The following is a 72,089-nucleotide window of genomic DNA, read 5'->3' as shown; positions in this document are numbered from 1 at the left end:
TAGATTTTTAAAAATTTTAAGCATTAGTAAAATGTGGATGGCAAAGAGATCTAGAAATTCAAATTGGCCAATATCTCCTAACAATCTGCTTTGGGGCATTTGTGATGTTTTGCACCATATTTCAGCCTTATTCCAAAACGTAAAACGAGCCACAATAGTAAATATGAGAAATTGGTACATCAGGGCCATCTGGCACTTTTTGGCAAAGTGTAGCCCTAATTCTGCGATGCGTAGGAAATGGTGACATATGCTTAATGTAGCATTCTATCCAAAATTGATTATCCAATTCATGATCATCCTGAAATTACACTTATCCTGGTAAGTAAAATATTGCAGAGCACCGTGCTACCTAGTTTTCCTTCCCGTCATCACTTTGGGGGCTCTTTCACACACTTACAGAGTAGTACTTTTTTATGACAGTAAAACTATTCCATGAAACACACAAATTCAAACACATACACACTGGCATGCATGGGCAGAGAGGAATATAGAACAAATCAAAATTATAAAGAGTTTCAAATGAAAAAGGGAGAAAAATGGAGTCTCTTTATACTGTCCAAGGAGCCTTTCAATCCAACTGGACAAACATGCTGTATTTGCAAACGCACATGAACTTACATATAAATGCACAGCTCTGCATTCAAAATTGCGCTAATGTATTTTGGATAAGCTTTTTATTCATTTTTCAGCAAGATTTCTATTTTTCACTTAAATACACATTGTAAGCATTAGTGTCAGGGATGATGGCGTATCTTCTCCAGCTGTTGATTTACCGGTGTTAAATTGCTCTAATTGTGTTTCACAGATACTCTTTCACAAACTGGAAATTTATGGATACCCTACCTCAGGCACTTCTATGGCTTCCATTTCTTCTAAAAAGCATGTGCTCAGTTCATGTCTTTGTTAAACAACTTGTTAATCCCAGCAATATTCCGGGCTTAACAACATTATATATCTCATATCCAGTGAACATTTAAATTTTTTTAACTTGAAAGAGTAACACAGGGAAATCTCTTCCACATACTAGGTAGTCCAAACCAGCTGTAGTAGGATCAGACTAAAAACTAAGAGCCAGAACTCCAAAAAGGCTGTAATTTTGGTGGTAGATACCCAGGTCCATGGGCCATAATCTAATTCCTAGGTATACGAGTAGGGAGCTGAGTCAGAAATGGAGTATTTAGCATCTAAATCAGTATGCCAAAAACAATTTGTTTTAGGATGCCTAAAATTGTTTTGATATAAGAGAATAAACAATAAAGATTACTTACGTACTGAGTATTTGACTCCTTGTCCCCTCTCTTCAAGCCACTGTCTTCCCTGAGACAATACAGAATTTACACAAATTGTTATCCCTATAACGGTTTCTAAGTTTGCAGGTGAAAGGAAGATTCAGACATCTAGCACTACAAATGAAAAGCTGATTTGAGAAAAGCAGGTTGAAAGTAGAGATATCCTTAGAGCTCTGCTATCTCACCAATTGTCTGCAGCATGAGTAACAAGAAGAGGGCTTGAGGGAAATGGAAGTGTGCCACACACGTGATGACCATGAACTAGCTTTGTTGCTGATATGGAGACTCTCCGAGTAACCCGGCACTCATTTAACTAATCCAGAGCCAGGACCAAATGGTCTTGGATTATCTGGATACCGAGAGAGGAGGAAGCTGTAGGAGAAAGGTTCCAAATGAGAAACAATCAGTCCATGAGCGTGGAGGAAGCAGCCATCCACCTTCCTCGTGGAAACTCGCCAAGTGAATCAGTAAATGTTCATGTGGAAGCTGCGCGAAGGTAGGGACAGACACAGTTTAGGACAGCAGATCGAGGCTGCTGCTCCTTTTCCAATGGAGACTCCCAGGACCCTGAGGAATCCCACAATGCCTATTCTACCCGCGCCCTGTGAGTGCCCTACAGCGTCCTGGCTGATGGTGCATCTGTTTCCAACATGGTTTACTAAACGTTTTAAGCTCCCATTGGACCCTACTCTTCTGAGGAAAAGAGTCATGCTGAGCGATGCATTCCCATCAAGACAATCTTTATCTTGCCCGGCCCCTCCCCGCCATCTGTCACTAGACTACCGGTTCCCAGATCCAGGGCTGCTTTCAGGTTTTTAGATTTTTTTCTTAAAGCAACTCCCACTTCTGGCACTAGTTTTTGCTTTATTGATTTTTGGTTTGCTATTAAAAAAATCTGGGATTAGGGTCGTTATAGAAAATGTTAAGTTTTTCTCAGACTTCTACCACCTTTAGGATGTTCAAGACTAAGCCCTTGGCTTACCAAGATTCTTCCATCTCAGCTCTCATTTATTCTTGATGCTAAACATCTCTAGAAGGCCTCAAATTCCAGCATTATTGCATAAGAGATCAGGTTTCCAGCACATGAGACTGGAGGAACTAATCCATAGTATATCTGTTTATATCTGTGTACCTGACACTGTGGATTACTTACAAGGATGCATAATGTTTGTTCTACTGTATGTATAAGGACCACAAAATCACTTGGTCTGGTCTCACCAAGGCAACTGCATGCAGTACTCAATTTCAATAAATTTTACAAAGCTAATTTTTTAAACTGATTTTCATGGTTCACAAATTATGTTATGCATATGCAAATAGCCCATGGCAGGAAAATGTTCCTCCACTTCCACTTTAAAAGGTAAATGCAGAAGATCTGTATCCCAGATATATACCACTGGCTACATTGCACACAGATAAAAATCTGAGTAGATGCTCAAAGTTATACTTTGCCTAACTTTATGAACTATACTAAAAGAGAAACACTACGAATACTGAACATCTAGTATATAGTGTTCATTGTTGTAGTCACTTTACATTACAAACTGCACATAGTGTAACTTCAATTCTCTCAGCACCAGCATTTTTCTTAATACAATAGTGTATTCCATCAAATGCCTCTGCACACCTGACGATTTACTGTGGACAGTATTTGTGTGATAAATATTTTAGAATCTTTTAGTCTCACATTTCTGTGCCCATAAATGTATGTATTTTTTATACACAACATTTTGGGTGAATTTGATTTTTATCAATTTATTATAATGTGACTACGTATTGTTTTCTTTTTATCAATTTCCACTAGAGTTTATTGAACTAATATCTGAGGGTTAACATCGATCATTGGTTTCAAAAAAGTTTTCAGCATGTGATTCCTCATGTATTTTCAGTTAAAAGTTATGCATGCCAGAATCTTTTTCTGCTTCTCACATTTTTGTATGCTTTGCTTTTTTCTGTTAGCTATTCTTTTCAGTTATCTGTATGCATCGAGTGTAATAATGCCATCTTCAATCATGTGTACCTTGCTTTTCAAATTAAGGCAATAAACTAATATAATTTCAGTTCTAAAGCTACTATAGGACTCTCTTTGAGACAGTCTCCAGTAAAAATCATGAGCTATTAAACAGAGAACACTTTTTCATGTTTCCTTGAAGAATGCTTCCTGTGGAGGATACAGTAATGTTGCCACACTCTTTGGTAGAACCGCAAGGAACAAGCTATAGGGACATCATGATAGACAACAACAACAACAAAACCACTTGTAACTTAAGATGCCTCCTCACTGCTTTCATAATTGCTGATCTTCTCACATTGTTATACTGTTGAACACCAAGCTCTATTTGAAGAACCCTTTGTTTGGAAACTCATATCTTACAATATGTTTTTAAAATATTTAGTTATTTATTTGAAAAGAGTCACAATAAAAAAGAAGGAGAGAAAAAAGAGAGGTGGGGAAGAGAGAGAGACACAGAGAGGAGATAGTGAGATAAAGACCAAGAATCTTTTACCCTCACAGAGAGGAGATAGTGAGATAAAGACCAAGAACATTTTACCCTCTGGTTTACTCCATAAATGCCTGAGATGGTTGGGCCTTGGCAAAGTCAAAGTCAATTACAAAGAGCTGCCATCCGGGTGTCTCATGAAGGTGGCAAGGCCAAAGCTCTGGGACACTGACGTGGCAGGTGCTGGCCTTACTGCACCGTGTCAGCCCCTACACTGACTTCACTATTGATTTCCATCATACTTTTTTTTACCAACTAACAATCACAGTTTAAAAATTTGTCTGTGGTTTAAATACTTGTAAAAAATACATGTATCATTATTGGCAAATGTCTAAAATGAAACAAAGCTAATCAATGGTCTGTACTAATGTTTTACAAATAGAGCTTAAGTTCATAAAAATAGAAGAAAAATGGTTGTTATGGATGATTGCAGAAACATTTCTCATTTTAAAATTTATATGAAGAGAAAAAATGTTTTTCCATATATATACACAGTGTCATCCCGATTTTCACTTACCTCGTAGTAGTGACAGTGTTCCCCTGATCAGCTGAAGTGTAGGATTGATTACTCATTGCGTGTATAGTGGTCTATCTGTCTTTGTCTTGCTTATTTATTGGGATAATACAAGTACTCTAGTAGCAGACTTTACTCATGTATGCATATTACAAATACAAAAAACAACTTTTTAATTATGTTGCTAAAGCATATTTTGTAGTTCTCACAGTGAAAACCATGAATAAATAAAAGAATAAATCATGGGAAAACAGGGGAAAGGGGCACAATTCCATGGACCATGCCATCCATGCAGACAGTTCTTGGAGTGTCAGACTCCTGGTCTGATCCTTCTCCAGCCTGTAAATTGTAACCATTTGGGGAATGTACCAGAAGACTGATCTGATTCTCTTTGTCTCTCCCTCTCTCTTTCTTTCCCTGCCTTTCTAAAAGGTAAATAACTAAATAGATTTTTTTTTTATTTCACAGAAGACTTGCTATTTATTTATACATTCATTCATTTAATATTTTTAGGCTCTATATTACATGAAAATCATATTTGAATGGAGCTGGTCAGTGTAAGACAGCAGTATGTGGGGAATAAAGAGAGAACTAGTGGATTGTGTGTATCTTAAGTGAGGAGATAAGCACATGGAATGTAATGTCATTTCCAAGATAATTTTACATAGAGATCAGTTTTATTTCCTGGTAAAGAGCATACAATTCAACAGTGAATATTTGATGCAACGTGTTTTTGAGTAGCATACGTTTTTCTCAGACTATCATATGTTCCAGAAAGGTGCTATCCTTGTTTACTAACATGGTGTGAAACCATTCAGAGCTTTTAGGACTACCCTATAAAAGCTCTTGGAACATTAGTGAAAACAAAACAATACCTCACAAAACAAACCAGTGTATATCACACAATAAGTTTTTATGTCTTCTTGTTTTTCAGTGCTTATCTGGGCAAATATGATAGCAAACAGAAATCGCTTAACTAAAGGAATGCAGCAGAATCTTAAACTAATGGGTATAGTGTGCTATGCTTTAGCTTAATGATGTGGCTCTTTTTGGACTATCCCACTTTATATGTAAATTTTTGTAACCCATGTAAATGGAAAATCTTATATAGACTATGGAACATCATTGTGCAGCATAAAAATTATATCAAAATGGCTTTTCTTGATGACATGCATCCATTAGAAGGAGCCCATAAAAACGTTACGAACATATTTGAATCTTCTAGGTGATGATTTTTCCTGACAAGCTAATGTGCTAGGCTATATGATTCAAAATGGAATAATACTCCTGGAAAGAATGAAATGACTACAGTCTTTCATGCAAAGAAATTTTCAAGAGAAAGAGTATACTTTCAAAAGTCCAGTTCTTAAGGTAATTTCAAATTCGCATGATTTTTTTATCAATCATTATTGTTATTTGAAAGAGAATGAGAGATCATTTGACTATTTGTCACCATGTGCCCACAATACAGAAGCCAGGACATTGGTCAACAATTTTTATGTAAGCGACAGGGACGGATACCTGATCCAACACATGCTGCCCCCAAGACCATGTGTTAGCAGGAAGCTGGCATTAGTGGCTGCAGGTAGAGTTTGAATTGAGGTAATCTCATGTGAGACATGGAATTATTTTTTAACTTATACCTTAAATGATATAACATCTAAGTCTCATTATTATAACTTAAACTCATTTAGAATTAATAATCAAAACAAAGAATCCATTTGTAGTCTTGGGCTCTGGCTTCAAGCTGGCCGAATTTTCCCCATTGGAGGCATTTGAATAATAAACCAGTGGATGGAAGATCTCCCTATGTTTAAAGTAGAATAATTAAATAAATACTTAAAAAGCAAAGAAAACAATTGACATTACGGGAGATACAGAAACTTCCTGTGTAAATGTCTCCTCCTATTAGCCAATTCTACTTGAAAATATTTTCTAAATAGTATCTATACTACTAAAAATAATATGTATTCCCATTGGTTGATCCACATGGTAATTTGTGCCAGTATCGGGCAGTTTCGCTTACATATGGAAAAAAAAAAACTATACTAAGTCTTGAAGTTTGATACTGCGATGCTGTCAGCTTGCTTTCTTTTTTTTTATGTTTAACAGTGTAATAGGTATTTGGGCCTTTTTGGGGTTCCACACGAATTTGGCATCCATTTCTCTAGAGCTGAAAAGAATGTTATGTTTTCATTAGGATTGCATTGTATCTGTAAATCAATTTTAGTAATACGAACATTTTGATTTTATCAGTCTTACCAATCAACGGACATGAAAGATTTTTGCATTCTGGGGGCTGTCATCTTCTATTACGTTCTTTTAATTTTTGTAATTTTCATTGTAGAGATCTTTTTCTTTTAATCATTTTCTTTTAATGTATTTAAATCTTTGCGTAGCTTTTGTGAATGGCATTGATTGTACATGTTTATTTTGTCAGCTGTGAAATGGTTTGCATTTGCAAAGGCTACTATTATGTTTTGTGTGTTGATTTTATACCTTGCAACGTCACCAAACTGTCTTTTGAGTTCCCATAGTCTCAGTGGAGTTTTGTCATTGTTGTTCCCCTGTATACAGGATTATGCTACCTACAAACAGAAACCACTTGACTTTTTCCTCTGATTTGCATTCATTTCTCTCTCTTTCTGGCCCAGTGGCTGTGGCTGAAACTTGTAGGACTAAACTTGACAGCAGTGGTGAGAATGGGCAGGCTTGCTTGGTCCCAGATCTTAGTCAAAATTCTCCTGTCATTTTCCCACCATGTATAATACTGGCTATGGGTTTGTCACATATTGTGTAAATGATTGTTCCTTCTATCCCAATTTTTAAAGGTGTTTTTATCTTGAAGAGATGTTGTATTTTAATTGCATGTTTTCTCTGACTTTATGTAGATTATACGGTTTTATTCTTCAATTGTTAATGTGTTATATCACATTTTATTGATTTGCATATGTTTTAAAATCCCTGCATAATAGGAATAAATCTCACTTCATTCAGGTGAAATGTCTCTCTGCTGTGTGGTTGGATTTTATTAGCTAGTATTTTATTGAGGATGTTTGCATCTATGTTTATCAAGGTTATTGGTAAGGTCATCTTTCTTTTTGTGTCATTTTCTTGTTTGGAAATTAAGGTGATGCAGGCCTCAAAGAAGAAATTTGGGAAGATTCTCCTCCTTTTACATATTTTGAGAGTTTGAGAACAATTGGGATTAATTCTTTCAAGTTTTGGCAGAATTTTTTGTTCGGAGGGTCTTTATTACCGATTCAATCTCCATCTCATTCTTAGCTATTGTTCTGTTCAGGCTTTCTTTTACTTTAGCTTAGGTTTTTTTTTTTTTTTTTTTTAGATTTATTTATTTTACTGGAAAGTCAGGGCTCCAAGGAGAAAGGGAGAGACAGAGAGAGAGAGCATGCATCGCTGGTTCGCTCCTCAACTGGTTGCAATGCTTGCTTATACCACCATGCCAGTCTCCTGCAATAATACTTGATGAGCCTTGGTATACCTTTTTCATATCTGATTTTGTTGTTTTGAATATTCTTCCTCCATTTTTGTTTGTTTAGTTGGGCTGATGTTGTACAGTTTAAAACAAACGAAACAACAACATCAACAATACAGCTCTTCAGGAATAGAACTGCCAGGGAGCAGTGTGATGGCTTAGTGGTTAAATCCTCACCTTGCACATGCTTGGATCCCATATGGGAACCCATTTATGTCACAGTTGCTCCACTTCCCACCCAGTTCACGGCTTGTGGCCTGGGATGGCAGTGGAAGATAGAACTCAGAACCTTTGTGGGAAACCCAGAAGATGCTCCTGGCTGCTGACTTTGGATAGTTGTAGCTCAGGATGTTGCTCCTATTTAGGGAGTGAAACAATTGATGCAAGATTTTTGTCTCTCATCTGACTAATTGGGTAAGGAAAGAATAGTGTGTGTATAAAAAGAATGAAATTTCATTTTTTTGTAACCAAATAGATGCAAGTGTAGATCGTTATGATTAGCAAAATAAGCCAGTGTCAAAAAATAAAATTATCATGTTTTTTCTGATATATGGCAGCTAATATAGAACACACAAAAAAATGTAAGTATGAAATGGTCACTTTTTGATAGAATTATCATTTTTATCCTGTTTTGATACTCCTGTGAAAGTGTGATCTTGTGGTCTTATTACTTTTGTTTGTAAGACATTATTATCAGTGACTACAGTGACTAAAATTGTAACTCAGCAAATAAGTTTGAGAAGAAGGAAATGATGGAAGAATACTGGGTTCAAAGCAGGGGAGCTAGTGAAATATGATTGTCTTCTTGGTACTATACCTATGGGATGCTTGAAGTCTGCTCTCTTTATATGAAGAAAAATAATATGAATTCTTTTTTAAAAAAACTTACAATTTTTACTGGAAAGTGTAGGTGAAATTTACAGAGACAAAGAAACAGAAATAAAGATCTTCAGTCCTCTGGTTCACCCCAAAATGGTAAAAATGGCCACAGCTGAGCCGATCTGAAGCCAGGAGCCAGGAGCCAGGAGCTTCTTCTGGGTATCTCATATAAGTGTAAGGTCTCAAGGCTTTGGCCCGCCCTCCCGTGCCCTCTCAGGCTTCAGCAGAGAGCTGGAGGGCAGTGGAGCAGCGTGATACAAACCAGCATCCACAGGGGATCCCGGCATGTGCAAGGTGATGATTTAGCCACTGAGCCATCATGTCAGGCTCAATATAAACTCTCTATTATTTCAAGAATTTATAGATCCATCCATTTAAGTTCTTTTCCAGTGATCAAGAAGCAGGAGAAGCACAATTTGGGATGAGAAGGAATGGATGTGTACTAATTGAACAGAGATAGCAAAATTTAATTGAAAGAAAAGAAAGAAAACTGTCAGTGGAAATTTCTGAACAGGATTCGGGCATCTCTTAGGGAAGGTTATCTTAGGCTTAATCCTTTTGGCTGGGGAAGTTTGTTGAGGATTTTACAAACACTAATACAAATTTGTTCTTATGCAATTATTCAGAATTCTGAGGCTGAAAACCTATTTTCAATAAGATGGATACATTACATGTAACACAAGAGACCTTTTTTTACAGAGAACCAGGCCTGGGTAATTTACAGGTGACACAGAAGTTATACAGCTCACATGAATTTTCACTGCTGAACATTCCGGAGTATTTGCCCTTTTATGTGATTTCAGTGTTTTTAGGTGAAGTACCAAGTTTAAGTTGTCAGAGCCAGTTGTTGATGGTGTTCTGGAGAGTGGTGGTAATCGACTCATTGAGAGTGTTATTGTTGTGATTTCATCCAGCACACACTCCTTCATTCATGGAGAACCGTCTTCTGTACTCTAATTCTGATTGTATGATTTTATTTACAGCAGAACACTTTCCATCATTTTCTGTTTTCATTGTAATTTAGATTGACATCCCTGTGCGTTTAGTATGAACTGATCTCAACTCTTGAAAGTCATGCTGAGCATTTTCCATAATTCTTGCCAAAATGCAACCAGACTAATTAAAATTGTGTTCTTGCACAAAATCCGGCCATATACTCCTCAAGAATGTTATATTCTATTATTGCTGCTATAATTTGTCTTGGTATTAGATAGCTCCAATTTATCCATCACACATCAAGTTGAAAATGAGATAGTCTCTCTAGACTTCCTGAACTAGATTGTGTTTTCTATTAGATGCTTTTGCACCACACTTTCTTCTCCATGAAATAATTTACATGATCATAACAAAGTAATTAATACTGTAAAATTTTTAATGCCTTCTTTCCCAATAATGGGTTATGACCCATGATAAATATGACTACATTTCATTTTCTCAATATCCAGCATGCCCTCAGTCATGTAAAATGTAATGTAATTTTCTTCACTTATTTTTATAAATAAGTACAATCACATTACACTCATATGATTGCTATGAGATTAAATCAGAAGTGTAATGTTACTCCCCTAAAATTTGATGAAGAGTTTAGATATGACTATCAAGTCCTCATGTAATTTGAATTTCACAAGAATCCAATATGCCACCACTTTTCCTTTTTATACATTAAAGTATATGTCATAACATTTCAAAATTATCACAAGGCCTTAAAACTGGCACATTTCTTTTTTCCATTAAATTTTGTGCTGTTTGTATTGTTAATATAGCTCAAAACATTTTGCCCATACTTTCTTTTCAGAAGTTAGCTGTAATGTTTTAAAATATCATCACCTGTAACACAACGGCTGTATATCTGTACTTCATTTTTTCCCACTGACTAGTTCAGTTTCTAAATGCTTACTTAAATCAAACTTTTATAAATGCTCAGCTATTGTTAACAAGAAATGGCTGGTGAAATTGTTATGAGGACATGAAGAGCATCATTGTGGTTCAATTCTCTAACAAGTAAAAAAGGAAGAATCATGGTATGTCGAGATGTGAAAGATACATCCTCTTCCGGGTGGTAGATGTTTATGTCATCATCAGAGTGTCATCTTGTCACGTATGGACGCTGAGGATTTAAGAAGAAAACACTTCAACTTGCTGGTATTATTTTGTCAATTGATAATTTTGTGTACTCCTGACTAGGAAGTACATAACAAGAAGCAAAGTTTCTACAAAAGGTGTGAGAAATATTCCTCTTATTTGAAAGAGTGCTTAAACACAAAGAGAGAGCCAGAAACTGAAGGAGGACAAAGTGGTTGGTACAACAGTTGAGATTCCATATTTAAACTCACTCTCTCTCCCTCCGTTTCTCCCTCCCTCCCCCTCTCTCTCCTTTTCAAACATATCAAACCAAATTTAAAAAAAAAATCCTGAAATATCAGCGAATGGAGAGGCCAAGGAGACAAAGTCTATAGCCCTAGAGTATTTTGGATGGGAATCTATCATACTTATAACTAACTCACCAAATAAATGTGTCATTACCAGTACAATTGTGAAAGCTGAACAAGCTGGTAAGTTAATTACTAGCATTGTAACACTATAACGTCATTAACTTTTTAATGTATCATTCATTTTAGCATTGGTAAATCTGAGTTGTTTCTAAATGAGGATATCTAAGGATATCTAGTACTCTCTTGGAGGTATTTACTGATAAAAGCTTAATTTCAGATAAACAATGCTTTAAATTTGGCCTTTATACAGAAAAACATAAATATTGAGTTTCAAATGCTGAATTATAGCAACAGGAATGTTAAAAAATTACACTGGTAGAAGATGCCTATGAAATAAAAAATCCCACTACTATTCATACAAATAAACTTTGTCTATTTCCTATTTTCAATGTTATGCCATCCTTTTTTTTTCCTTTTGGAAAGTCAGACCAGACTTACAGCGAGAAGAGACAGAAAGATCATCCATCCACTGGTTCACTGTGCCAAAACCTAAAATGGCCAGAACTGAATCAATTTCAAACCAGGAGCAAGGAGCTCCTTCTGTTTCTCCCACACAGGAACATTCCTAAGCAGCAGCTATAAAATAGGAATATAAGAGAAATAGCAACAATCACATTTCTATTAGCTCTTGAAAATTAAATATATTATGATATCTTTTAAAGCAGAAATTATGCTGCTGATTTTTCTGTGACTAATCCTCATCATAGAGAATTTGTTTTTTAAAAATGAGAATAAATGACACCTAGCTATTCAGAATCTTAAACGAATATCTTCATGCTTATTCCAGTCTCTCAGTTTTACTCCTTTGTTCTTGATAGCCTTACTATTTTTTTTTTTTTGGTATTTTCCTTCTGAAGTTTTTTTTTTTAAAGGTATTACAAAGATTAGTGAGAAAAAGAAATAATCCCCGTATTTCAAATATAGTTTTGATTTAGGGTGGAATTTACTGAGCCTTGTCATTATTTTTAAAGTTTAAAACCAGATTTATATTAGATCTCATTATACTTTAAATGTCTCTGTGATATTCTTTTAGCCATGAACTGAATGATTTCAGGTCTTAACTGTGCACTGTTAATTTCATTGCAGTGATTAATAAATCTTGTCAGTGTGCATTTATAAACCTGTTATTTTCAGGATTGCTTTTATTGTTTGCCTTCTTTCAAAGTGCCATTTTCGGAGGAGCAGTTTAACAAATGTTAAATTTCAAAGACAGATAATAGATAATTACAAACATTTCAGTGATGGATGTTAATTTAATCCTAATAAAATGTCAGGTAAATTAAGGTCATGTCTACAGAACACAGTCATTCTGAACCAAATTTTATTATTAGATAATAAATATGTCTCCCATCTTACATTCTCCCCATAAGAATGTCTACTCAGGATTTAATATGATTTTTAAATAACGATTGGATATAACTAAATTGCTCTCATTACTCATCAACACTAATTAGAAACAAGTCATTGAGTAAAATGTTCTAAAGTAAGAGAATGCAAGCCTTAAAAGCAAAATGCTCTAAAATCAAATTGAATAAATTCAATAATCTCATAATAGCAGATACTTAAAAATACATTACTCATAAAATTTTTTGCATTAAAATATTCTCTAATCTGACCAAAACAATGAAATAAATATTGCAACCAACTTCAAATTCCTTGATATGACAACTGGAAAATTATTCAACTAGAAAGTTTGGTCAGCTGCTTTGAAACGTAACAGTGGTTCCATGTAATTCAAAGAATATAAATTCATCTCAATGGAAGCTGTTATAATTTGCTGAAAGTTGTTATATTCAGTCATCAAATATCCATGCATAATTAATAGTTTACGACTACATTTGCCATGCTTTTTTGATGGCTTAGATAAAGTCAAAAGCACTTCAAAAAATTCAGATATATACTCTATGGCTAGGATGTAATCTCTGAACAACACCAAAATGCCTTATCCATTCCCTGGGAGAAAGCATGATGGAGAGTTTATGTGACTTCCAGAGGCAGGAACAACACGAATCATTCTTTCTTCAGACTGAAGTCATTCTCTGGATTGGAAACTGTAATCTCTGTAAAGCTTCCATTGGGATTCTGCAGGGTTGTGTTGTGTTCTGCTATTTTGTAGGAAACTTGCATGAATCAAAGTAAAATCTAGGAATCAAAGGAGAGACTCACAACTGTTCAACTGGCTCCCAAATTTTCCAATCAGTTTCCCTAAGGTATTTTATCTGTTCCCTTTGGGGTCCTGTACAGTGTGCCTTGACCGTTTCCCAGGGTGGAACAACAGTGATAAGTATCAGCCAATTGCTGCACAGTTTTTCATAGGTGACCTATTTAAGGCCAGAAAGTACATTTCTTTGCAAACAGGCACATGAACATGAAGAATGACGTAGACATGCCGACAATAGTATAAACATGTACCATGTCATGCCTGCTCATCCTGAGAGCTTAAATGCATCATGAAATAAAACAAATATTAGGTAATCCTGATTTTTCAAGCTGAAAAAATATAGAAACTGCAGAATAGGAAAAGAAACATCTGTCAGCTTTAACAACATTAGTGGATGAAAGCCTGTCTATTGCTAGCTTAGAAGGGAAACATGTGCAGCTAACCCACACTGAAGGCATCTCCCCGTCATGTTTTGGTACTTAAGACTGAGTGAGAAGGAACAGTAGAAAGGAGGCAAGTGAGAGAGGAGTGCAGGTTTTCATTCACTATCTTCAAATTCAACTGAATTCAGGAATTTAACATGGACCTTCAAGTATCACCAGTAATTGATCCAGGCCAGGAAGTTTATATCAGTCTAAGACTTTCCCAACGTCTAACGTTCTGGATGAATTTCTTCAAACCGAACCTGTTTTAATCTAATATTTTTAAGATTCTTGTCTACTTGACACAAGACCACATACACTTTCAGTACAAATTAAAGGCTATAGTTTGGTTTGATTCATTTTACTGATCTCAGTTTTTCGACAAAGCATAGCATTAATTTTTTCCTCTGATATTGTCATAGGAGTAAGTACATAACTTGTTTTGGAGAAATATCTTCAGGGACTTTCTTAGTAACATAAGAAAAAACAACTTTTTGCACACTGATTTTGTGAGTGGTTGCTATTTTCAATGTGAAGCCTCGTGTCTGACTAGCCCATGTTATGCTCATTAAAAAGGACCCCTTGTGATGGTTTGTTTGTTCAGCTTTTTCATTTTTTACAATGGTCTTTGGAGAGTAAAATAAGGGATTTTGAACCTAGTGAGATGATTCTTTATTTAGTTCCATCATAAAGGAAGGGAGTAACATCAAGTAGATACTTGCTGTGGTTGTTTTTGTCAAATACTTTTAGGAAACAGTGATTATGGTGTTTATAAGAGGACATACGGAGAACATGCTAAATCAGGATTTTCATAATGAGACATGAGAAGCTGTTTCCAATTTATTTATTGGCAGATGACTCAGTAGGTTCGAGAAATTGTCAGAAAAAGGCCGACTTGAACTTTAGTAGAAAAAAGTAGGACTGCCATAGTTATCATCCAGGCACTGAAATGTGGCTAATGCATAATCAGTGGAAAGTCACCAAAAACATTTTGTAATGTCATTGGAAATGTCAGCTTAGGAAATGTACTATGTATATTCCAGATCTGTACACCAAGATATGGCAACTCTCACTCCCGGAAATAACCTCTAATCAATCTTTCTACTTTGAATAAGTCACTAACGTGATGTTTTAAAATACTTAAGGCTCTGTCATAGACTACACCCTACATTTCAAAATGAGGGGGATGAAAAAAGTCTGAGTTTAGACATGTGTGGAGAAAAGTAGTTTAATCCCTGCTGCCAAATCTAATGGTGATTATTCAAGAGCATGCAGAGGTGGTTTCAATGCCAGGGTACTGATGTAGCAGCAACGTTACACTGAAGTGAAGGCTGTTAAGTATTTTCTTCAGAAAGTGGTCTGCTATTCATTATACAGTCTTATCAGTCATCAATTGATTGTGAAACGATGGGCTAAAGTATAGCTTCACACTACAGCATGTGGATTACAGCACTTGAAAGTCTTAGAGTAATTCATGCTCTTTCTTGTTTTCTCTCTGTGTGTGTATCACAAAAAACCAAAAAAATAAAAATACAACACTTCTTCAAGAGAAACATTATGATAAATGAAGGATACATTTCTAAACATTCATGTTCAAAGTTGCCTGGGGATCAAGACTCTGGCTCTTGTAGAAAATGGTTTGCTCCCTGGAATCATACTGGAATAGACATCATGTCTCAGAGTTTCAAAAGAACTGATCAAGCTCAATCTTACTGTTTCACCAATAGGAAAATAGAGAAGAGATGAATGGACTGGTAAAAGTAATGAAGCTGATATTCTAATTATGATGTAATTTGTATTCATCCTAGGACACGTGCTTGAAGAGCATGTTAAATATTTTAGGTTTATTTCTAGATATTGAGATATCCTTAATTTGTGAAGAAACCTTGCAAATGTCTATATTAACATATATTGCTAACAAACAGAACTTTGTATAAACAACAAGCTGATTTTCTTTTAATTCTAAAAGAGTTGGAAATGAATTACACCTACCCACTTTTTATAAAGGAACACTCCAATATGGAGCACAAAGAAAAAAACAGTATGTCATAAGCCTACAGGTAATCCCATCTCAAACTCTGCAGGAAGCTCAATCTTTCATTTTCCATTGTTCTCAGGGTTTTTATGATCTCCTTATTAGTTTTTTTCTAAATATCCATCAAATCTTTACACTGGTAGTACATAGGTCTTTTTTCATTATTGAAAGTACTTTGTGTATTTGTTTTTGTTCTCTATCCTCAATCATAGTTTTTTTTTTATAGTTTGTGAAAAAGAAGTGTTTTCCTTATTGTAATGTCTATGGTCTTTCTCTAATTTTCTTGTACCTAACAGAAAAGACTAAATTGAAGATTACAAAATTTCTAACCTTTTTTGTGCAATCCCTGCCATTTATTTCAATGATGAATTCTTATTTTTTTTTATTTAAAGGAATATTTTTCACAGAGAAGGAGAGGCAGAAAGATATTCTATCCACTGATTCACTCCTTAAGTGGCTGCCATGGCTGGAACTGAGCTGATCTGAAGCCAGGATCCAGGAGCCTCTTATAAGTCTCCCACACAGGTATAGGTTCCCAAGGCTTTGGGCCATCCTCCACTACTTTTATGGCCTACAAGCAGAGCGCTGGAATGAAAGAGGAGTAACCAGGCACAGACTGGCACCCATATGGGATCCTGAAGCATGAAAGGGGAGGATTAGCCAATTGAGCCATCATGTTAGGCCGTCAGTGGTGCATTGTTTAAACTCAATATTTCTATAGGTACATTAGTAAGTAAAAACATGACCAAACAACATTTTTAAAAATTATTTCAAGAGCCTGACATGCAATGTAATGTTTTTTAGGGACACAAGCTAAATATAACTATTTTAATATATATTTTTAGAAAATGCATACCATTTTTGTAATCAATATTCTACTATTAACTGAAATACGTAGTTTGATGAATCTTATTTAACATAATTTATCACAAGAATATCTTATCCCTACACATTGCTGCCAGTGACTCTGCAACTGCTAAAATTGTGCATTGACACAGAAGGTTTTTTTTTAATGTATGAAACACATTAGTGCATGAGAGTATGGGCATGTCATAATAGTTTCAATTTTATTTAACTACATGTAGTTAACAGAGTGGTAAACAGAAACTACCGCTGAAGAGTAGTACAGTTAACTTCAAAGTGGCACAAACGCTATAAACAGAAATATGTGCCATGTATACATATGCTTCTAAATGTAATATAGTATTTACCTCTTTTACTTATAATTCCAATTATTCTATAAAGCATTTTTGGTCTTTTTAAAATAAGTGTTTAAATATGAGACCTGACATTTAAATCAGTAAGTCGGGGATGTGCTTGCACTCCTGTATTTCGAATTGGTACCCAGTGTTGCTGAGCATTGTAACACTGCTCTGCTTTCTGAATCCCTGCATTTTCCTGGGGTGTGTTCATTGGACTCTTTACCACATTACTTCAAACTTATGCAATGCTCTGAGTCTACATTCATGTTGCTAAATGCTAACTGACAGCTTGTGGCTTGACCAGTGTTCAGCATGTTGCAAGTGCAGTTATGGGTGGGCCAGATATGACCTGATCTACTTACTTCAACATTTTTTTTTGACAACTAGAACAGTAATTTTCTATTAATCTTTACACAATTAAAGGCTTAGGAATAGTTTGGAAAGTAAAACAATGGTACATTTATATTGCATTGCATTGTATGTATTGCTCAAGAAGGGTGTTGATAAATGCCAATATGATGAGAAAATCAACACTGAATATAATATTTTAGTAACTTCAAAAAATCACAGTAATTTTCCTTTCTGTATGGGTTTTCTTATTGGACAAAATTCCTGTGCTTGTCAAATGCGAGTTTATATCCTTGATGCAGACAGAGTATCATCAATATCTTTGATTTACTGAAACAACATCAAATAATGAGGAAGTCTTTCAAATCAAGACATTTTGTCATCCTACACGTATTTATGAAATGTTATCTTTGATGCCAAGAAATTAATCCTTTGTATGTCCCTCTCTTTCCCCACAACTCAGAGTTCTATCAATTCATGGTATGTTTCTAAATAGTTTCTGATATTATCTTTCTGTTCTGACAAATAATGAACAAAATTCAAGATACATTTGAAATATGGTTTTGCTTAAATATACTTGTAAAAGACAGTGATAGAATAATAGATTTGCTGTGTTGGAAATGAATGTATCACAATGTAAACACAAATATCTTAATTGTAAAATCATGTATGTTGAAAATTGCCTTTTCTAACTTAAAGTGTAATTAGAAGAGGGTCAGAATTTTTAAAGTGTATAATGGGATTATATACAAATTTCTTGGACATGTTAGTGTTAATTTGATATGTACAAGATTTTTGCTTCACCATTCCAAGGTAAATAGTGGTGGACTATCTAGGCAACCAAGCCTATGCAATCCATGTTTCAGGACAATCTTCCTGGATAATAAAATAACTGCTAACACAATACAATCAAATTACACTTGTGAAATTATTGGAAAGTCAATGACATTTTGTTAATTAAAACAAACATGTCTACGGTTGTAATCTGTGTGATATCTATTCTTTGGACAAATTCTCTGAAGTTACAATGAGTAAAAAAATTTCCTTTGGTCACAATATTTTTGTGTTAGCGGTAGTTTTGAAATTTCTAAACTTTAATCTTCACTCAAAGACAGATGCTACTTCGTTCTTCCCTTACACATATTTTTTCTCTTTCTTCTTCTTATTAAATAAGCATCACAGGGAAATCTTTAGAGATCTTCAAAGAGAGCACCGTGTAAATAAGAAGAACTTGCTAACCTTTGGGATGTCTGGTGAACAAAACTTTTACAAATATCAGATGTAGCCTTAGATACATTTTCTCTTCTCCTTTGTAATGACAACAACCCCATCCTCAAAGTACATCCTCGGCTTTACATCGCTCTCCCTTTCTCTTGAAAGCAAATTTTGCCGTTTTTAATAAAGAGAAATATTTAATATCTATTTTAGCTGTGAAACGCTTTTTTAATATAAAGATTTTTGAATAGAGAAACATAAAGAGGACAATGTATTTTTAAATAGTGAAGTGAAAAGGCAACTAATTCGATGCATATGGATTCAGCAAAGATTAAAAGATCTGAATGTTGTAACAATTTTCTTTTTTCTTATACTAGGTGTTTTAATAGTTTCCATTCAACTGAAATAAAGACAATACAGAAAAAAAAATCATTGAAAACTTTGCATTTAAATGAAATAAAAAGGAATATAGCAAAGAGATGGAAAGCACCAAATTAACATAGGGCAAAAATACAAATTTTAAACACTTCTAGTTTGTAAAACCATTTTATTTGAAGTTAGGTCCTATCTTGAAAGAGGATATATCAGAATTTAACCAGAAACATCTTACTAATAAATAAGTTGATAAAGGAAGTTAGCATTCTTAACTTTGTTACAAATGGCTTATTGCACAATGCTATAGGCAAAGGTATATTACAGAAAATGAAGAGTATGGAGTTTTCAGTGAAAGTAGGTCTAATAATAACAAGAGGAATAAATTGAAATATTCACACTACCAGCATGTGAAATGCATTGACAGTCTCCAAAGACAGGCTTTCCTTTATTTCTGCTGTCAGCTGGAAGCATGATTTATCTACTATCTAAAATTCAACATCAGCTTGTTTGCTTTGGTTTTGTTTGTCATTCACCGCAATGTCATTTCAACTCTTGTCTTCCTTGCATAATCTCTGAAAAAGAAAAAAACCTTGTCTCACATTCCTGTGCCTACCCTCCCTCTTTCTTTCAAGGATTTTTCTTTTTCTTTGGATTTCTCAGAATTGAATCTAATATGCATTTTTATGTCTGTATAGGGATTGCAAAGGGAGGACATTTTTCTTGCTTTGTGTTTCCTGAGTTTTCACATTGTGATTTGGTGCTTCACATTAATCTTTTAAAATCTTAATTAATAATACTGAGCTTTTCCAATTCCAATCACTTTTCTCTTCTGCTATTTCAGCTAAGTGTAGGACATCTGTTTGAAAATCGCCTTGTGCAATCAGACTAGCATATTTTTACATCTCAGTGACACTAGAATTACAAACAAAAGATTTGTAAAATATCCCTAAATGGGTGACAGGTACGAGACATTTGAAAATAATTGATGGGCCTAAGAAGAAATTAAAAGGGAAATCAGAAACATTTTCAATAGGTAAAATGAAAATATTATAACATATTGAAATTTGTTGCAAAGAAGCAGCAAGATCAATGCATACAGTATTTTTTCCTTTGAAGCTGCATGTTTGTAATTTAAGTAATCAACTCAAACGACATAGATGATTTTTCCTTGCCATTAGTCAAAGCATAAAAATAATCTTTTGTTAATTAAAAAAAAGAAATGAGTCTCAAGCAAATTAATTATTTTGAAATCAATATTACCAATTTTACTGTTCTTAATTTTATAAAAATGTCCCTTTTGGTAATGTAGGTTGAATTAAGAAAAGGAAATAGATGTCGTATTTATAGCTTTCAATGAAAAGACTGCACTTGTAATTCAGCATCTTGACTCTAGAATTTGTGAAATTGTGGATCAACCTGAAACATTTTTATGCAGCATCACTGAAGTGAATGTAAACAATATTCAACTTCAAATCATATTTTATTCCCTGTTTCAAAATCTAATCTGTCTCAACAGAATGAATAGAATTTCCAAAATCACATTAAAGTCAACTGTGTGCCTACACCTGACAAATTGTATTTTCTAAACACAGTTATTTTATGTTGTATGCCGCTCTCCCTTAGTTCCCAACACAAATATGTCTATGTGGAATTCCAGTATGCCATGTCTCATCTACCTTCATGTAGCACATTTAAAAGATGCATTGTTAACTGCAAACAGTTTGTAATAAAAACTTTATAACCACGTTCTTATAACTGAAATTTGTGCTAATAATTAGAAACAGAAATGTGTAAGTGTGTACTATGTAACTGTATCACAATAAAAATATTCATTGAAATGTTAATCTAATACCTTTAGAATTTGTCTGTATTTGTTCAAATCTTTAGTTTACTTATAAAACTGTGTCAATATACATATGCAAATAATTATCAGAATTTCAGTTTATATGTAATCTAACAAATGTCTAAGAATATTGAGTTTGCCATAAAATTCATAACAATATATGAAATAAATTAGTTATGAAACTGCCTTTGTTATTCTTTGAACTTTGAAACATAATAGTAGTAACACAGAGAATGGTTGATGAGAAAATGCAGCTACTTCATTGTTTCCGTAAAGCAAGCAGATCTGGTTTCTTCAGTTAAACTTCTCAGGGCTCTGATTAGAATCAGAATATGTTGAGACCTCAGGAACCTCAGCAACAACAACAAGATCAGTCCAGTTAAGGAATGGGAAAAGGGCATACACCTGCATTTTTCAAAGGCTGAAATTCAAGTGGCCAGCAGAAATAAGAAAAACATATCAAATTGACTAAGCATCAGGAAAACAAACAAAAATCATGAATTCACCACAGTTAGAATGGCAATCACACACACAAAAAGATACAAAGGCAACAAATGCTGGTGCCCTAATCCACTGTCTGTAGGAATGTAAACTAGTGCAACCATGGCGAAAGACAGTGTGGACATTCCTCAGATATTTGAAAACACATCTACCACATGGCTCAGCCATCTCATACCTGGGAATGTACGCAGATGATATTAAGTTAAATCAGCATATGAGAGAGTCATCCATAGCTCCATGTTTATAGCAGCTCAATTTGCATTATCTAAGATGGAATCAACCTAGAAACCTATCAACAGGATGAGGTGGAAAGTATAACTTTGATCTTAAACCTGTACGGTGAAAAAATGTGAAGTATTTTTAATGTCAATACAAAAAAAAAAAAAAGGGAGAAGAGAAAAAGCAAGGAGGGAAGGAAGAGAGAGAGAGCCTTCATAGCAACACATTGACCAGTATTTGAGTAATCAGATGGAACGTAACCTAACCTAAACAGATCAAATTAACCATTTCATGTTTCACACTCTAAATCTTGACCTCCATTAAAGTATAAAATATGTCCACATTTGTTTTGTTCTTTGAAACACATTGATAAAAATTTTCTTTGACATCTGTTATCACAAGTAATCACATACAAGTAGGAAAGGGTATGTTATTAATATTATTGATAACATAAATTGGAAACAAAGTCTGTGAGAGGATATAAGCTGAATACACCAAGGAATTATTTTCTGCCATCTTCATTTCAAAAATGAAATTTTAATTAGATCATTTATATGTTTATGGTTTCTTGTCAATGAGACTGTTGTTCTTAAGCATAGAAATGATGCCATTTGTGGGTGTTAAATCTTTCTCATATTTTCTCTCAAAATATTTTATTTGTTTATCCCCATTATAATGGTATGAGGCAGCATTCATTTGTTCTCTAAATTCAGATGAAAGTCTTAGAAAGAAAATAAAGTTAAATTTTGTTAAAAATACAGCTTTCAGTAAATGATATTCTTTGTTAGGCTTGGTATTAACAGCTCCTATCCATCTCCCTGCAAGTGTAGGTTTCCTTTTTATGGAGGGAAAATCTTTCCTATGTAATGTGACATCACCTATATACGTATATGCTGCAGTATATAGTAAAATGACACACCAAATTGAGAAGATGTTTGTGAAAGAATATTCAAGATGGGATTCGCCCCAACAAAACGAATCAAAGTGAAATAAAAAAGGATGCAAAAGCAAATATAGCTTCATATCTTTGTGCCTATTCTCCTGGGATACAGAGGTTTTCATGGGCTTTTGATTTCATGATATGGAGTCTCAATATATTACATAAAATATTGACATGTACAGGGAATGGATGAGAATAGAAAGGTGCATGGCTTTGGTTCTGTTCTAATTGTTTGCTCAGCTAGTGTTCTTTGAAGACTTGGAGTAGAGATCATTTGTGACCCACAAAGCTAAAATTATTTACTACTCTGCCCTTTATAAAAGAAGCAAACTAATGGTTATGAATTTGCTATGTTCTTCCCTAGATATAAGGACACATAAATCACTGAAAATTGGTTTTATATTTTTATTTGCTTTCCTTAGATGTCTAATGTGTTTGTAAAAATACATGTATAGCTACTTATTTTTAAACACACAGTGCTGCATATTTCAGTAACCTTCTGCAACATACGCCTTTGTATCTTCGTGTATTCTAAATTATCTCTGAATCATTATATATGAAAGTGACTCTTTCTGTACAGTAATTCCTTGTATTCTAATATGTGAAAGCACTATGATGTATTGAAACTGTTCCTTCACAAAGGACATTTAAGTTGATTGTTATGTTTTGGTATTTCATAGAAATGTTTAATACATTGACATTCCCTGGAGGTGAGGATTTATCAGTAATGTAAATACAGACAATTCTAGCGCAAGAGTTATGAGAATGTCTGAGTGTGATAGATATTATCAAATTGCCATCTTGGAGGTTACAAAAATTTACATTTCACTGGCAATAAGAAAAGTGAATTTTTCAGTGTTTTATGACTAGTGTATTCGTTTGTAATAATTATTTCCAATATGATAGCAAAAATAAAAATCCCTTGGAATTTTCTAAATAATATTCATTGAAAATATAAATAATTATGCCATATGAAAATTACAAAGTTTTAAAATAGTATTTAGCTTTACATGTTATGTAATTTTCATGTAATTAATTACTTTGAAAGATATGCAGAGAAGGAGACTGAGAAAAAAAGAAATTTCGCATATTCCAGGTCATTTCATAAGTGCCTAAAAGAGCTTGAGTTGCTCCATTCCAAGTGAGAAGCCAAGGACTGAACTCAGGTTTTCCACATGCGTGACTGGGAGGTGCCCAACTACTTGAGCCTGCTACCTCTCAGTATGACATTACTAAGAAATGGGAATACAGACACTCCCATATGGGATATGGGATCCCAAGTGGCACCTTAACTATGCAATTAAACACTTTTATTTTAAAAATACTTGATTAGCATGCTATCTATGCACATTTTTGTGCAGTATTATGCAATATTCCAACACATTTATGTGGTGTAAATGACTCAAATCACACATATACTGGGGCCCAAGCACCTGGGCCATCCTCTGGTGCCTTCTGAGGTCATTAACAGGGACCTGTATCTGAAGCAGAGCTGCTCAGATGCACATTAACACCCAAATGGGATGTTAGGGCCATATGCATAGGCTTAACTTTTATTGCTTAGTCACCAGCCCTTCTGGGTTCATTCTATTATTCAATCTGAGAGGTAACAAGTGATGGCTCAGGTGGTTGAATCTTTGCCACTCATGTGGGAAATCTAAATTGATCTTCCCATTCTAGGCTGTTGCCTCGCCTGGCCCCTGGTGTTGCAAGCACTTGGGCAGTGAACCAAAGTTTGCAAGATTTCTCTCTGTCTCTCTGTCTTTCAAATAAACTAATTGATATTAAAATCTTACATTGCTTTAAGGTAGTGAGTTTATGGAAATTTTCTGTGCATCAATATAAAATTTATAACCATGCATATGTGGACCACATTCACAAAATGAATTACTCAATATTGCTAATTTCCAAAATTTAATGTTTAGGTAAACTTAGGTCAACCCTTCTCAAAATCACAAGGGATTTAATGCACAAAGTAACAATTTGAAGTAAAATAGTTTGAAACATTCAAAAATGCTAAAATTTATAAAAACTAACTTGGGTGAAGAAAAGACTAAATTGAAAGGCTCATTTCTAAAGTTCTGAAAGGACTTGAAACTGGGGTTTTAGCAGAGTAATTCTTTCTCTGAAACTCTGGGTAGGAATGTTGTTTGTCTCTCCTTCCTAGATTCCTGCTATAGATGTCAACACCTTGGCTGGCAGGTGCATCAGACAGCCCGCTCTTTGCTTGGTACTGTCCACATACCTTCACAGCAGGTTCTCCTCCTATTGCTACATGATCATTTATATTAACTGGGCCATACTGGAGTAAGAATCCACCCTACTCCAGTCAAAATGGTCTTAACTAATAGTCTCTATGCTGATTTATTGCCTGTAAGTTCATATTTCTGAGGTGCAATGAGTTAGGAGTTTGGGGGAGGCGACAGGCACCATTCTGTCTGCAATAGACACTATGCTGAAATGCAAGAGAAGAGGGGACATTTTTTATAGTTACTTGGATGTCCTTTTCCCTTAAATCTGCTACTTTGCTCATACATGTGATCTTTGTCACTTGCTTTTTCACTGCATATAAATTGTACATTTCTGGGTTTTAAGGCATTACAAAAATTGATATTTTAGGTTGTGTATTGTGGCAATTATGTCTCTGGAATCTGTTTTGAATCCTCACTACAGGGTTTGATTTTTGTTTGTTTATTTGAAGAATTGAGTATTTTACTGAAATGTATTTCCCCCAGAATGTGAGTCTGTGAGGTTGCTCCTTGGGCAGATGAACACGGTTGCACCTGCTTTCACACTGGCTGTGACAGTGCTCCCTCTGATTGTATCGCTGCCTGACGTCTGTTAAGCTGCCTCTATTCTAGTAGCTCACGGAGCAGTTAGATATTACTAATTGCTGACTTATTACCACACTGCTACCTACAGATTGGAGGCAAGGATTTCTCATGATGTGATGCAAATATAGCTGACTCCCTTTCCAGAGTGTTTTCATAGGCAATTTATGCAGCTTGTTGGTGCACCGTTTGGCCTGTTCAAAGCTTCCTGTTCTCATGGTTCTCCCCAGTAGGTCACTAGGTCCAGTTTCTGTCCCTTCTTTAATGAAGCTATAAACCTGCTTGTAAGAATGTGTGACCAAAACTTTCACTCTATATTGAGAATTATCAGGTTTGAACTTCCTTACATACAGTTTCAAATAAAGTTATTTCCTTTAGGTGATTATGTGGAATGCTTTTTTGTGACTTCTTCCCTTTTCTTTCCAAAAATCTCTGAGTCACAGCTCTTGAGCTGGACACAGGAACCATTAGATACCTTTTGCTCTTTAGTGGGCATTCTTGTTTTGTAAGATGCTGCAGGCTTGAAAAATCATATCTGATTTCCTTAGCATGACACTCCTTTCTAGCGTGAGCACCGTTTGTTGGATATTTCAGGTCCAAAATATTCAACAGAGTTTTGTGAATGCATGTCTCTTAGCTTGCTATATTCTCAGTGCAGTATTTCCTGAGGCTTTAAATGGTTACATTTTAAAACTTTTTTGGTCATTTTTACTGAGAAGCAAGTAGAGGCGGTCTCAGTAAAAGTGAAATGCCTTCTATTTAAAAAAAAATCTTGGCTCCTGGTAACGTAGATTCTTCTAGCTTGCTACTATTTTCCAGGTGCATATTATGCATTTGGCTCTAAATAAAAGAATCCGTTTCACAAGAACCACACAAGGGTTTTGGAGTAATACGAACAAAATAGAAGCAATAAACAACATGAACCAATGAAATGGAAAAGCAATACAGAAATATGAAGCTTTATATTGAAATGAACTCAAAATATAGTTTTCCTGATGTTAACTTATTTACAGTGTGTTATTGCAGTTAATTTATATCTGTCCAGTTAATTTCCTCAATGGTTTGATTCCAAACCTGGAAGATATAAATAATATCCAACATCACACAATTGCATTTTTAAGAGGCTGAATAAAGAAAGGAAAGCAAGTATGTATTTGTTTTCTGTATTAGCTTGCTAATAAGCCATTTTAGGTATTCTTTCAAGTTACAGAACTCAACATAAAGGAGTACAGAAGTGCTCCAGATAAAAGGCTACATACATTGTATCAAGTTGTTTTCTCTTATTTGTTGTTTTTTGTTTTGTTTTAATAGAATAACAACTAAAACAGAATTTAAAAATTAAGATATACTTACTGTCGTGATGGTGGACATGTAAGGTATTCACTATTTTAAAAGCAGTTTTCTGCTTTTTAAACAGACAACTGAGAAATGTCAACAAAGATATTTGGAAAAGTGATGTAGTGCCTAAACGTTGGTAGTGGTTATCCAGATTAATATGAAGTATGACATTCAAACCATAAATAAGAGGGACTGGCATTGTGGTGCACCCGATGAAGGCCCCGCTTGCAAGGTCGGCGTTCCCAAGTGGGGCAGGAGTTCAAGTCTAGGCCACTCTGCTTCTGATCCATATGCCTGGTGGTGTCCTGCAGATGGACACCTGCGGCGAGTTCTTGGCCCTTGACTTCAGTCTGGCCCAGTCCTTTCTGCTGTGCCTTTTGGGAATTGAACCAACACATGGAAGAAAACTCTCTCTGGTGTTCAACTTTGCAAATAAATAAGCAAATCTTTCCCAAAAAGTTAAAAACATATATCTTCACCATGATTTGTTTTATCATCATGTGTTATTAGCATATGCTATTATGTCTTATATCAAATATTTTAGCTCTTGTAGTTTCTTTTTCTAGACTTCATTTTAAAACAAATCTTTTTGTTGGAAAAACAGGAAGGCAGAGGAAAAGAAAGAAAGAGGACAGAGAGAGAACTTGGTATCTGCTGGATCACTCTGCAGATTCCAGCAGGAGCTGGACCCCGGAGCCAGAAAGCCCGGGTCCTCTTCCCAAGGATGGACATGGGAAGGAAATGGACAACAGCAGAGCAGGAACTTGATGCAGGTGCTCCGATATGGGATACAGCTATTACAGGCATTCCGTAGCTGTTTTGCCAAACTCATCCCCTGGATATTTTAGCTTAACTCTGAAAACACTGTACAACAGTGTTATCTGCCTGAGGGTACAGACACAGGAAAATGCTTCACATTGTACTCACAATTGAAAGAAAAGTCTTTTCTCTCAGAATTTGAAGGTATTTCTATTTTCTCATAAAATATTAGAAATTTCTCTATGGAAAATATGATTAGGTAGTGCATATATTCACCCTTTTCTGAAATAATATAAAATTTAGAACTTTCACCAGTTTGCTAATTATTAATTAATGTTTAATTATTAAAATTGATTGTTTCTGTAATTATGGTGTGTTGGTACTTAAAATATCTTATTTGATGAAATTATCTGATGCTTAATTGCAAGAAAACCCAAACCATTAAAAATTATGTTCAGTTAATATGTTTATTTTGTATATAAGTTTTATATTTTGTTTCTCTTATTTCAGATTTAATAGACAATTTCCTGAACACATTTTGTAAAATAGGCATACATGTTCTGGTGAACAAATTGCGGAAATTCTTTCAGTATAATCATTTAACTAATTCACTGACAGTTACAAGTGAACTCTTAATAAATAAGGCAAGTAAAAGAACATCTACAGGGGATGATATTTAGAGTTCACGTTTAACAAGTCTTATTACTCAGAGCAGTAAAAAAATGCAAGTGTAATGAGCCTAGTAAATTAGTGATGGAAAAAAAGTAGGAAAAACTAATGGATTCAAAGAATATTATAGATCATGACATGTTATTTCCAGACTGTTAAACATGACCAGGATGAACAATTGCAGGTGCTTAAAATCTCCATGACTTTATAAAGCGTTAATTAAACACAGAATGTCAGAGGAAAATCACTAACAGTGTTTCTCAAAGGAGGTGCATGATCACCTGTATGAACTCTCTGTCTCCCAAGACTGCAGAAATTGTAAATTCATGTCCACTATCAGAGACTTATGAATTGGAGTACTAAATACAGATGGCTAGAAATCCGTCTGTGTAATAGATTCTGTTACTATACCCACTGATTTTGTTACTATAGCAATGGGAGTAAAGCTTATTGAAAGGCCAGACACTAAAACCATGACCTTCTGTGTAAAGTGTGGTAGGAGACAGCTAATCAAGGATTAAGGAGAAATGTTCAAAGAGGACTCCCAAGACAGTCCTGTTAAGAGATGCTTTTAAGGAAGAGAAGGCAGAGGAGCCATGCAACATAGGAACTTACTGGTTGGCAAAAGAACAAAACTCGGGGTTTTGTATCGTTTTGTTTTTTTGTTTTGCTTTTGTTTTTTTGTTTTGTTTTTTTGTTTGTTTTGGTTTTTTGTACAGGTTCAGGTCATGCACATGCCTCTTCATAGACTGTATGTTCAAAAAGCAATGCCCTTTGCATGCTTCGGGGTGGTGGTGGGGTTGGTGAATATTTTGGAGTAAAATAGAAGCTATGGCCACTATAACAACACTCGAACCCTGTCTTGTATGGTCCTACAAGGTTTTATTTGAATTGAGGAGTTTTAACCGAGTTTTTGGCTGTTATATCAGAAACGTTCAAAAGGTTTTACTTGTGTGTATCACTATGTGAGATGTACTGCCTTAGGAAAGAGATAGAAAAGAAAGTTCTTCATATCCATTGTAATAGTTAATTTTACAAATATGTGTCAACTTGGTTGGACTTTGGTGGCCACCCGGTGGTCAAACATTGCTATAGATGTCTCTTTTAGGGTGTTATTAAAAGAAATTAGCATTTTCAACAGTGTACTTTGAGTGACGCAATTTGCCTTTTGGAACGTGTGTTGAACGCATCCAACCAATTGAAAGCTTAAACAGAATTCCACCAGCAGATGGTCTTGGGACTTGGACTGAAACATTGGCTCTCTTGGGTCTCCAGCCTGCCAGCCCACTCCACACATTTTGTGCTTGCTAGACTGCTTCATTGTGTGAGCCAGTTCTTTAACATAAATATATTTTATGTAAAATACATATCACGTTGGTTTTATGTCTCTCAACTGTCTTACTACAATCAGGACACACTGAATGGCCATTGGATCTTTCGTTTAATTCTGTGTATGTTTATGCTAAAGAATTCTGAACATCCGTAGGACTAGACAGATATGGAACACAAAGTTGCCCTTGCAGAATGAGCAGATATGATGACCATGTTCCCTGCTCCAATCTCCAGGCTTTGTTTCATCCACCCTATAGAAGTAGAAATGCCCATCACAGGCTAATAGCATGCTTGGAATTTGTTGTTTGTGGCATTCTTGTTATTATAGCAGATTTCCTTTTGGAGATTGTATTTCCATCTTTATTCTAAAAGTGATTTGATGTAATAGGCTTCTGATGTTGCAATAGGATCAACAATGGACCATGAGAAAACAGGTAATGCCGCCTTGAAAAGCATTTGAGCTCCTTTCCTGTGCAGGGATTCAGTTCTGTAGAGTGTCTTCTATTTCCTTCACCTTTCTAGTCTGTTAGTTGTGTGGGAAAGTATCTGACTCACCTGTCTTGGTAGCAAGGGAATGGAGTGAGTAGCACTCCCCAAAGCTCTTTAAAGTCTTATCTCTGTAGTTATACTGACTATAAAACTATTTTTGTTGAATATCTAGAACATGACACAATTTGCTTAGGGTAACGTAGCATGGAATGGTCCTCGGTGCCCCGGCCCTGTGAGGTCTGTCAGAATATAATTTTTTTTAATATTTTCAAGAACTCAATGCATATTTAAAGTTACACATTGCCTTTTAGGGAATGCATTATCGTCCTTGATTTATGCTCCATGATAAGCATTATCAGGTATGGGACTTCCATATGACACATTCTTTCCTTCACTGGAGGTGAAATTATCTAAGCCAGCTTCCTCATATAGAGGAATCATGGAAACCAGAATGGGAATATTATTACTGCCTTCTTGCAGTGTAACACACTTGGGATATTCCTCAACTCAGACCCATCTGGTTATATATTTGGGAATTTTCTGTATAGTAAACTCCAAAAAAAGAAAACATAGCTCAATCTGGAGTTGATCTCTAAGGTTGCTTTTACTTTATTTATGAAAGCGAAGAATATTACTTTGTTGACTAATTGACAACATTGTAATATATCTTTCCCTGAACCCTGCTTTCTCCCAGTTGATGTTATTAAATCTTTTATAAGGTAGATGCAGAAGATCAAAAATGCCTGTAGAGTCAGTCACATAAGTTCTTCATACATCCTACATAAGTGGCTTGGAAATTCTCTTTGAAAGGTGAGCACTGTTAGCGTCTATCCTAATTTTTATAATGACCCAAATGCAAAGTACACTACGGCTAACAAATGAAAGATAATATGACAATTATAATTTATTGAACAACATTAGCTAAAAGAAGATCATTAATACTTTATTTCAATAAAACTTTGAAATTAAAATTAAATTATAAATTTATAAAATTATAAATCTCAAGCTGTTATGGCTTGAGATTTCTTTATCAGTACTCAAAGGCTAAGCATTCATAAATTTCTGATTTGAAAGATAAATTTTTTTAAGATTTATTTATGTTTTATTGCAAAGTCAGATATACAGAGAAGAGGAGAGACAGAGAGGAAGATCTTCCATCCAACGCTTTACTCCCCAAGTGACTGCAACGGCCGGTGCTGTGCTGATCCAAAGCCAGGAGCCTGGCGTCTCCTCTGGGTCTCCCACACAGGTATAGGGTCCCACGGCTTTGAACCGTCCTCTACTGCTTTCCCAGGCCACAAGCAGGGAGCTGGATGGGAAGTGGAGCTGCCGGGATTAGAACCAGCACCCATATGGGATCCCGGCACGTTCAAAGCGAGGACTTTAGCTGCTAGGCCACTGCTCCAGGCCCGAAAAATAACTTCTAAGTGAAGGAAATTAAAGTAAAATGTGACAAGCAAAAAATGTATCATGTATAATTTGTTGCTCTTTATTATAACTTAAAAAACTTTTAAAATAAAGTTGAATATCAGTTAATAAAATATAAATGGTGGATTGGTTTATTTTATTTTTAAGGTATATGCATATATAAATATTTACAGTACTCAAATGAGAGGGAAGACGAAAAAAAAAAAATCCCCATTAGCTGGCTAACTACTCAAATGCATGCAATGACCACAGCTGAGCCAGTCTGAAGTGAGGAGGCGGGATTTAACCCACATCTTTTCCATGAATTTCAGGAACCCAATTGTTAAAAGTATCACCTGCTGCCTAACTGATCATGAGCTGGAAGCTGGAACCTACAATGGGATTGGAAGTGGAACCATGACTCTAATGATTCAAGCATCCCACATGGCACATGAACTGCTTTGCCAAAAGCCAACTCCAAATGGTAGATCTTAGAGGGTGTGATGAAATACATGGGTTTCAGTGAATAATTGTTTGCATATTTTTAAAATAATACATTTTTGTTCTTAAGAAATTTAGTTATAATCAATAGAATAGTGCTAAAATGCATCATTTGCACATGAGCAGGCTGAACAGAAATGATAACTGCAAGTAAGCAAAGTGATATCAGTTTGAAATCGGTACATTGTCACACACTTTGGTTTAAAAAGTAGGAAATCCTACCAGATAATTAATAAAAAATATAATAATGTTCCTGAATATGTAAGGTAACTATTTATTTCAGGCTACTCGAAGGGTTATAGAGCATCATAAAATTTGTGATTATGAATAATAGTAATTATTTTACAATGTTGCGTAGACTGCAAGCCTGCTATCAGAAGGCCAGAGCGGTCCGGTTCTGAGAGCTCTGCATCGCCAGGTCCCGAACTGCTGTCTTCTCACACGGCAGAAGGACTGCTTCCCGGCTCCAGGGACTCCTCTGCAGAGGGGACTAACACTATTCATGAGGACTCCACACTCACAAACTAAGTGTCTTTCAAAAATCCCACTTCTTAAAATAAGCTCACTTGAACAAAGGGTGAAAATTAATCAGGGCGGAGAATGAGGGGCGGAGCAGAGAGAACAAAAATGTAGGTCACAGTGTTTCGCCCCGGTCTTCCGAAAGCTGTAGTCCACACGAGCTGGAATGGGGCTGTAGTGCTAGCATTCCGCATGGGCTCCAGCTGTAGACCTCATTGGTCCACCTCTGATCCAGCTCCCTGTTGATGGTCTGGGGAAGTAGCAGAGGGTATGGGCTCCTGCATCCATAGGCATGACCTAGAAGAAGCTCTTGGCTCCTCGCTCATCTTTGGCTTTTATGGGTTTTGGGGTTATTTAACTAGCAGATGAATGTTCTCTCTCTGCTCTGTCTCTCTCTCTGATTCTACCTTTCAGATAAAAATAAAAATGTCTTTACAAGACTATTGTTTTAGGAAACTAGATCCTCTTATCCGGGGTCTAAAAACTTACCCTTTCTCTCAGTGGCTTACTACTAACCTGAGCAGTCTTTGGAGTCCCGCAGAAGCTCACCTGAGGTGGAAGAGTAACATGTCCTTCCACCTCCAGTCGACAAAGTAATGTCAAAAGTGGCTTGGGAAGCACGCTTCGCCTCTGCAGAGATGAGGCACAGCCAACGTTACCTAAGAGCTGGTGGTGCGGATCTGGAAATAATTGTGGAGCTTCGCAATCGATTATTTTGCATATATGTACATTCCAAATAATAGATGGGCAATAAAACGGCATAGAAGGTAAATGAAGAGGAGTCACACACATACAAATTATGCTCATATGGAGGGCTTTAAAAAGAATGAAACTAAATTAGCATGATTCTCTTACAAAAATGATCATTATCTCCTTACCTCATACTGCTTATCAATTAACTGTCACTAACCTAAGCTAGTGACAGGAAATACAACATACTTTGTGCAAAAAGTTGTTCTTCCCTTTTTGCAAGTCGAATTTCTTCAAAATATACTTGTCTAAGACTGCTCATGTGTGTAATAATTTTTACAGTCTTCATAACCCAAAATAGAGTTTTTTTCCTCTGTAACACTATGGCAAAAACAAACAAAAGGTAATTCAGTCCTAAACATCAGTAAACATTCATTTAACATATAAAATTATCAGATACCAAAGTCAATGTAATTAAAGTTAAAGAATTCCCTTTGAATTATATTTCACGCTGCTATTATAACTTACAGAAGTTCATATACGTGTCCTTTATTGAAAGGGGAAATAAACTTGTGGTATAAAATATACCACATGAAATATTAGCCATGATTCACCTGTAAGTTATCTGAAATACATGCTTTAAGTTAATGAAAAACAAACGAGAATGAATTGCCATGTCTTTCTATTTGAATGAATTTGGATTATTGTAAAGTACTTGAAAACTTAAAATGCATTTTACATATGAATTACTCATATTAACTTATATTTAAACTTGTTCGACTGCAACAAAAAAGCAAATGAAGAATGATTACTAAAGGATAGGAAATAAAATTAGTATTTTCACAACTTTGGTCACTCCTCTTACGCCATCTTCTGGTAGCTTCTGAGAAAGCTACTCTTTTCTCCAACAACGAATTCAGTTTTCCTAAAGTATTTCATCTGAGATGTTTTATGCAAATTTTGCTCAAATGTTTTTTATGCAAATTTTGGTCAAAATATGCATAAAACATACTTAATCATCCCCTTCGTTATCAATACCTAAAGTTATCTTCTTGTCTTTCAAACACTACTTGCCTTGGCAATTACAAAACTTTTTGAAAGATAACAAAATTCCCAAATCTCAGGTTTTAGAAATTAGGTAAGTCTTAAATATTAACTATACTAAATTTATTTGGAATTTTTATTTAAAAATTTATGAGTACATGTATGTATCATGGGTATTCTAGCTAAGTTGATTCATCACTTTTTCATTCACTCTCTGTCTTTCAATATTTTAAGCAAGATAAAGTAAGAATTTATGGAAATGAAGGTTGTAAACCATGGTGGCTGTCATTCTTTGACTGCCATGAAAGGGCTTTGTGTGTGTGCAGCTGAATTTTCTCATTGTTTCAAGACAGTCACAGAGTCAAGGATCTTCCATCCACTGGTTCACTCCCTAAATGGCTGCAGTGGCAACAGCTGAGCAGATGTAGAGCCCGGAGTTTCTCCTGGATGTCACGCATGTTGCAGGGGCCCAGGGACTTGCACCACCCTCCATTACTCTCCTTGGGCTTAAGCAGGGAGCTGGATGGAATGTAGAGTAGCTGGGAAATGGACCTGCACCCACATGGGATTCCTTCTGCTGCTCATACTAAATTTTTAAGATTTGTTTAACAAAATCAAGATAAAAAGAAATATGACTTGGGTCGATGTAATGACTCAATGACTAATTCCTCACCTTGCAAGCGCTCAGATCCCATGTGGACACTGGTTCATGCTCCGGCTGCTCTACCTCACACACAGCTCCCTGCCTGTGGCCTGAGAAGGCAGCAGAGGATTACCCAAAGCCTTGGAGCCTGCACCATGTGCACCTCTAAGAAGCGCCTGGCTTCAGGTGAGTTCAGCTCTGGCTGTTGCATCCATTTGGGGAGTGAAGATCTTTCTCTCTGTGTGTCTCTCCTCTCAGTAAACTTGATCTGCCTTTCCAATAAAACTAAATAAATAACTTAAGCAAAAAGAAAAAAAATGACTTGCAAAAGATCGTTTCACACTGATAATTTGCCCCTGTGGGAAAGAAAAAATAAATATTTTCCTTTGCTTCCTATTTTTTTCCTTGCACCATCAAAATAAACAATATTTATTTAATAATTTTAAAAACCTAAGTTTAATACATATGCGAGTTCATATGATGTTTGATATGTGCTGAATTGTGACTTCCCTCAAAAAATGCATTTACAGAGGCACTAATTCCCATTCTTATTTTCAGTTTAATTTATTTATACAGGTAATTAAGGTTAAACAGTCTTCACTTGCAGCTCTGACCAGCAGCCTGGTTCCCCTTTCCCCTTTGAAAGAAGAGGCTCTTGAAACCAGATGTTCCCAGCTAGAGATCATTATGCTCAGTGAAATAAGCAAATCCTAAAAGGACAATGTTATACTCTTTGATGTAATACAAGCTTCATTAAAAATGCAAGATATATACATATGTTTGAAATAATGAATACAATATAATGAAATAAAATATAAGATAAATATGTATATGTATATATAAAAGTGTACATATTCCTGGGTAAAGAATGAACTCCCAATAAAAAAATGTGAACTATATCTTGAAAATAGAATGCTGGACTTTCTGCCATTGTCAATGCCCGCAATATCAGAATAAGTTTAAATCGCAGAATGGTGGGCGTGTGACTGTTGAAGGATTATCCAATTGTAATAATATAGGGAAAATCAGTATAGGGGAAGGGGGTGAGAATAATGATGGGGAAGAGGAATCCTTGAACCTATAGAACAGTATCAAAAAATTAAAAAAAATAATTAAATAAAACAAAAAGAGAAGAGAGGCACTAGACACTTAGCTCTGCCATGTGGAGCAGAATGGGACATCCTCCGATTGGAAGAGAGCCCGCATCCGCACCATGATGTCAGCCTCATCTCCTATTTCCAGCTTTCAGAACTGAGAGAAGACAGATTCCTGTTATTAAATCATTGTTTTCTGCCAAGGCAATCTGAGCTGGTTAATGCATCCACTACTCTGCAAGGCTCCTACAGTTCTTTACGTAACTAGCAATCACACATGGGCTTCCTCAATCACAAGTATATAGTTTGAAATGTGAACACCCAACAGGCAGTTTATTCATAAGAATATCTGATTTTCTAAGTTGCTAGGATTTAGGAGTAGCCTAAAAATATCACTATCTGTCTTTTACTCTTTTTGGAAATGCTTCAATGGTAATTTATGGTAATTATTGCTATTTTATCATAACAAAAGGTTATGCCTTCGTGACACTGTCAGAGATGAATATCTGCATTTGTCTGATGTGAGTCTGGAAGTATTTGATCTTCTAAAGTGCTTAAGCTCCATTTCAGAGGCTGATAATTCTGGGGCTGACATGGGTGATCCACACACTGTGAGCACGAGGACAACAGAGAATGGCATGTCGGTGATACTCATTCAGGCCCTTGTTCTCATTTTTACCACTCACCGATCTCTTGGTTAGCAACCTCCTCTCTTGATTATTATTCATATTTTTAAAGATTTATTTTTATTACAAAATCAGATATACAGAGAGAAGGAGAGATAGAGAGGAAGATCTTCCGTCCGATGATTCACTCCCCAAGTGAGTACAATGGCTGGTGCTGTGCTGATCCGGAGCCAGGAGCCAGGAACTTCCTCCAGGTCTCCCACATGGGTGCAGGATCCCAAAGCATTGAGCCGTTCTCGACTGCTTTCCCAGGCCACAAGCAGGGAGCTGGATGGGAAGTGGGAGCTGCCGGGATTAGAACCGGTGACCATATGGGATTCTGGTGCATGCAAGGCGAGGACTTTAGCCACTAGGCCAAGCTGCTGGGCCCGATTATTATTCATTTTTTTTAAAAAAATTCACTGTGTTTTCTCATTATTCACAATTCCGCATTTGTGTGTTTCCACAATTCGCTACTCTTTTCTCTGACTCCATTTCAAGCTGACTACATTAGTTGAAAGATCTACACTGCTTTGCCAAGTTATTTCTGCTGCCTACATATACCCAATATCTTGGTGTTAATGTACTTGATCAGTTTGTAGCATCTGAGTCCTAACTTACAGAATTGTGCTATTTTGCTTAATATTTTGGGCATGTGTTCTTGAACATAACACCACAATATAAGATCAGCAAAAATTTCCTTAGAAAATGGTGTGTCCACAGTGGTCATTTTACACATGTGGGAGTAAAATTTACAACAAACAAACAAACAAACAAACGCCTGGTAGACTAGCTCAATGGCTGAATCCTCATGCAGAGAGCACTAGGATCCCATTTGGGCAGTGGTTTGTGATCCAGCTACTCCAGTTCCCACACAGCTCCCTGCTTATGGCCTGGGCAAGTAGTAAATGATCCAATGCTTTGCACCCTACATCCACATGGGAGATTTGGAGAAGCTCTTGGTTCCTGGATTCTGGCTTCTTAACTGCTCAGCTCTGATCTTTGCTGTCATTTGGAAAGCAAACCAGTAGATGGAAGATCTTTCTCTCTGTCTCTCCTTCTCTCGGTAAATCTGATCTTCCTTTTCAAAAAAAAATAAAGAAATCTTTTTAAAAAAATCTATAAAAGATGTACTGTACTTTTTCAGTGTGGCTGTGATGAATTACAGTACATTGGTGGCTTAAAACAACATTTAATTTACTATACAATCCTACAGTTCACAAAACCAAAAGAAGTTTCACTAGGTGAAAGTTAATGTATAGATTGGATTGCTTTACTCCCAGCAGCTGGAAAACACTTTTCCTTGTCTTTTCAAGATTTATTTACAGCCATAATAGTGGCTCTTTGCCATCAGATATTCTATATAGTAAGTCATTTTTCAGAATACAAATAAGTTGGGGAGATTTCATGAATTATCTATTCTCTTAGATATGAAAAATTTTAACATTACCATGGTCCATTTGATACATTTCAGCATTGTTATGGCTCATTTAAATAAAATAGAATTAGCTCTTCATTTTAAGGTCTTTGTTTAATCACTCTGAAAATATCCTTTTGTTATATAAGACAAAAACAGTTTTCAGGGATATGGATATGGTTGTTTGGGGCAAGGAGAAAACATAATTCAGCCTAATACAAAAGATAAATAAAGAATCCCAACTGTAACTGAAGATTTTCTTATCTCTACCAAGAATATTTTTTGTTAAAGCTTTTGAAAATCTTTCCCCAACACTCGCAGGCTTTTGCTTGTGCTCTGCACTGTCAGCAAATTTCACAGAATATTTTATATCTATTCCTAATGTGTGAAATAATTGGTGATACTGATTTCAAAATCCTGCTTACATATGATTCTTACATAGACTGCTAAAATCCAAAACCAAAACTGAAATTCAACATCCTGAGTTTTTTTTTTTAATTTATTTATTTTTTATTGGAAAGACGTATTTGCAGAAAAGAAAAGTGATAAAGAAAGAAAGACCTTGCATCTACTGGTTCACTCCCCAAGTGTCCATAACAGCCAGAGCTAAGCCGATGTGATCCCCTGAGCCAGAAGCTTCTACCCGGTCTCATACGCAGGTGAAGGGTCCCAAGGCTTTGGGCCATCCTCCACTGTTTTCCCAGGCCACAAGCACAGAGCTGGATAAAGTTGGGCAGCTGGGACACAAATTGGCACCAATATGGGATGGTAGTTCATGCAAGGTAAGGATTTAATCACTAGGCTATATAGCATTGGGCCCTAATGCTATCTTCTATGGAATCAATTATTTACATCATTATTTGGGAGAAATTGCACATACTCACAAATGTCACTATTCAAATTTCTCCCAAGCTAGCATAAGTTAAAGCCTAGAAGTTATTGTTTTGTTCTTGAACTACAGCCCAACATTAAAAACCAATCTTGGCATATATTCATGTGGTATATATTTCTTTCTATCTATCTATCTATCTATCTATCTATCTATCTATCTATCTATCTATCTAACTATCTAACTATCTAACTATCTATCGACCCACCCACCCATCACCTATCGAAACTATTGGTCCTGCCTTTTTAAAGGATCCTAAGATCCTAAATATTACAGAGTGTTTTGGGAGGTGACTTTCATGCCAGATCAAGCCTGAATACTGAATCTAGCCCCAAGACCACTGGGGCGGGGGGTGGGAGGAGGGAAGCTAACCAACTGATAGACTGATATTTGAGAAAATGAAACTTGTCAGTCAAGACAATAGAAAACTGATTGATTATGGGAGTGTCCACACGGAACTTGGATTAATTGGAAACATTGGAATTTTAAGAAATGATGTCAAGGACATTGAAAGCTCTGGAAGAACAAGTGTCCCATCTTTAGAACTCCTCTTCCAGACACACCACACACATCACACATTTCTTTCTATATTTTTGCTGACTTCACTGTTATAAATTCTTGGGATATAATTGTGTTCAAAGAATCTTAGGTACTTCTAACAAACTGTTGAAGCTGAAAGTGGTTTGGGGAACCCAAAATTGGTGCTGGATTGGAGATAAGCTCACAGAAGCAGGAAGTGTCTCTTCCAGTAATGTAGTTGTTCTCAAGTTCCTCAGACTCACCCTAGATCCTCCCACAAACTTTAATTTTTTGGGGTCTGCAATGTCTATGCATACATTTTTTTCAATAAGAACCTACAGAACTTTTATCAAGATAAGCAGAGATTGAGATCTCAAGTTATTAAATTTTCATATATTTTCTATGAAAAACGACATTGTTGAAAGCATATTCAATATGCAAACAGGCATGATACGTGCAGTAAGTAGATTTGGATATTCATATTAATTCGTTTTCAAACAGAACTTTGACAAATATTTATTCCTGTTAATAAAACCACATTTGTCTTTTTAATATGCATGGATTTCTTGATCTTTTAATATACGTAAATGACACATACAGTTTTCAAGTCTTACTGACTTTCATTTTTTTGCGACACCTTGGGATTTGACAAACTTTATCAGGATGTTTACTCTTCTTAATTCCTTAGGATCTACTACAAAATTCTTATTAAATAATATAAAGATAATAATTACAGAAAACTTCCTTTATTGATTTGAAACTCTTGCTTCAATTTCTTATTAACATGAGTCATTGTCCAAGGATTAGTTTTGCTCACATGCATTTTGGAATAATTGAAGCATTATCTTCCAAAATAAATATTGCTTCTATAGTCATTTCTTGTACGCTTTAGGAAAAGTCTGTTCCAGTACAATTAGCAGAATGCCGATTTCCGTAGCGTATACAGCATCTGCCACCTCATTTCCTAGCTTTGTGTCTCAATTATGTGGCACTCATTCAGCAATTCTGTTGTGCTGTGACAGCATGAGAGGCTCAATGCCCAAATCCCTAATCCTGAGGGTCTGCCAATTTAGTTGTTTCTTCCTGAAGGTACCGTTGCTATGCAGAAACATGCTCAGTGGCATACTTTTCACAGAAGTGTGTGGTTACTCTGTTTTGTAGTGTTCGAATTGTGTGTGTTTCCTCATCTACATTCACTGTAATGAAGACACAGGCTCTTCGATACATAGCAACTTCAAGCTGTAACCTTTGTTTGTCTTCCTTATTCTATTCTATCCATGTGTTCTGCTGCTCTGTTTTAGCCCAGTTTCTCCCAAACCTTGTTGCTTAGCTCCTGTTTTACCACTAGATGGTACTCATATTTTTGGTATATTTCAAATATACAGTTTCACTGTTCTACTATGCAAAACGTAAATAATTAAAATATAAATGCCCAAATATTAAATATAAATAAATAATTTGAAACAGATTTTGTTAAGTTTATTTACAATTCTATTTAAGGTGAATATCAAATGTTCAGTATACAATTTCTTTCTGAGAGTCCTCCTAATTGATTTTTCATTGTTTATCTAAGAATGTGAAAATACAATTATATTTACTTTAAGTATGTGTGTATAATATTTTTACATCCGAATTGTAATCCTTCACCTTGAGACAGACCATACACTCCCAATTTTATAGTAATTTATCCACAAGTGAAACAGCTTAATGTTTTTCAGATAGTAAATTTGAGTGTTACTTTTATATACTACGAGTATTTTGGCATGTGCAAGATGACTCATTGCAAAACAGTTCGTGCTAAAAAATGCACACACACACACACACACACACACACACACACACTCTGCAAGTTGCTATCAATAACAACTAATTAAGAAAAACTATGGCCAATGCAGTGGAATGATCTGCTTCACTGGTTAAATAAAAATTCATTACATTGAATAAATACAAAGGGCAATGAAGAAGCAAGGCTTTTTATATCTCATTAAAAAAAGATGGGATCCAAATAAGTGCTCTTGATGAGAATTAGTTTAGAAAATAAAATTACTGAATAAGCAGATGGTTTGTTGCTGTGTCTTTGTTCATACTACAAAGAATTTTTATCAATTTTGGAAAACACCTAAAAGTATTCTTGGTGATGAGACTATTATTTTAGTGATGCTACATATGGTTTATGATTAATGTAATGTAATTACAATTATATTTACATAAATATAAATAAATGTAAATAAATATACAAAACAAAAATACTTCTTTAAAAAATAATCCACAGATAGTGAATATTTTATCTCTTATTTGCTTTGTGATTTTTGTCCTTTTCTTTGTATGCCACCATTCATTCTAAATAACCATCACCCACCTGATCCAACTTGCTCCAGATCCAACTTCAATTATGGTCTGTGTGTCAAGTCTGTTTTGTCAGACTGTCTTCAAAGTTACCTGCAAGGAACTAAGGAAAATATGGAAAAAATGAATGTGGTACACTTTCTTTCCAAAGCAATGCCATAAATCATCACTGAAGCTTTCTTTCATTTTTAAGTTTTGAAGTTTAAAAACAAACTTTTCAAAATAAATCTTCAACTTTACATTTTGTATGTTTCTTCTCTTGCATAAACAAATCTCTAATGAGAAATATGCTGTTTCCTATTAATTTCCTATGTAGCCTTAGTCTTAGGAAAAACTATAAAAGTAGCCTGCAATTTCTTTCTTCCTGTCTTAATCATTTTCCTAAATTCTAATTTATATCAAATTCATTCTAAAACTTTTTCTATCATATTATCGTATGTCTGTATTTAGCATAAAATAGAAAAAAAACTGTCAATCTCTCACACACTCCCTGCTTCCAGAAAACTTTCAAACCCTGGCATTGATTGAGAGCTTTTCAAATAGTAATCACTATTTTGTCTTGTTCTGATATTTTCAGATATCACCACTGATAAGAAGCAAATTGTTAATAATTGCAGTTGTTGTGTATTGCTGTCTCAAAATACAATCACAGAGCTAGTCACTTAAAGTAGGCCACATTTATTTATCTCATCATTTCTGTGAGTCTGAAGTTAGCTGGGTCCTCTGTTACTGAGGCATTACTCCAAGTGCTGGTTAGGGTTGTAACTTCATCAGAGGCTTAGCTGAGCAAGGATTTATCCTCCCATCCATGTGGCTGTTGGTAACAATCACTTCGATGAAGTATGCTAGTTGACTAGAAACAATGTTTTGGAAACAATGTTTCTCATAGAAACATTTAATTTCCTTCAGATATCTTTCATTTCCTTGGATATATTCCTCAGAGCAGGATAGCTGGGTCCTATGGCAGGATTATTTACAGTTCTCTAAGCACTCTCCATGCTGATTTCCATAGTGATTGTACTAGCCTACACTCCCACCACCCAGACCAGGTATTGCTGGGCTGTAACACCCAACAGTAAGAACCAGAATGGGTATAGGCTGGTTGAGCAAGCTGACTGTTTCTGCCAGGCCAGGAGGTAGACAAAGTTAACCTGGGCCAACGACCCACTGGTGTGCACAAGAACAGCCACAGGCAGGAGACCCATTAGAGGAGCTTGGGCAACTCCTTCATCAGGATGAAGTCCCTGCAGGTGAACACAAGAATCAAGGCAAGAAGCAGTCCACACCATGCCAGGTTACAGTGCCCTCTGGCATACATGTGGATCAGGTCTGGGGACAGACTAGACTGGGGCAATTCATAACTGCCACTGGCAGATCTGAGACCAGGACAGGATGCAAGAGGAGCCAGGTCAGGCTGCAACACCAGCCAGTTCACATTAAGATCAAGACAGAGACAAGTGGATGCTGAGTTGAGGCAAACCACGCCAGCTGGGGTCAGTGGATACCCAATTCAAGAGCCCCAGGGGCTGGGGGTTTGTAGGCCTTGGGTACCTGGCCTGAGTCCTGGGACCTGCCTTCGAGGAGGGTGTCAGGCTCGTGAGCCCTAGGCGCGGAGGGTCTGGCAGGGCTTGGGTCTCCAGGCTTGGCCCTTGGGCCCATGAGCAAGCAGGGTGCCAGTTTCATGAGCCCCAGGGGTGGAGGATCTGGTGGGGCTCAGGTCACTTGTCCCGGGTCTCTTGGTGCACCTGCAAGGTGAGTACTGCATTTGTGTGCCTGAGTGTGGGAGATTTGACAGGGCTCAGGTCGCCTGGCCCAGGTCCTAGGACTCACCTGCAAGAATATGCCCTGCTCAGTGAAATAGAACAGTGAACACAGACCCTGACGGGCATGGAGACTATGACAGCTTACTTGGTACCATAGCAGAAGAAAAAAGCAAATTGGACAAGCACCTCAGTCAAAAGATGACAGCAAAAATCTGGATGAATAGAGACTTGGGGTTGACCATGTCAGCTAATGCACTTTGGGAGGGCTGCATCAGCCCTGGATCAGTGAAATCAACAGCATTTCAGAACTATCCAAACCACTTGAAATGCTCAGAACATGCACACACCAGGACCCTGGGTGGATAACGTGTGGCAGTTCCCTACCCCTGGCTCCTGGGACATTTGGGAGCCTGGTGTGGCTCCCCTCTTTTTCTCTCCCCTTCCCCCAGAAACAAGCAGAAATAGCAAATATGGAAATAATAATTTCACCCATTTATCCCTAACCTTAGATCAATTCCATCCTAATCAAATAAGTATTATCATGAAAGATAAAAAATTGTGAAAATATAATAACCTTTTTTATGAGACATCTACTTACCTATGACCATTTAATAAGAAAACTGATGATACAGTTTATATTCCTTCAATGTCTGATAGCATCAGGTTTATGTATTTGTAAAATAAGCAGTTTGGTAGCCACAGTCATATGTTATACACAAACTTTACAGGGACACAGAACTCTCTATATAGTAATAATTCTAAAGAGAGTTCTGATTGATTGAGTACAGCCTGAGTAACTAGTGATTGAGCACAGAATGCAAAATTACTTTTAACCAAATATTCTAGTATGATTTTGTAATATAATTTGCATAAAAACTATGTTGGGAAGATGAATACTTGAAAAGTAGTTTAATAGTTACTAATCCAACATTATAGAAATTGCTTTTGACATAAAGATATGCACCACTCTGTAAATATTTTTTGCTGAATAAATGGATTCTTTAAATTAAATTCAGCATCAAATAGCACCATTTTCCTTCTTTTTTCCTTTAATAGTAATTTGCTCCAGTGTTTGTTAGTTATTTTAAATTGCTGCTGGAACTTAATCTAAGATGAGAGAATCATGCATCAGAAATAATGACACATACTATAAGCTTGGTAATAAAAAAGAAAATCCTTTCAACTGCAAAAAGCATCCCATTTAATAGCATCCAATTTAAATGAAGAGTATTGCTGCCAGACAAATTACTACCACTGCTATATTGAGCAATGACATGCTTTCTTTCATAGCTGCCAAAAGATACTTCTGTTTATGCACTATCTTGAACCTCTTATCTTAAACTCTGTATTTTTATCATTCAAATATATTTACTTACAATTATTTGTCTGCATTAGCACATGAGTCAAATATCAGACATATTAAATTGTTAATAGATTAAGTATAATGTGGTTGTTGGAGATGTGAGAAGCATACTTTATGATTAAAATGATTTTTACACGGTTAGATACCAAAATGAAATTTTTACAATAGTAATACTTCATTTGAATTGGTTTATAAATGTCATGTTAGCTGTAAGGCAATGGATTGTGTAATGGATTTTAGAAATCTTTTTTCTAAGATGTTTAAAGCACTTCAGAGGTGAAGTTTCAAAGTCATGTAAACTTTGTATCACACTAATGACAGTGGCTGTTTATAACATTTCAAATGAATTTTCAATATTTGCTAATTTAGCATGCACAATAAATTTATGTCAAAAAGTACATCCTTTGATATTTAAGAAGCATGGAATTGGGAGAGATGGAGATCTCCATTTGTTAATTGCATCTTGAAGTGGCTAGCAGTGGGCCAGGCCAATCCTGGAGCTGGGAGCTCAATGGCAATCTTCACCTTCAAAAGGCTAGCAAAGGTCCTAGTGCTTGAACCATCACCTGCACCCTCCCATGGCTTGCATCCTGAGAGCCCAGCATCTGGAGATGGAACTCGAATCACACCTAGGCTCTCAGACATGGAATACAGATATCCTAACCAGTGTCTTAATAACTAGTCAAATACCTGCCCCAGTCTTTTTATGTAATAAGTCTTTTCGTGCTTGCTATAGAAATGTTGGGAGTGACAGTGGAAGGAAGATTCTTCTCTGTACATCTGTTGTTGATTCCCTCTGCCTTTGAAATAAAGGGAAAACAAATACATTTAAAAAGTTACATTCCTAATAGCGATCAGCAAATAACGATGAGGATTAGCAAGATAAAATGTAATGTTTATTCGCTGAAATAAGGACAATTTTATTGGGAAAGAAGTGTTTGTGCTAATTTTGAAGAAAAAAAGGTTCTTTAAGGGCAAATTACGAAAGTATATAAATAGAAAAGAATATAAATAGAATAGAAATGTTGTGTTACACAAAGGGAAATTTGAAACTACTGTGTAAATCTATATTCAACAGATTGAATTGTCTTTCACGGGAAATTTGAAACTACTATGTAAATCTATATTCAACAGATTGAATTGTCTTTCTCAACCTTTGTTGTGACCATTCCCATCAGCAATGTATTTTATATATATAGTGTATATATTAGCAATATACACTAAATGTTTCAGGTATAGTTCTTTTGGCAAACAACACTTCAAATAAAATTTTGACAGTCCTCCCAAGAAATGGAGTTCTATAATTTATGCACAAACTTAAGGAGAGGTTATAAACTTTGTATAACAAAATTTAATTTTTCATCCAAGTTATAGTACTTTATGGGCCTATTCAACTTCTTCCTAAGTTAGTTTACAGATTGGTTACTATATGTTAAAGTACTCAATCTTAAGGGAATATCTAAGCATTGCTAACATAAAATGGTGACTATGAAAATACAATAAAGCTGTATTTTCAAAAATACAGTCATTTCCTTTTGAAAAGTGTTGTTTCGTGATGTTAAGTGAAAATCAATTTCTGTGCAATTTGCCCAGCCAAACACACTAATCAACATGAAAGGCAATCTTCAAGAACAGAAAACATTTAAATTAATGGACAATGCTTAACCTTGTCCATATAAACATGTATAGTAAACAGTATATGTACCCATTGACACTGCTGCTATAATAATCTATTGTTACAGGGTACGAGCGAGATCACACCTGACATGTCTAAGGTTTTAGTAAGGAGTCTTTGTTAACCAAGTTTGGTGATAATAGAACATGCTAGAAATAGCAGATCACAAATTTATATGGCAGTCCAACCAATCATAATCCAACCAAACATAATCCAAAGGGGAAAAAATTGTCATTACCTATCCATTAAGCTGAAGACCGATGTCCCAGCTTCCCCAACAATATAAGTTATCCAAAGAGACATGCAACAAATAACCTGGACACACTTACAAAGTTGCAGACAGTCTCCTTTCCCTGGCTTCTCTGCCCACATCCCACTACTGTTAGGCCTCACCTCTCCTGGAACTCCTGATGGTACACAGACCAGAAACAACATTACTATATCCATTGTCCCAGCTAAGCAGTACACAGGGACCATGCTCAGGGGATTACCTGTCCTGGGTCAGCCAAGAGTTGAGGTGCCAGGGTAATGCAAACACTTGACCAGAGAGAGAGAGAGTGAGCCCCTGCTTCACAGGCCTTTTAAAGGGCTTGTGAGGGGAGTGGTTACACAACAATGCAATACCATTCACTCTCACATGATAGGTGAGTCACAGGTGGGCAGGAGCGAATACCTAAGTGTTGTGAGTTAAGGAGTTAATTGGTGCTCATTGGGATGGGCAGGAACAGGAATTGGGCTTGTAGCTAAAAAGACCAATTGGACTCATGTGCATCCAACATCCCAGCCAAATTAGGACGTAGGGGGAAGAGTATACCAGGAGAGGTGAAGGAGCAATCACTGGCTGCACTCGATAACACTATTTTTAAAACTAGCACATTGTGGGCCCAGCACGATAGCTTGGTAGCTAAAGTTGGAATCCCATATGGGCGCTGGTTTGTGTCCCGGCGACCCTGTTTCCTATCCAGCTCCCTGCTTGTCATTAGGGAAAGCAGCTAAGGATGGCCTGAAATCTTGGGTTCCTGCACCTGTGTGAGAGACCCGAATGAGGCACCACTTTGGATCAGCTCAGACCAGCAGATGTGGCCGGCTGGGGAGTGAATTAACGGACAGAAGATCTGCCTTTCTTTCTGTCTCTCCTTCTCTCTGTATATCTGCCTTTCAATAAAAATAAATAAATCTTAAAAAAAAACCTAGCACATTGTAAAAACTCAGTAGATGCCTATAATTAAGACAGAACATCTTAATAGATAAAAATGAAAATGACTAGGTATTTCATGTGCTGCATGATTTGGTTGGATGAGTGTCCTTCCAAATAACAAGAGGTATGTGACCTTTTAGGCAAACCTTAGTACATGTTGGGAAAAGACCTAAACCAAAAACAATATGCTCAAAATGTAATTTCAGAGTACTCTGCATAAAACTGGTTAAGCAATTTTTACCATTGAAATTCTGGTTCCTGGTTCAAAATTATGATCAAGTAGTTTCTATTTAATGCTACCTCCAATACCTAGCGTGTTTCACTACCTTGAGTTTCATTGGCATCACCTGGATTCTCAATAAGTAGGATAGTTTATTACAGTATCATTTTAATATGTAGTGCATGCTATGTTTTTAAATTACTTCTTTATTGCTAAGAACTACCCATCTATGTTTAGACTTCATTTTTGTGTTGATGACAACTAGCAATAGCTTAAAAGATCACCTGAGTGGGACAACAAGCATTGCATATTTCAGAATTTTATTTGTCATTTGCTGCCTGGAAATGGCTGAGGAATGCTGTTGATTGTCACAACTCCTTTCCAAGACATTAGAACATGATCCTTAGACTGGAAAGAATCATTGAATATTTAAATCTAAATGTGACACATAAGTCAGATTATGACCTCCACCAAATATATATATACATACAGAGAGAAAGAGAGAGAGAGAGAGAGAGAGAGAGAGAAAGAGAGAGAGAGAGAGAGAGAGAGAGTGTGTGTATCTGCTGATGAAGAGAAAATCTGAAAGTTATGCTGTGACCTTCGGTAAGTCTTTGCCCCAAATCCATCCTGAGTCCTTCAGTATCCTACTGCTTGTCTCTTGCTGGGACTGTGTAGAATGTCATTCTGGTATGACCGGATTGAAGCTTGCTACCTAGCCATTTCTAAATTTCTTTTCATCCTTTCGGGGATACACACATCTTTTAAATTGAAGTCTGTGGATGGCTTATAAGGAAAATCTATCTTTGTACACTTGGAAGCCATTCCCTGTGATCTGGATTTCCAAGATTCCTAAGAAAAGGACTTACATGACTTAGTATGGAGTCTAGTGAAAAGAGGTTTCCCCCATTCACATTTTATGATCTTTCTCTAAGTAATCCTTCCTCCTGCTCTCCTTAGAAAGTCATTTTCAATTTTCTCCAAGTAATTCCACAACCTTGTGCATTTTAGACTTTCAAGATTTCTGAATCAATTTCTATTCTCTGATCCGTGAATATTATGCTCTGTGAGTCAGTCCCAGTAACAGACATGAAACTGAATATTAGAATCAATGTTTATCAAATTCCGGCACTCCGAAAAACATGCTGAAGCCTGAATATACTTATTACCTTTAAATTTAGAAAAAAAATGCCAATTGAGAGCACTGTTCCTTTCATATCAAACTACAGATTTTTTTAAGATTTATTTTATTTTTATTACAAAGTCAGATATACAGAGAGGAGGAGAGACAGAGAGGAAGATCTTCCGTCCGATGATTCACTCCCCAAGTGAGTGCAACGGCCGGTGCTATGCTGATCTGAAGCCAGCAGCCAGGAACTTCTTCCAGGTCTCCCAAGCGGGTGCAGGATCCCAAGGCTTTGGGCCATTCTCGACTGCTTTCCCACGCCACAAGCAGGGAGCTGGATGGGAAGTGGAGCTGCCAGGATTAGAACCGGTGACCGTATGTGCGTTCAAAGCGAGGACTTCAGCTGCTAGGCCACACTGTTGGGCCCAAACTACAGGTTTTTAAGCCCAGCTTCTGGAACCTTTTAGAACTGTGGTAATGAGAAGACCAGTTTAGACGATCTGTTTACCTTAGCAATTCAACATTGTATTATTGTTTCAAATAGTATTAAGTATCTGTCCTATTTCTCATTAAAACTCATGCTCATAATAAAAATAACATAGGTTGTACTTTTATGACCTTTTCCATAGGAGGGTTTCCTTCTTTGTTCTTTAGAAAAGGAGAGAAGATAGCGAAGTATTCAAGTAAGATCAAAATTATCACCATCTATTTAAAAAAAAAGGATCTATGTGTGCAAGTTAAAGGAATCAAAACCCAAAGTATTTCATCACATCCCAGAATAAATGATTATATTTCGTCAGGATTTATTTTCATTTAAAATGTCCAGATCAGTGACAACCTTATTTAGAAAATATGTCTAAATGTACTTTAGCTAAAAACAAGGTTCATTTGTGATAAATATTCATTTTATCTACTTCAAGTGGAAAAGTGCAATTTATTCTCCCATTTACCAAGGTTAAAATATGCTTGACTGTTTAGTATTTCCAATGTTGCTTTCTTTTTTTTTTTAACAGAGAAAATGATGATTTACAAAAGATGACAAGTTGCAAAATAGGCTTCTCTAGGATTTATGTATTACAAAATGTTCTCTTGATTGTAATCAATGGTAGAATCACTGTTTAAATGCTCTTTTATTTGCAAGCTCATATATAATAGAAATGGAAACAGAAACACCCATTTAAAACTTTCCATATTACAAAACAGAGACATTGTGTCTTTATTACAAAGAAACTTAGTTAACTTAAAGTTGCAAGTTTTCATGTTAGAGACTCATTGTCCTCAAGATGATGGGAAGAGATATATTTGTGCTTTTATGAGAAAAGTCTAAAAACTGTGGTCAGTGCATTATGGAGTCTGCTTTAGTCAGCATGGAGCCTACTGCTTTTCTTATTTGAACTTTAAAGGCACAAATAAAAGTGAAATTGATATGATGAATTAAAATGCAAACATTAAGAATCCTTTCATATTAGGGTTCACAGGCAAAGGGCACTTAAATATATTGATAAAGATAATACCTGTATGCTAATGCCTTTCAAATTACACACTCAAGATTAGAAAACAGAATAGTTGTTCATGGCACTTATTTGCATATCAGATGTACTTCTCAAAATTAGTGCACATAGACTAAAATTATTCTGCTCATCCATAATGGTTTCCAGCAACAGTTTTCCCAATCACATAAGGGTAGACTCACTGATTTAGCATTCAGTAAAGCAGTTTTCCTTGAGTTTTTCTGCATCAAGTCTCATGTCATGGTACTATTATGATACTTCACACAAAGCAAAAACACTGATCCTGTTAAAACTGGAAGTGTTGAGAACTCAGAGTTCACAAGCTCAAAACCTGACAGTGTGTCTCAGGGCCAGGTTTTACCTTCTGGTTTATTTATACTCTGCCCTGTATTGGAAAGATTGACTCCTTGTTTTCTATACTCTAAAGTTCCTTCTGTATGGTTTTAGTGAAATATCCATGTACCTATATCATGAAATACTATTAAGGAACAGTATGCTGATAGGGAGATGTGTCCACAATGGTCAACCATGTTCCTATTCTACGGATCTAACATTTCGGTTTGGTTGAAATAGTTCTTAATGGAAAAGAGGTCAGTGTAGGCCCTAGAAAATGCTGAGGAGATACAAATCTGTTGTGGGATTTTAAGAAGTGAACCAATGTACAGGGACACAATAAGAGCATCTCTCTCTTTCTTGTCTTCTATCTTTCTCCCTTCTCCCCATTCTGCCTCTTAACCAAATTAAATGAAAGTTAAAAATTGAAAAAGCCATTTATGGCTTAGACTGCTTCTAACAACAGAATTCAAGTTAATTTCAACTAATGAAAATCACCCATATAAAATTTTGGAAATAAAATAGAATGGAAGCCTATTTGTCTAGTGGCTTATGCAGATACATGTTCTTGCCTCAGAATGAGAAAAATGTTGGTTTTTTTCCTGCTTTCTCTAGGTGTCTTTCTAATAACCACTCAATCTGATGCTGAAAAAAACAGCATAATTAACCATATTTTCCTTGAAATGTAGGCCGTGTCCAATACTTGAAAGCTAGAAATAATCTCTCCGAAAATTTATCTTACTGGCTTTCAATAATCAGAATAGCTCTATTAATTGTTAACTGCATATTATAAGTATGTACTTATGAGCCATACACAAGTCCTGGGTATTTAAAATGGTTTCATTGAATAGACCATCAGAGCTGGAAATGTGGAATTCCATGACTGACTTTAGATTTTGAGTAGCAATAGGCTTACTGCACACGGTCAATTGATTTATATTGTTGAACAGAATGTAATAACAAACATTTATTTAAGTCATAAAGTATTGTTGGCTGGAAAAAAATTCTTAGTAAAGGCCAGGTTTTGGGAAATGCAACCACAAAATCTTTGTTGGATATATGATAAAATATCTATGTGATGTTGATTGTTTCTCATTACACTAGAAAAGTCAGAGAAATTAAATGACTAGAATATTGTTTCAAATCTCATTTCAAGATTGAGTAATTCAAGACAGAGTATAATTGCCTTGAAATAGTCTCTTAACTTTTGTAGCACTGCAATCTATATACCTACGTTCCAATCGAATTGTCTATGTCAACAGAAATATAAATAAGTAAAATTCAGATGTGTGGAAGTCATTTATAATTAATTAAGTATTTCATTAGTAAATTTGGGAAACTGGGATATGGGTACCTGTGTTATTCAAATTTATATAGCTTTACAGCATTTTTTAAGTGTAGAAATAAATATTTTTAAAATTCTGTTCATGGAAGTCAATGAGGCTTACACTAAATTACACTTAAGTTTTGATTGCACTTTTCTATCAGGATTTTGAGATACTCTCTCCTAATTTGACAAAATTTCCCCACTCAGAAAAAGTCGTTTTCTCATGGTAGCACTGCGATCAACACTTAGAGATAAATATAAGAGTAAATTTATGAATCCAAATATCTAAATAATATCTTCTACTTGCAACATTTCTCCAGGTCCCACTTACATAGACGGTTTAGCATTTCCTCTGTCAATAAGAGTCACTTAAAAAGATTTCATTGATTAATGCAGAGCCGATCTTCAGGAGTATGTATGTTTTTTGAATGAGGGAAAATAGATACATAAATATCACGGGTGAATATAAATCAGATGAAGAGGTTCCCTTAAATTTTAATGTATTTATTAATAGTTTTTGTGCTATTTCCCTTATTTTGAAAACACAGTTGTAAACCGCTGGCAGAGTTTTCACACCAACTTTCTGAAAAGAAGTAAAAATGGAAGCTGTTGTAACATTAATTACCTAAAAAAAAATCCAAAGCAGTCCACAAAAGCAGACAGATTGAAAATACCATTGCCATGCTCAAACACAAGAAAAATGTAGAGATAGCTTCCTATCATTTGCTCCCTGAATTTCCCATTTAACCTCTGCAGATAAACAGATATTGATAAATGAATGTGTTTTATTTTTATTGTTATCAGATGCTGACTTCAATTACATCTACAGTTGCTATTGGTTTTATCTTCATTGGATCCAATCAACCAAGCATTTAACTGCTAGTATATACTTTTATTTATTTGTCCTTTATCAAATAGGAAACGTCAACAGAAGCTCTGGTAAATGTAATACACTGTAAAGATGTCAGTGATAATACCATCAGTAAGGACAACACAATAAGAATGTCAACGACACAGCTGTCTAAGGACAGGGCTAAACAGTTCTGCAGTTCCCCATCACAGTCAAATTCACCATGATCTCTGTTTTTCTTCATTTGGTATATTTAAAAGACACATGACAGTTACACACATTGATGGGGTACAGTGTGACATTTGAAAACATGGAGGAAATATGCATGATGATTACACTGGGTTAGTTGGCATGTCTGTTATTGCAGGCATTTGTTGGTTCTTTGTATTAGTAGTATTCAAAATAGTATTAATTGCTGCGAAGTGTTTTGTTAATTGTCCTCATGCAAGTGAAACATTTCTGTACTAGAGGACACAAATGTGATTCCTTATCCAACTTCACTGCTATAACTACCAAGCATCCTCTCTATCTCTCTCTCCCCTACAGCCTTCCCAGGTACATGGTTGTCTTCTCAGTTCGTAATGTATGGGGTATCTTACTGTTCAACTAAGTCACCGATATGGTGATTGTGGCATGTGGATAAGAAGCAGCAAAGATCTACGCAACATTTAAAAATACCGTGCCAGCCACAGCAAAATTAAAACCTCAGGAATAGTTCAAGGACCCGACACCTCAGAGGGAATCAGAATAATTATTGAGATTGTTTGATTTATGGAAGTAATGTTTTCTCTCTCTCTCTCTCTCTCTCTCTCTCTCTCTCTCTCTCTCTCTGTCAGTCTCTTTTTCTTACTTTGTTCCCAAAAAGATTTGTGTAACATATTATGGAAGAAGCTGGTCAGAAGAGGTCTGACACTACTTCAACACCACCAGCCTGTCTGGTAATAGCCTTGAGTGATACATTGGGGTCATCAGCAGTGAAGCAACGGACTTAGTACAGATGAGATTGCATTTACCTGACAGCAGCTGTCCTGTGAATTGGAGAACCAGTTACCAGTTATTGTAGTGTCCTAGGAACCTACTGTCCTTTACAGCCAGTCTGTGCATCATACTTTTCATATTACCTGTCATGGGTGTGTTGTGTATCTGTGTGTGGGTACCATTTCACTATATGCACTAGCTGCAAACCAGTGTGCCTGCTTCACAGGAAGGCTTCAGCTTCCTTATGCTGAGTAGCAAAAAGCATCAAGAGGAAAAAAATACAAATTAAAATCACCATTCTTCCATTGGCAAATGATTTTCATGAAAGAACAGAGTGGAAGCATCAGCTTTTCTAATGACTTGCCAGCCTGCTTGCTTTATGATGTTTTCAAACACTATTCTAATCTCATGTAAGATATGTCACTCAAAGCAATATTCTTTTGCTTTTATTTTGCCTTTTCACTAGTATTTTGAGCTGTATATTTAAAACTTACTTTCAGTAAAGAATCAGTTTTTATTGTTGTTTATGAAGCAGTCAATAAAGAGACTGGACAGCAATTAGATTTTCATTTGGATGGAGCCCTGTATCTTTAATGCCATCACTCATTAAATTGTAACTTACCTTAAAAGAAGAATAATCGAAGTACATTATAATGCCACCATACTAAAACTTTGGCAATGATGTCTAATTCTGTATTCCAGAATTTTGTTAAGTAAAATCCTATTACTGTGTCCTTAATGCAGCTATCTTATTTCATATTCTCTAATTTCATTGTTCTGAAAATGGTTATTGCTTAGTCATTGTTCTTTTATTACTCTCTATATCTTCACCCTAATCCATGTGCTATATTTATATAACCATGATTCAGAATTACCCATGTGATTCTACATTTTCATGCTTGATCTAACTATAGCCTAAAGGTAAAGTTAAAAATGCTTAGCTTGCTAAAAATACTTCATGTCCTCCATAAAACTCTTATGGTTTTTTCTCTTGTGTCCTCCTTTAGCTCTATGTTTATCAATATTCTAGATCCTGCATGAAATTTCAAGTCTGTACATGTCTTCCCAGTTTTTTATCTGTTATAACATTTTCTTGAATTTGTATTTTATATTGATTGCTTTTAAATTGATAGTAAAATAGAGTGGGTTGGTAAAACAAACTTTATTTAGAGTATATTCCGTTTATCCAACAAAAAGTGTCTGGAATTTTTGCTCAATAAAAAGAGCATATATAGAAAATAACCATGGACAGTACTTTCCATTTTTGCAGTTTTCATTCATTCTGAAAGCCGTATAGGCAATACTGCACTTTTGGGTTCATTAAGTGGTGACTCTGATTGCTCTTCTAGATTGCTCTGTTGCTTGGGCAAATGTACACATAACAATGTTCAAATATGTAACTAGTAATCCAACTTTTCTTTGGCCAATAATTGTTTTACATAATGCTAAGAGCAGTTTTATCAGATGACAAGGTGGACAATATACTTTCTTTTTTTATTTTTTTTGAAAGATTTATTTATTATTATTGGAAAGCCGGATATACAGAGAGAAGGAGAGACAGAGAGGAAGATCCTCCATCCTATGATTCACTCCCCAAGTGAGCCGCAACGGGCCGGTGAGCGCCGATCCGAAGCTGGGACCAGGAACCTCTTCCGGGTCTCCCACACTGGTGCAGTGTCCCAGTGCATTGGGCCATCCTCGACTGCTTTCCCAGGCCACAAGCAGGGAGCTGGATGGGAAGTGGAGCTGCCGGGATTAGAACCGGCGCCCATATGGGATCCCGGCGCGTTCAAGGCGAGGGCTTTAGGCGCTAGGCCACGCCGCCGGGCCCGCCCATAGTACTTTCAATGACCCATCTTAGAACCCACGGACTCCAAGGAGCTTAATCACCTTTTGTTTCACCATTCATGTGTGTATCAGAGTATGCAAAACAGATTTTGCTGAAATACATGGTTCTTTAAAAGCAATCAAAATTACCAAGTAGTCTGGTGGCGTGAACACAATAAATTTATCCCTTCTAGGTTGGAAAATAAGTTTTCCAACTGACCCCTACTGCAACCTAAACAAAGGATGTGGTATAATGGGGCTGGTTTGCACTTTGAAGGCAAAGCATCCTTCATTTGAGTGTTCCTTGCTGCCCATGTACTCAGGGGTGTAAAACCCCAAAGCTCTGCAGGGTCATCAGAGTGTGAGAAGATTTGCTAGTGTCCAACATTGTTTGTAAGCTGGTTTTCCTGTTGGGAATTTGAGCCAGATGATAAGATAATACCAGGACTTGAAGGAAACCCTGCTTTGTGTCTTTTCCCTGTTTTATAGGTGACTCACAGTCCAAACACTTAGGAGATTGGAGCTAAGATCTTGCTTAAGTATGGTACACACCTTCAGCAAAACAGCACATGAGTGGTTCTGAGTCTGAGAATACACTGGACATTCAAATAAGGGTCTCCCAGTTACCATATAATTGAGCTGATTATATGGTAGGGATATTTGAATCTTCAGATGTACTTAATGCAAAAGAATGATGTCTAATAACTTCATGAAAATATATGACAGAAAAATGAAGGATTTTTATGTCTTCTTTGAAATAAAAATTAGCACCAAGATCAGCAATTATATCTTTATGAGCAATGAAAAGCTGATTTAAGAACCACATAATGTTTTAGCCTATTATTTAATCTAAATGTAAACTCTAATTAGCAGGGTAATAAGCCCTTGATTACTTCCAGTTTTGTGTTTTGTATGTCCACATTTGGTAGTTTAATCAACAACCTCCCTCAAGGATATTACCATAAGAGAATACTGAGCCCTTTAATTGCATTTTAATGCTCCTCACAGAGCTGGTCCCACTGAAGATGGCTTAGCAAATTAATCGTATGATATTTTTTCTTCTTAAGGCAGTTCAGAGCGTAAATAGTACTCTTGGTTATTCTCTCCTTCCTTTTTTTTCCAGGCAGTATAGCTCTCAACTCCCAGAAGCCACTGAAAACAATTGGATTTTCTTGTATTTAGACACTGTGAGACTATTAGACTACATATCAAAATATCAGATCATTGCACAAAATATTTTTCATTTATTTAATTAAGAGAATGAAGTATGGTATGGTAAGTGTAAATGCACTGTTGAACATTTTACTTCTGACATAGATTTGGTGTCACCTTTGATGAAATGTTTTCAGAAGAATCATAAGATAAATTAACTTCTGCAAAGCACTGCATATCCACAAAGCAAGTAAAGTAGTTCAAAATTTATGTCAAAGATCACATTGTACAGTAGTTAATAATTATTAATGTTTAGGTAGGGCAAACTATAATAGCCAAAATATTTAACCTAAGGTATAATAAAAGTTGGTCATTTTGTTTTTGCTTTAAATTGTGTATTGACTTACTTACGGTACATAAAATATTTGTGTAATCAGATGTTATTGGATTTTTTACTGCTTTATTACCTAAGTTTATTGTTCAATCAAAAAAACATATATTATGGTGCCCATGTTGGCAGGAAGTAATTCCAAAGCCTTCATGCTGAAATTCCTCTTCATATTCTCTACTCCCCTTAGTAAAAAAGAGCAACGAGTCAGCAGTTTTTATATTTTCTCCATTCATTTTGCCTTTTCACTGTACCTAGCATGGCCTCCTGTTAAGTAAGCAATGCACAAAGATGTGACTGGTGAGAACATGAGATAGTTAATCAGTAAATCTAAGTATTGCAGAATTTGCATGAATTAGATAACATGAGATTTGCTGAATACTTTCAGTAACTAGAATTGAGAAATTATAAAATTATTAAAATAGATATAGGATAATTTTGTCTCATTAATGTTTGAAACTCTCATTTTAATGATGTTTACATGGTTGATCAGGGTGGGAAGCATCGAGGGTTAGGTAAAAGTGGGTGTGATCATTGTTTTCAAAGTTTCTATTTCTTCTTCCTATTTCTGGGAGAAGGGGGAGATAAGGAGAGAAGCCATACCCCATACCCAGCCTCCCAATGGACCCAACATCTGGCGATGGGGAATGGCCACCTAATAACCCAGGGTCCCAGTGTGTGCAACACTCCAGGGGTTCTGCCCACGTAATACTAGTAGTTCTGAAATGTTGATTCGCCAATCCAAAATTGGGGAAACCATTCCAATGTCCATTGACTGACATAATCCAACTTACAGTTTCCTTTCAACCAGATATTTGCTGTCATCATTTGGCTGGGTAATTTGTTCAATTTATTCTGTTCTCCTTTCTCTGCTACGCTACAAGATGTCCTCTGCAGGCCCCAGTGGGCTGCCATATCCTTCATGTGCACCAAGGCCTGCCATCTACTGATCTGCCTGTTCCACTGAAGAGGACTACCAGTTCTCACTTGCTGATCCACGGACCATGGCCAGGTGAACCAGACCCTGCCGGAATTCCCCTGCTCTGGGGCTCATGAGCCAGTACCCACTGTGCAGGTGGGTCCAAGGACCCAGGCCAGGTAACCCAGGCCCTGCCTTACTTCCCAGCCATGGGGCTCATGGAACCACTAAGCATCGCCCCCAGACTGGCATAGCTTGTGTTATATAATCAACCGGGAGCAGTTGCTGCAACCTTGCTCAGTCCAGTCTGCACCCAGGTCCAGTTCTTTCTGATGGGTGCTACAGCTTAACCCAGCCCAAACTGGCTGGTGTTACAGCCCAACCAGTCCCTCCTGCCTTCCATCTTGGTTCTCAGAACTAACACTGTGTGTTTTGAACTTGCCTAGCCTGGCCCTCCCCTAGACCTGATCCACATGTATCCAGGGAGTACTGTAACCTGGCCTGGCTTGAGCTGCTTCTTGCCTTGGTTCTCGTTCTCACTTGCAGGGACTGTGACCTGACAGATGAGTTCCCCAACTCTTCTATCAGATCTCCTTCCAGTGGCAGATCTCATACACACTGGCAGATCTCATACACACTGGCAGATCTCATACACACTGGTGGGGTTTTGGACCAGGTTGACTTTGTCTAACTCTTGTCCTGGAAAAGACATTGTTCTTGCTCAACCGACCCACAACTATTCCGGTTCTTGCTATTGAGTTTTACAGCCCAGCCACATATCATCCAGCTCTCACATGGTTCAACAGGAATGGGACTTGGCTCAGCCAATTGTACACTCTCTCTGGCTTTCATGAATACCAGTGGGTGCTTGAGTCAAGGCCAATCTGGCACTCCTCAGACCCATTCCACACCCATGCCAAGGGAGACTACAACCATGTCCAGGCCAGCTTGATGCCCCCTTTCTGGCTCTTGTACTCACCAGTGGAAACTCCAAACCAACTTGTGCATCCCCTTAGCTTCCAATCAGATCTATTCCTAGACACAGATCTAATGTGTGCCAACAGAAATTTTTGTTCCACATGGGTCAATCCACATAGATCCCCACTGATTCTTCATGACCAAGTCTAACATTACCTGTTCTGACTCACAATATTGGGTTTATTCCTGCAAGGTAGGCCCCCATCACTTGCTTCATTGTGTACCAGTGAGTGTTATTCAGTGATGGTCAATGCTAACTACCTCAGTTCAGGTCTCCCACATGTACTAGTACTTCAGTCTGATCCTTAAAGAACCTCCCATTCTCCCCTATAAGCTGCTAGGTCTCAGCCCCTTTACGGACCTGCAAGTATGTTGGTCTTCTCTATGGAAGTCTCTCAATAGTCATTCCTCACCTAGACATGAAACCTCAGGTACCTTCTAGCTCCCACCTGTGTCATTTCTCAAATCCCCAAGTCCCAATTCCCCAAGTTCCCAGGGTGTGTCAACAGGCAGCCAGAGGGCATTGTCAGGTACCACTGGCACCTGGAGTTCCCGACCGAGTCCTGCTAGGCCCTCAGCCCCAGGGTATCCAGCTGAGCCACCTGCATGCCAGTCAAAACAACATAAAACACAAAAAGTGAACACGTTTTTAAATGTTTCAAAGAGCTATCAAATTTTGAATAGTATATTTTTCTTTGCTGAATAATTTTTACAGTATTTTGTCAAGCATCTCTGGTCATCAAGATTTATAACATAGCCATCATGAAGGTATATTTAATTTAAAATTACTATTACTAAATACAGTATCATGGCTGGCATTATGATACAGTGGATTAAGACACAGTCTGCTATATAGGCATCATATTGGTTCCAGTTCATGTCTCAACTACTCCACTTCCAATCCAACTCTCTCCACATGTACCTATGGAAACACAGAAGTGGAAGAAGTTCTTGTTTACAATAATTTGGCTTGGTGCAGACCAAAACTGGGAGGTAGTTGCAAATAGTATAATTTCATTCCTTTTAATAGCTGAATAATATTTCATGGAGTAGATGTACCATAGTTTCTTTAACCACTCTTCTTTGGACACACCTTTGGATTGTTTCCATGTCTTTGCTATTGTAGATTGTGCTGCTGCAAATATTGGATTACAGATCCCCTTCTCATATGCGTATTGCATTTCTATTGAGTATATTCCCAGGAGCGGGATAGGTGGGTCATATGGGAGGTTTATTTGCAATTTTCCAAGCACTCTCCATATTGATTTCCACAGTGGTTGTACTAGCCTGCACTCCCAAGAGCAGTGAAGGAGGGTGCCTTTCTCCCAACATCCATGCCAGCAGGTGTTGTTACTTGATTTATGAATGTAGGCCAGTCTCACTGGAGTTGGGTGGCACCTCAACATGGTTTTCATTTGTATCTCTCTGATGGCTAGGGATCCTGGGCATCTTTTCATATGTCTGTTAGCCATTTGAATCTGTCCTTTTGAAAAATGTCTGCTCACTTCCTTTGCCCATTTTGTTACAGGTTTTTTTTTGTTTGTTTGTTTGCTTGCTTTTGCTGTCCCTGGGTTTCTAAAGCTCTCTTTCTTTTTTGTCACCCATGTGTTGGTTACTCAGTGGCACATTTTTTTCATGGTGCTGTAATTTGTTGTTGTTGTCATTGTCATTGTCGTTGTTGCTGTTAAGGCTGTTCTACTAACTCATACCAGTTGAGCCTCTGCTCCCATCCAGTGTCCTTTACTGTGCTGAAATAAAACCTCCTGTGTGGCTCGCTGCATCTGGTATTTCAGCTTGTGGCAGCAAATTGAAAAAAAAAAGTTATTTGAAAAGAGCTAATATTAGCTACCATGAAAAGAGCGAACATTATTAGGTCAGAGTGTTGTACAGAGAAAAAAAAATCTGATATTGGCGGAGCTTTTGCAAAAATTAACGGTGAAGTTGTCAGAACACTTGTTTCTGATACAGAAAACTGAATAGAAGAGGTACTAGTATGTGAAAGTTCCCGTGGAAGTGGCTATTTGCAATAAAGCCTTGATGAATGACTGTGGGAAGCTGGAAGACTGGTGTCTAACTGAAGAGGGATGTTGTCTGCACCAGACTGCTGGAAATGACAGCAGAGCGGAAAGTCAATCCAGGAACTCTGAGAGCGGACATAGACACCCAGTTGTCTTCGTTGCTAGACCAAACACCCCCGTGAACAAGTTCCTATCAAGGGATTTAATTATGTGTACTCACAGTTTCTGAAATAAATATTTGTCTAATCACATAACTGAAACAAACAAAATTCATGAAGTTTATAAATGTAAAAGCATACAAACTATGATATACAAACTTTTGCTAATGGCAAAAGATTACATGGACAACATATTCGTAGTTATATTCATTTTCTTAATATCCTTTTGATAAACTTTTAATGAAATTAGAAAATTCTTGTCACTTTAGATAAACTGATGTGCTGAAATCACAAGAGTTAAGGAACTGACCCCACACTTGAATAATAGGACAACCTTGATTGTGGTTTCTAAGAAAATGTGTCAGTCTGCCTTGCCTGCTGTTTTTGAGAAGCTAAAAATGATCAGTGTCCAGGCTAAACACCCAAATTTATGCATTGCAGACACTATGCCATTGAATGTGGTAGGAGGTCTTGAAAAGTCTCAGAAGATGGTATAAATTGATACCGCTGTTGATAAACTGTTTCAGGAAGTAACTGAAATTCACAGCCACAATGAAAAATCCATTAAAAAAATCACCTGAAAAGATCACAAACACATTAAATCATTATCTTTTTCACCAAATTTCCAAAGAAATCACGAGAAGATAAATCTCCCTAGAAGAGCTAACATTTCAACTTTATCTGTGCCAGATAGTCTCAGCAGTACTGCTTTCAATGACGCTTTTGTTCCCCCCAGTATTCCTGAGATAGGTAGGCTGCTATCGTCATTGTCGTTTCCCATAGCAGACCGCTGAGATACAGAGAACTTGAAAGAGGTTGAGCCGATAACTCCAAAGCACTCCACATCAAAAATTATGCACAATTCATGATCTGATGAATCAAGTACATTTGTAAAAGTATACAATTAGTTAATAATACAATGTTTACATTTCAATGCATGTTTTAAATGTAGGATATGGAACTTTGCTGCTTATATATGCTATACGTTAATTATGCTTTTTAGAAATAATGATTGAAATAGATAACTTCATCCTCTTGTTGAACAGTCTCACCAATTTATTCTTCCCTATCTCCACTGCTCCACAAATAGAGCTGATTGCTCTGTCATGACCCAGCTCATCAGCCAAATGAATTAGCCTTTGACTGTAAAAGCAGAAATCACCTCTGCCAGAAAAAGCAAATGTAAAACAGTAAAAATCAACAACGTGATAAAATGCACACCGGATTAAATTAAATATAGCATATAAAGTCATTTTATGAACAGAATTAATCTGCCGTTTTATTGCCAGAGTTTTTTCTCCTCATTAAATCTTTGCAAACAGATTAGATAAAACATAAAGCATTAATCAGAGGAAAATCTCAGGACACTTTTTAAAGATTAAGTTTTCATTATTCTGATTAGCAGCTATCATTAGTATTTGAAGGTTTAGCTTACCCCACAGGCATCCCTCATTGTTTGTACAGTTGTTGGACTAACACAGTCTGGCCTTCATAATCACTTCTCTCTCTCTTTTGTAACATTGGAACTAGGTAACTTCAGACATCATTTATAGTCAATATATTTTCCTAGCCTCACCTAAATATCACTGGTTACATTATTTACTGGCTCTTGCTTTTTTGACCCTTGCCATCAATGCAAACTACACTAACCTTTGTTATACTCGGCCCCTTTGCACTGCTTTTCAATATTTAGCTTACTGTTTCTTACTGTACAATTTATCAACAATTTACTGATCTCATTAATTGGGAAAATATTCTGCTTGTCAAAGCAACACGGTGGTTTTTGTAGGAACATTTTTTTCAGATGGATATAAGCTCCCTTAATATCTGTGAGGAATGGCGGCTCCTGTAGCTGCAAAGAGGCACTTCCCTCGCAGCCACAAGCCCTGGCCACAGACTTCCTGCTTGGTCATCACCCAGCTCCCATATTCAATTTTTTTATACCCATGCAACCATTTTTTCTTTCCTTCCTACGAGAAGTGGCAATGTTTATGTTCAAAAGATCTATGCTCCATGTTTGCAACCCATGTATCTTTTCTTTGAAGAGTTTATTAATCACCAAACAAGAGTTGCTTGTCTGTCTCAGAGGGTCAAGCCAGCAGTGCTCGTGACCACCAATGGGATGAGGTCATGATGTTCCTCAGCAAGAACCACTGGAGAGAGTCTGTTCGAGCATGTTTGTTTATTGCAGAGCAAGCACAATCTTTTATAGCCCAAGAAAAGGGGACGGCAGAAGGGCAACTCCTGACAAACCTCTCCCCTCTCCCCCAACAACAGTACTGCAATTGGCTAGGAAGCATCTGTATGTCTCAGAACCATCAATCCTTCTGCAGGCCATGTACACCACGTTTGTCTGACAGGTAACATGGGACCACACCTCAGGTTGAGGTTTCGGTGTGTTAAAGCCATTGCCAGGAGGCTCCCCCAGTGTGAAAGATTGCCCCTGGATATCTACCTGCTTGGCCTATGTGGGAGGTCACAGGCAGGTGGTACACTGTGTCCCGGGGGGACCCCTGACAATGATCTTGGTTCACTGACACCTCAGATTGACCTGAGCAGTGACCATACAGGCCAAGGCAGTGGGTTGCATTCCAATCTTTCTTCTCTGCCCTTAGATGACATGCAGCGGGATTTCCTTGATAAGCAACTCTGAGAAGTCAGGTGTGGTCCACATTGCAACATTACCTGCAAATCTACCTGGCATATGGGACCCACAGCCTACCTACCAGCTATGCATGTTGTACATGATTGGAGGGTCCGGAGAGATAGGCATGCCTTCTAGCCAATTACAGTGTCAGTGTTGGGTTGGAGGACTGTCGGGAGTTGCCCTTCTGCCTTCCCCTTTTCTTAGACAAGTAGGCAGATACTCAGGGGCAGTCTCCTACATGTCAGTGCCTTTATGCAGCCCTTGTTGGGAGTGATTCAGGCTTTTCTCACTTGTAGTGAGAACAGCCTTGCTCTTCAAAGTCTTTGGTGCTTGGAGGGTTATTCTCATTGTTCTTTTTTTCTTCTAACTTAAAGTGTGCTCAGGCCACTTCTTTTGAAGAATGTTCATTTATTTAATCTTGCATCTATATATTTCTATTTGAAAGACAAAGGGAGGGAGAGAGAGATTTAGTTTGCCAGTCCACTGTCATAGCAAGGGTGCCAGTAAGTCAGAACCTAGAGTTCAGGTTTCCCATATGAGTGACAGATACTAAATCCTCATCTGCTTTCCCAGGTCACAGAAAGCTGTTGGAAGCAAAGCTAGAGCCAAAGTCAGGGTTTCTGATGTGGCACACAGGCAGCCCCAAAGGCATTCTCACTTCCATGTCAACAACTTGTTAAGCAGAACTTAAAAAGAAGAAAAACAATGATACAACTCTTTTCCTATCGTTCAAATGCTTCAAGATTTTCTTCCATTTTCTCCGTATCTTTAACTTTTTGTGTCTTTGACCATAGCCTCATTTCCACACTCAACAGATACTCAATACCTAGTTTAATAAAAAAAAATGAATACACACCTTAACAGGACAGTATTCTTTTGATTGCTATAGTATCAATCGCACCAGTATTGCAGTTAAATTGTTGATATCAAATTGAGGGGATCTCCTTTAAGATTAGCAAAGTAAGTATCATTTAAGAAGCCATTCCATAATAATCTTAATAATAGCCACATGATTAACAACTGGATCATTCTAGAAAAGCAATACAATGAGCTATGAATATTTAACATTAAAATATATCCATTTAACTGTGGAATTCCCTAGTTCCTGTTTCCTATCATTAATTATTATGGTTTTACTGTGAGATGCTATCTAATCATGCTTTTCTCTGAATCTCCATTGCAGTTTACCTTACTTTGCTTATTTGAGGGTAGATAGAGGAAAAGGAAGAGATTGATAAAGAAATATTCTATCTGCTTGTTTCCTCCCCTTATACCCACGAGAGCCAGGCCTGGCCAGCTTGAAACATGGCATTGAAACCTCATCCATCTCTCATGGATAGCAGAAGCTGAAATAATGAAGGTATTATTTAGTTATGGAGAGAGGCAGTTACAAAGAAAGAGGCGGAGAGTTCTAGGGCAGCTGTCTTACACCCCCCTCATTTACTTCCCAGAGGGCCACAGAGTCAGGAGCCAGGAGTTTCTTCCATGTCTGGCATATGAAGGCTTGAATCCCAACCATTTAGGGAATCCTCAGCTGCTTTTGCAGGCATATTATCAGGGAAGTTGATGGGAAATGGTGTAATTCAGACTTTAACTTGCACCAAATGGTGCCTGCAGTGGGGAACAAACCTACTATGTTACAATGATAGCCCCTAAAATAATTTCCATTTTGACAAAAGCACTTTTCTAGTGCATGTACTAAATCCATGTCTTTTCCCAACACTAGTGTTTCAACCATTATTCACTTCGTACATAACAAGGGCTGATTTGTGTTGTAAAGTGGATTGGTTTTGAGAGCATCATCTGAAGTTCCTCTGCTGATGACTGATGGGGATACGTTTAAATGCACCTTTATCTAATGTCAAATACAAGTGATGCTCCAGCAGGAAGAGGGAACATTTGGCCTGCTGCCCGTATTAGTACTGCAAGAGGATTTGGTCTGGCCTTTCCAAGGCAACCAGAGGTGGGACTTGAAATTCAAAAAGTGTTCCCCATACCTGTGTGTTCAAATGCATCACCCATTTGAATCTCTGGTATTAGATTAGGATATAGAAACATTAATTAGAATTTTTCCTTGGTCTACCTGATAAATTCAGAAGTACCTTTTTGTTTTGTTTTGTTTACCACTCGTTGGCATCATGCATAATGTGTTGTCTTTCACTGCTTCAGCATTATTGTCAAACAGAAAATCTTTTTTCACACAAGAAAACTTTATTCCCTTTAGAACGATCAAACCAGGGACATGCATGCTGTTTTTAAAACTCAGACCTACATTATGATGAATTCCCATAAGCAATTCCCAAAAGCTATCTTCATTTATTCTTCCAAGCACTTTGAAAACCTTTAAAGTGGTCATCTATTTCCGGCATCACTTATGGCAATCTAAGCCATGTGTCTTTATCAGCTTCCAATAATACTGATTTATTTGTTCTGTCGGAGTTTTCATTCTTACAAACAAATGGCAATTTTATTTCACTCAACAGTAACTTGTGGAAAATTGATAGAATTTGTTCATACTTACACATGTGGAGAAATATGTACTCTAGGCAAAATGCATTTTACAGGAGAAAAATGTAGTTTATTTACAATCTCACATGCAGACAAAAATCATTTTGAGAGTCCACCAAATCATCTTTTTTAGTTGGAAAATCAATTAGCCTTACTGCTGTTAAGGTAAGACTAGTTAAATATGACAAATATGTATGCACGTGCCTACATTTCTTAGCTTAATATTGAATTCTGGGCCTATATCAGATTATCAAAAACTGACTAACGCATTGTAATAGCTTCTTCGGATCAATACACTAAGCCTGAAGATATGATTTACTACCAATTGTGGTGAACAACTCCCTTGCTACTGAGAATATTATATGTTCATAATCACTGTTTATATATACAGATGCTTCCCACAGTGAACTTCACAAATTCAGAAATAAGTTGATGAAAAGGGTTTTACTTTGAATAATGTCAAAATTGAAAGCTTATTGATAGCAAAATGCACACCTAGGACTTTAAGGACTGAATGAATCTGTGGAGGGCAGTTGAGAGGGTCCCTTAATGAAACTTTAGGCAAATATTACATCCGTTCCCTCACAGTGGGAATGTGCGAGGCATATATAAAATGTATTTAAGTCTTAGAACACCAGATAAGAAAATGTGTAGAAATATCACAAAACATTATTCCCTTTAGTGAAGGATTTAAAATTATGGCAATGTAGTATAATATTAAAGTCACTAATTTATTTTCTTATAATAGCATCAACTATATTTTCCTTTTAGCTTTTTGTAATTAAAGGGAGGGAACAAATTTTGTGTATCTCATATTCACAGTTTGAGGAGCATAACAAAACTTCCCACACTACTGTTTCCTGTTTAATATTATTTTTCTCATACCTTTTATAATGACAGGTTTCCAATTCATTTTATGTTCACAAGAATGATTGTTCACTTAATAAAGACGTCAACAAATAGTAAGTAAAAAAAAGCCATTATTCCTGGAATTAAACCTTTATGTCTATAAAAGTAACAGATTTCATAAATTTTATAAACACAAGTCTTAGATACCTCCCTCTCTAACACCCTTCTTCCTTTTCTTTAATTTTTACAATAATATAATTTAAATTTCATTTATAACAGCAGGTTTAATGAACCACCATCCAAATTGCTTAATAAGTAAAAAGTAGAAAGACCAGTGTTCTATACAAATATAGACCGATACTATAAATTATAATCCAGTGGAAGTTTTGTTTCTTCACATACCTAGCCATCTTATTCCTACTTTGGTCAGTATAGTAGTTATTATTTAAGTATGCTTAACTCTTTAAGAGACACAGATACAGAGGCAGTCAGAGTGTTCCAATTCATTTCTTCCTTCTGGACAAAGCCAGCAGCTGGCAGTGCAGTTAAGGCCTGCTCAGACAGGTGGCAGGAAGCTGCCTTCTGTGTCTGCATTTATGGAAACCTGGACTCCGGAGTCAGTCAGGTTCAAAACCCAAGCACTGGATGGGACACAGCTGTCTGAACTTCTATGCTAAACACCTGCCCAGCGCTGTTGGTTTTCTCTTTTTCTTTTACTTAATTCTTTTTCTTTATGCTGTATTTTTGGTTGTTGTTGTTTCCAGTTTTGTATAACTTGATAAGATTTCAGAATAATGGAATTAATTCTGTATATTTGTTTGTGGCTAGGATATGACACAATTTCTGTACATTTTCAATTAGAGAAAGAAAAATTGGAAAGATTTAAAAGTCATCAAAAGCTAATCACCAACCCCCTCTCTTTGTCACGTAACCAGACAAAATAGGACTTGCACCTTGGAAATGAACACCTGGGGGCATTTGGTGTATTAGGCTTTATGTCAGGTCATGTAGGGTTCCTAATGAACTCTGAGCAGTGTGCTCGCAACAGGACAGAGAATGCGGCTTTGAATCGTTCATTTAGTTTGCTGTCATCTAAGCTCATACTAAATGGCACCTGTTTTAAGTCTTTGAATGATTGATAGTCTGGTCTGTTAAAACACACAGAAGGAATTCTTAACTATAACATATTTTTCTCTCAATAAACATCAAATATATGGGCCCGACGTGGTGGCCTAGTGGCTAAAAGTCCTCCCCTTGAAAGCGCCAGGATTCCATATAGGCACCGGTTCTAATCCCGGTAGCTCCACTTCCCATCCAGCTCCCTGCTTGTCGCTTGGGAAAGCAGTAGAGGACGGCCCAAAGCCTTGGGACCCTGAACCCACGTGGGAGATCTGGAGGAAGTTCCTGGCTGCTGGCTTTGGATCAGTGCAGCACCGGCCGTCGCGGCCGCTTGGGGAATGAATCAATGGATGAATCTCCTCCTCTCTGTATATCCGACTCTGCCATAAAAATAAAATAAATCTTAAAAAATATCAAATATAAATTATTGGAAAATTACATGTTGCAAGTGGGCTGTTTTTAGTAAATAACAGAAACACACGTAATGAAAATGCTATGTACTGGTTTAAGTTTTTGCACCAAGATAAACTTATTTCTAGTTACATTGTCTGTGCACTTTAGACGTGTCCTAATATAAACAAGCCCCAAACAGTATATGTGAAAATGCTTCATTGATATTAGATAAAGATCCAGATGGGACTAAATGAATAATAAATAACACCTTTCAACAAATGTCTGAAAAATACAGAGCATCATTTACAAAAAATAAGCACATGCTCGTTATCATCATAAGCAACAACTATTACATTGAAGTCCATACTACAGAGAAAACGTAAAAACGACCAATTTTTAAATAACTGCCATTTCTTCTTTTAATTTAATGAAGGCAGGCCAGTAATTTTTATGTGTATAATACACAACAAACTGTAAATAACATCGCGGTCGTTTCCCTTGCCCCAGCTGCACCATCTTTGACCTGTGAATTTGGGCTGGTCCTGCAGAGAACACGCCAGCAACAGCGCCAGCCCTTCGCTCCTCTGATTGCACAGGAGCGCCATCTAGTGTCCACACTGTAACTGCAGCCTTGCACTGCGCACTAATTAGGACATGTTTAAAGATATCACAAGGAAAACTTGGAGACACATCTACACATTAAAACATGAAAGATAAGGCCTCTTTAGACTTTTGTTTTAAATAGAAAGTCATATTCATTTAAATACAAAAAAGCGAACAACAGATTATTCTTTGTAAGAGTTATATTAAAAAACAGGGAAACGGCCATCCAACGAGCTCATTAAACCAATTTGTTTTAGGTTACACAATACAAAAATACTTGAAAAGCATGATTTTTGTTTAGAATTTATTAATTCTTATTAATTTCTACCTAAAGTGTGACAAGAGTAGCTGCAAATCTACTTGTATGATTACCTGGAATTATAATTATCTTTACTAATGGCATTCATTATGTATTTATAACAAAATAATATTTTATTTCTAATACCTTTAATATAAACTTAAGTTTTATTTGTTGATTACCCGAAAATACTTGTTCAGAATTACTGAAATCTAGTACTGCATAATCCAAATAAAAATGAATAGCAAGCTTATTAATTTGATTTATTAGCTGCTGTTTTTGTAACTGACCTATGTAAGTAAAATAACTTTTGTACACTTAATTTTCAATCTCTAAAAGCTGGTTTCATTTTGGAAGTGTAATGAAGCATTGCGTCTTTAATTAATTTTCTATGATACAGAAACAGTGTTGAACAAATGGCAACATGTATTTTAATGAGGTTTGGTGATAAATAGCAGGAGACAAAAGTGCAAATGGAAGAAGGATGTGATGGGATTGTGGAAATAGTGCAAGAAGAGTAAAAAGTAAAAGAGACAAGACATACTGAGTTGAATCCTATAGGTCGCCACCATGACTTTTATGGGAGGGGAGGACAGACACACACTTGCCTTTAGGATTTAAAAAAAGGTTTGACTTCACTAAGGAACCTCACAAGGCTTCTTTGCTTAAACTCAACATTGGGGTACTGCAGGAAGCTTCCCTGAAAAAGGTAACTTCTTTCAACACAACACAACCTGGCCCAGAGCGTAGGACACTTGAAAGCATTGCCTGAAACCAAGAGAGTTACGGTGATTTTTCAAGTACAGCTGCTAATTCTAAATTAACTCATGCAACCCAATGAGATGGTGGAGGGCAGATTAAAACTCAAAGACAAAAACATCGGGTCGTTATTTGTGGCCATTCAACCCATTATATTCAACACAAAGAAATGATCACCCCTTTCGGATTTTGTGAAAAAATAAATCAGTGCTGTGAGTGGGTATTTGCTCCAGTTGTTACTTTGCTGGGGTGCATGGTTGCCCCTCATATCAGAGTATCAAGTTTGATCTTGGCTCTAGCTTTTAATTATCGTTTGTTGCGAATGCAGATCCCGAGCGCCAATAGCGATGTCTCCAGTCACTGGTCCTGAAATCCACGTGAGAGACCACGTGGCCCCTGGTCAAGTTACAGACATGGTGGTGGCTGTTGGCATGAACTAGGGGACGGGAGCTCTCTATTTGTTCTACTCTGAAAAACACATCTCAAATCAATAAATACATATTTTTGCCAAATCAGCAGCCTTTCCTATCATATTATAGAGGAAAGTAAAATAAGAAATCTAGGTGGATTTATGCACTCATGAGATGCGGATCTGGCCATAAAAGTCAAACCTTTGGAAAAAACATTTACCCAGCAGTTACAAAGCAGATTGGAATGTCCACATGCCAGTTTGGAGTTCAAGCTTTGAGTCCTTACTTGGCTTGTTGTGCCAGTTTCCTGCTGATAACCATCTTGGCAGCCCATCATGGCTGAGGAAACTGTCATTGCTGCTCCCACGCGTGCTTTGCTACTGTGGCTGTCACTTCTGATGTGCCGATTGCAGTTACGTGGATCCTTTAATTGGTGACTTAATTGTTTACTTTCTTCTCAAAAAAAAAGGTCATTTTGTTTTTTATTTTCCAGTTTGAACATGCAAACAAGTGAATTCTAGCTAATAGTAGGCACGTTTAACTTAGGTAAGCAAGTTGTCCCTCAAATACATCTTTTAGAGAGGAGTATCAAAAACTCCATATCAAATTAATTCTCAGAAAATATTCTTGCCCAGAATTCCCCTGAAACATTCAACGCTTCAATAAAAATTAATAATAGGAATAGTTTAAAGAATTGTGCTTTCTGATTCTTAGTTAACATGCAGGATACGGTAATGAACAATGTTCCGCTGACCAAGTAAGAATGATTGTTGTGGACTCCCTACGTTCAGAGATTCCTGGTTTTCTTTAACTGTCCTAAATTTTCCTCAAATGACTTTTCTCCCTTCTGTTTTCCCTCATGGTCTGTTCTCACGGTCTGGTTTTATCTGACTAAGCATCAGCAATCATTTGCAAAAAGATGCAGGAAAAAGAAAAAGCATGATTATCCCTGCTTTAGCCACGGGCAATGTTTTCAGTTCTACAAGCTCACTAACCAGCGTTCAAAGAAGTATGAAACTTTTCAGGTATCTCCTTTAATCGTTTTCGGAGAACATGATTTTCCAAGCAAACATGTGGACTATTTCTTTTGCCGTTGCAATTAAATTTGTTTAGTTTTATGACAGGTTTATCATCT

This window comes from Ochotona princeps, chromosome 23, assembly GCF_030435755.1.
Source record: "Ochotona princeps isolate mOchPri1 chromosome 23, mOchPri1.hap1, whole genome shotgun sequence".
Classification (NCBI taxonomy): domain Eukaryota; kingdom Metazoa; phylum Chordata; class Mammalia; order Lagomorpha; family Ochotonidae; genus Ochotona; species Ochotona princeps.
Note: the sequence above shows the minus strand (reverse complement) of the source record.